Raw genomic sequence first — 72,089 nt, 5'->3', positions numbered from 1 at the left:
AAGACTGGGAGTGGGAGGCTCATGCTGGGACCTGCAGTTGGGGTGGAGGATATTCTGGTACTGTTTGTTGTTAAGCTTCTGGTGCTGAGGTTTATTATTACATCTGGTGTGATAATTCATAATTCTATTTTCTGATTAGGGCTTGAGTATTGTGCAGTAAATTGGACATAATCTCACATCTGAAATAATGAAAGAAAAAAAAATGAATATCTGGATATTAAGCAAGTTCCTTCCATTCATACAGTGAATGAGGCAAATGTCCTCTAGAAAAAAAAATAACAGGGGTTGTGTAATTAAAGACTGCATAATATATAAGCATGGGAGGCTGCGTATAAGAAATGCCATCTTGTTTTGTGCATTTCTTAACTTTTAAATATTTGACATTCCAACCTTAATTATGTTCTTTTAGAACCTTGTGCATAATATTGCATATGGCAGTGGGGTTCTGAAAATGGAGGTGACAGTTATAGACAGCAAAGGTGCTGAGTGGCCATCAGCTTGAAGCCAAGATGAATAGCTTAAAAATAGAGTTGTCAAAAAGAAGCAATGAATTGAATGCAAAGATTTTGTCCCCAGCTCCAGTGCTTAGAAAGAAGAGCACAGCCCTCTAGGAATGCTGATCTATAAAGGTAACTTCTTCCCCTCCTCCCTCCCAAAACTCTGTGATAGAATTATGGAAGATCCAGGGCCATGAGGACTCTAAGAATGACAGACAAATGAAATATACAGAAAGTAAGTTGGTAGGAATACATGAGTTCCCCAGTCAAACAGGTCCCCATGACCTTACCTAGAAGCCTGCTGGCTCCATTCCTCATGTTGTTCTGTACCATTCTGATCATGATCAGTATTGGATAGTGTGCTACAGAGCATGTCTACACAAGATGTTTTCTGTGCAGTTGACTAATTAGCTGCATGATAAAAGTTTCCATGTCTACACGTGCACCCCTATTAGGCTGGAGTAAATTAATTTACTCCACCTCAGGATAGTAATTGCCTGCACTTCTGGGCAAATACATGCACTATCCCACAGTGGAGTAAAAGCTCTGCAGCAGCAAGCGTGTAGATGCTGTCTGGCTGGCTGTGGCACAAAGGTACTTCAGTGTGGGGGCTGCCTGTCAGCTAGCCCCCACACTGAAGCTCCCTCATGCCCCAGCCAGCCCTTCTGCAGCACACTGAGCCAAGAGGAGCATCCCCAGAGCCCCCTATTGACTGAGGCTGCTCCGCCTGGACTCCACCTATTGCACCAGAATGAATTGCGGAGCTTATTGCTCTGGAGTTAATTGTTTCTGGACACACATTCAAATAGCATGACTGGGAGCAATTAACTCTGGAGCAATAAGCACCACAGTTTATTCAGGAGCTATAATTGCACATGTAGACACACCCACAGAATCTGACACTACACAGGATTAAATTACTTCCAACACTTTTGTTCCCATTTAAACAGGATTTGTTCCAGCATTTCATTTAGCCAGGGTGCCTTTAATAACAATGAGAAGATATATTTCTGAACATCTTACATGCAAGCCATTATTGATGAACAACTTTAAGTGGAGATAAAAATGAACAAAGAATCTCTGTAGAAACTTTTTACATGGCAGAAAGCCAAGATACATCAATAATATTCTATAATTTGGAGATATGGGAAATAATTTCTTTAAGAATTCCCTACATGCATAAGATAACAAATTTGCATACCAAAGCCTTATGGCAAGTGTTGCTGAATCACTTGAAGATACACAACTTTCCATCTGTAACATTAGTATCAAAACTGATCAGTACTACAGCCCTAGAGAGGCATCTTGCTAAATAACCTGGATAGCCTGTTAACCCTAACATGTTTTCAGGTAGCAGAAACATGAAAATATCTCATCTGAAGGATTATGGACATGGCTCCTCATAAACTGGCAAATGTATCCAATAAATTAATTAAAATAAATTTAAAATTAATCCAATAAATACATCAGGATTTTCTTCGTCATTCATTTCCCTCCAGCGTAAAACAATTTTGTCTCAAATCTATCCAAAAAACCATTGCATGGAACTTGGGAAAGAATTAAAAACAAACAGACAAACAAAAATTCCTAACACTGTCTTGATATTGACACTGTCTCGATATCTGACAATGTCTTCATCTCATCAAGCTGTTAAAAGCTGTTTTAAATGAGCCAGTCATTTCTTCTGACCTTTTTTATTATAATTTGCAGAGCACTTCAATTGCTAGTTTTTTCATAGAATTTGCAGTTTATTTGTTTTGAAGTACACTGTTTGTATAAGGAAAGTAATCGCATTTGTAGACCCACTGTATACGTCTGTCACATATGTCATTCATTGTCAATAGACCATTTACAATGTACAATGTGAATGTAAATCAGCAATAATCTGCATGAATTCAGAAACATCTGTGAACATTACAAAAAAGTTGAAGTGACGAGAAGCTTCATGGTTGAGTGCTACAGAATCCTTCCTTGTTGATCTCAAGCTATTCCCAATGGACACTGTATCAAACTCTTAAGATCTGGTTGAATGAGTGGAGGGGGAAAGAAAACCTTCTAGATAGAATTTGAAATCTATCTCCCTGTGGTTTAAGCTAGAAGAAAAGAGAGTCATTCAACGTCTTGCTGATTGTCAAAAATAAAATATATATATTAAAAAAAAACATGAAACCTATTTGGTCTTGTTGAAATGCTTTTAAATGTTAATAACTTAAAGTACTTTTTCACGCATTTTTACTCATTAACTGACAACAGCAAAAGGCAAAGCTTAGTTTGAATCTCTTTTATGGCTTGGTCTTCCCAACACTCATGATTATGATTACTTTCACTCATTTAAATATTCCCATTGGCTTTGATGTGACTGTTTTCATAAAGAAGTGTTCATAGAGAGTAATTGGACCAAACTGTTTTTGTTATTCCTAGCCTGTGTTCTAAATTCCCTGAAATTAGGACATAAAATTAGGACTATACAGGTAGGGCCAACTTGAGTATTTGGTCCAGTATGCTTATTCCATGATAACTATAGGAAAATTATCTAAAGTAAACAGATGGCATTACCATGGGATCTCTAGCTACTGAAATACAAAGCATAATTAAAATAAAATAAAATAAATATATTGTTATAAGCAGACAATTAGATGCAACTATAGGAGCCACTATTTACAGAGAAGAAATAAATGAGGAGCATAATTCTCATTTGATGCCTAAGAGTCTGAAAATATCTTTATCCAGAAACTTTACAAGACAGGTTTATTGCTTTATGCTGCACATAGTCTGCTAGATAAGGAGCTATTGTAAAAACTGTCACAAACTCACTTTCTTGCTAAAACCCAATGGATAGAAAGAAATTAACCAGAAATGTTCCCAAACTTAAACAGCTTCCTACACAAGACCAGCAAATAACCACAAACTTATATGGCTCATAAAATACCTATGGTCAGTGAAACATGTGAATGAATACTTGGAGGTCACAACATAAAACCATCAGGAGGAGAGGACCAGAGATGAGAAACTGCCCCAGCAAACCAAAAGCTCAGTCCTTCTTGGCAGTGCACTGATATCTGTCATCATTTGACTCTTTGTTAAGTTGCTTGCCAGAGATTTGAAACAGCAAACAAGTTTGATCCAGACAAGAGACTCAAGATGAAAAGTGAACTGTAAATATGTGTGTGTGTGTGTGTGTAAAATTGCAGAATTGGGTTTTTTTCAAAGTAAAAGTATACAATAAAATGTAACTTTAAGTTGTACCATCTGACCTGAAAAAATCTTTTAAATGCTTACAAAGCAACTGAATTCAGAACAGTTGAAGTACAAGGTAATTCTCAGAATAAATCAGTGCATTATGCTCTTGTTTCGAATGCAATTACTCTGGGATAATTTTGGTGAGTGTGATCTGAGGTTTAAACATCAGATTGATGAAGGAAGAAAGATGAGGGGGAGAAGACTGTCACAATCATTTAAGATCTATGTTCCTCATAAGGAGTGATTATAGTCAATGTTTATACTGACCAGTCAAAGCTTTAAAAAAAACCTATTTGGGGACAAACAGAGGAAAAAATATGTTACCGGTTTGCTCTCAAAAATGGAAACAGAAAGAGCTAAAATTTCCTTTCCTTTTTAGGAAAGCAACACAGTTGTACCCTTTCCATCCTTTCACATATTGGCAGTATAAACACTTTACTACAAATACACAGGTGATCCTTAATGATAATCAGGGATCTGGGTTTTCCGTTTTCCAAAGAAAAATGGAGTAAACTGCAGATTTTACCTTTTACCAGAGGCAAACATGGATTTCTCATTTTACAAGAGAAACCTGTGGATTTTGCTGTTTTGCAGTGAGCTCCCAGGAAGAGTTCCAGCCTACAGGGAACTGGGATGGAGCAAGAGGAAGGCAGTGAGACAGGGGGCACCATATGCATGGACATGCACGTGACCCCAGGTAGCCTGAGAGCAGCTCCAGCAGGTAAGTGGGGAGGGGGAGAGGGGGGTTGAGGCCACTGTAGGGAGGGAGCTGGGCAGGGCTGGGGCTGCTGCCCAGCCCGTGGGGCTTGGGGCCCAGGGCTGCAATGTGCGGCTGCAGGGTCCCAGTGAGGAGCAGGTTGCGGCCTCAGGTAGCTTGTCTGGGGGAGAGAGAGGGCCAGCTCCTCACTGCTGCATGCACTCACAGGGGGAGGGGAGACCTGTGCCCTGCAGATCTGTGTGTGGGGCAGGTCTTCCCTCCCCTAGAGCCTCCACAGCCCAACAGTCATGACCCAATGTGGGTGGGAACAACAGAGCTGTGTGGGGATCTCATTGCTGCTGCAAGCCATCCCCCCTACCCCGCCATTGCCCTGGTGACACACCCCTTGCCAATGCTGCTGCTTCAGGGGGGTGCAGCCCCATGCTGCTGTGCTCATTGCAGCCCCATGCACAGGAGGTGCATCCCCAGGGCAGTGCAAGGCAAGGAGGTTCTCCACACAGCTGCTCTGCTCCCTGCCATATTGGGTGGTGCATGCTGGAACAGCAGACCCACATGGAGAAGTTGCTCACCACTGCATGGGTTGGGAGGTGAGCTCTCAGTGAGGAGATCCCGACACAGGCCCACTGTCCTCAGCTGCACCATGTCATGGCCACTGGGCTGTGGAGGGCCTAGAGGAGGGAAGCAAGGTGGGAGCTCAAGCTGCCCTGCATACAGTTTTTGGGGGCCTGTGCCTGCCCCATATACAGATCTGGAGGACACGAGTCCACCCCGCCCCCTGGGGAGTGTGCAAGGTGGTGATGGGAGGCAGGGAGAACACGGACGGAGCCCTGAGGAACCCTACTTCCCACCTCTCTCCAGGTCAAAAATGACCCATCCACCACCACTCTCTGGGTGCGGCCCTCCAGCCAGTTAGCGACCCATTTGACTGTGTAGGTGTCGACACCACAGTCTCCTAGTTTTTAATGAGAATGGGGTGAAGTGTTGAAGGCCTTCCTAAACTCCAGAAATACTACATCCACTGCTACCCCTGCATCCAAAGATTTTGTGACCTGGTCATAGAAAGCCACTAGGTTGGTCTAACAGTACCTGCCTCTAATGAACCTGTGCTGGTTGCCCCTAAGCATAACCTCCCCCACTGGCTCCTCATAAAAAAGATCAAAAAGCTTCCCCAGGATCAAGGTAAGACTAACTGGCCTATAGTTTCCTTGGTCCTCCTTCCTCCTTTTTTTGAAGATGGGAACCATATTGGCCCTCTTCCATTCCTCTGGCACCACACCAGAGCACCACAAGTGCTCGTAAAGCCGTGCCAGGGGTCCTGCAATGACCTCAGCTAATTCCCTCAGCACTCTGGGGTGGATATTGTCCAGACCAGCTGATTTAAATACATCAGAATAAATAAGACAGAATCTAACCACTCTCCTGCTGTCAGATTTCTGGGCCCATGGAGAGCCCAAGAAGCCAGGTACTGTGGCCTTGTGTATTACACTAAATTTTGATAAGAGGTGGGATGATGAAAATGAAATGATCATTCAGAGGAATCCTGTCTGAAATGTATTCCTATAGCATTTTAGACCAACACCAATTGAGTCTCCCTTGGGCATGACATCAAGAGAGAAGCATGGGTCAAGCTGAACAAACTAGGATCTGGATACAGATGCTTCAAAATAACACTGTACAAGATGAACATTTTGGACTGCCCCCCCGTGTGAATGCAGTGTCCAGAAAACAACACAGCAAAAGCTGCCATCTCTACAAATGGCCAGATGGGGTAGATGTAATCAGCACACTGAGTGAAACCAGACAGTAGCTCTAGGCTACCCAGAGGGAGGATGCGGGCAGGCCTGAGGACAGAGGTGTTAGTGACAGCCCAGGGGCAGGGCTGGCCTGTGCTCAGACAGATCACACAAGCTCTGTCCAAAGCTACAGTGCCATCCTGAAAGGCGGGGTGAGAGGGGTACTGCAAAAGCCCATGTGTTGCTGGTGGAATGTGACCTAACCTGAGTTGTGATGGGATCTGGTACAGATGTTTCTTACAGAACTCTAATCTACAGCACTGAAATCTGATATCATACCCATCCAGGGTTATCTTAGAGTGGGATCTGCCATTTTCACAGTACTCTATGTGTCCTAACAATCTGTTTGGTTATGGCTGTAAAGCACTTTCTACAAGCTTACCACACAATAAGCGTAACTTCTGTCCTTGACCTCCATGACACAACCCAGGATTGATGGAACAGCCACTTTTGCACTCCTCTCTATATTTCCAGGTGGTAAAAATCTGCTTGACATAAGTTGGTCAGTCTAAAGGCTTGTCCAACTTATGGTTGTCCCCTGTGCTGCCTTCTAAGTCACAATGCTGCCGCAGTCTCTACTGCGGCTCATACTCCTTGTACACCCTTTGCAGGGTTTGTAAGGGACTCTTTAGAAAGCAGGCTTACACTTGTCTGCTTACAGTTCCTTTCCTGTGGGAATCCTTCCTCAGACAACTGCTTTCATGCTGATCTTGTACTTTTATGTAGCACAAAGGAGAAGGAGCAGGGGCAGGAATGAAGTCTGAACACCTCTTACGCTGTTGCAGTTGAGAAGCCTGAGTTAAGTAACTAGTAAAACAAACTACCACCAAGTTGTTATCTATAGGTCTGAACAGAGAAAACAATTTTATCAAATTTAAAAAGGGCAAAGAGGGGTTATTGCTTATGAATGTGGGTCAGGTGAACCTTTGCAACTGGTTTGTCTGTCTGCTCTTTCCTGTAGTAAGGTAAAGCATAGAAGTTTACTCTTGAGTTAAACAACTGATAAATTACCTATGGTTTATCTTCCACTTTCTGTGGGATAGAGCAGAAACATGGAACAACTGCAACAGATCACTGTATTCCCAATAAGTCTTCCTACTTTTAAATTCATATCATAGTTGTGTCTCTTCATACCTTATAATATGGATACACATACACCCAGTAGGGAGGCAGGTGTTGAAACAGCATTGTGTGATAATACCTTCTAATTTGCCACAAATACAGCCCATTTGTTGACTCAAATCATATCAATCCGTTTTACAAGGGCCCATTTGGAAGACTTATTTATTTTTTTGTACTAAGTATGACCTCAAAGAGGCTTAGACAAGAGAAAATCTTGAAGAGCCTAGAGAAAAAGTAATGCAGGCTTTTTAAACCCCTTTCTTCTCTTGGAGATATTATGTTTATTTTCTTTATCAGCAGAACCCATTTCAAAATTGCCAGGTGGTTTTTTTGTTTGCTTGTTTTTGGCTTGGTTTGTTTGTTTGCTTTGGTTTTTTATTGTTGTTACTTTTGCTGCCCTAATTTTTCCCTTTTTCAGATGTGATGTTCAGTCTAATTAAGTTATCCCTAGGCATAGAAGCTTAGCAAAATCTGTTTGTCAGGTTACTTCTCCCAAACTCTCACAGCTCTAGTCCCGTCCAATGATTGCAAATAACAAACATGCTGACAGAAACAAAGAATTATCAGAATCAACAAAGACTTGACTGGCACAAACTAGATATAAGAATACAACTTCCAGGCTTGGGAAATAATCATTAGCAATCAGTGACAATCAGTGTCAAGCTACAGCAGTTACCATGGGGAAGAGAAGAAATTATATGGAAGAAAATTCCTTTCATCCTACACCTAAGTTACTTGGGCAATTTATAACAATGTCAATTCTGATCTCTATTTGAAATTCCTGGGGGAATTCTACATTTAAAAAAAAGAGATGTGCCTAGCCTCTCACAGGATCAGACGCCACAGAACAAGCTCTCCCCTTCACAAGATACTTAGCACATTGAAAGAAATGACAATTTGCACCTGATCTGGCTCCAGAAAATGGTCTACAACTATGACCAAACAGAAGTGCATGGCTGCAGACCACCTTAAAAGGGCCCAATCCCATGAAAATCTGAACCATCATCGCATGAGGGTTTAGGTGAACAAGCTCTGTAACTTGTACCTGCAGAGCTCACTGTTTTCAGAATGGAAGCAGGGAAAGGGAGCAGACAGAGTTTGGTCTGGGATTTTTTCAGCCAGTGGTGGAAGGTAAGGCAGGTGAATTGGAGCCTCCAGTCCACTTGCCCCACCCTCTAGTGCTGGCTGAGAAGCCCCATCAATGAGTTCTTTCTGTCCCTTCCACCCCACCCCCCATTCTGAAAACAGCATCTGGGCTGGGAGTGGGGAGTGGTGTTGCTATGCAGACTGCGCTACAGGCTCACAGCAAACAGCTGGAATCCCTGACTCTTGGTCCCAACAGTAGATTTCTGTTGGGTCTGGGGGATCGTTGCAACTCATACTGTTTCTTGCAAAGCACTATGAATTGCAACGGGGTGCTGCTCTTCATTCTTCACCCTTACAGTGACCCCTCTGGGCCGGGCCAATATAGGGATACAAACAGATGTCACTTTTGCTCCAGAAGAAACCATTTTTTCCTGGGACAAATCACATGTATTTGGATGTCCACATCTATTGTCCCAGAGTAAAAGGGTCCTAAAAAGGTTCACAGAATAAATGGTGCTAGCAGTTTATCCTGGAGCATCACAAAGTGCATCTGAATGGTTATTCTAGGATTGTATTATTGAATCTATGGCAGAAAAGCAAGAGTGCATTCAGCTGCTCATCAAATCCTGATTAGAAGGGCAAAGGTTATATATTCCAATCCCAGGATATTTCTGCTCTAGGACAAACACAGGTACAACTTGTCCAGGAACAAATGCAATGTCTGTCCCTAGCCTGGCAGTCCCAGCCCATGCTATGAGTGCCTGTCAGATATGAATGGAAGAAGGGAGATCACTATTGACTGAAGTGTCAGATGAAGCTACTGTGGCTGTCAGAGAGGAAACACAGAGTTTGATACTTCTGAAGGGCTGAATTATTTTGAGCACAGGCTATCTCAGCTTCTCTGTGCTCATAGAAGATACAGACTGCTTAACCAGGGTATTAGAGTAGATCCCTGGGCCAGTATAGGTAGGGACAGCCTTTTCCCTTGTCCTCCTACTCATGCCCTTTGGAAAGAGGCACCCCAAAAGGTCCAGAAGGAAGCAAGCTCTGTACTACCCAAGTATAGGGTGCTACTGCCTTACAATGGGCCATGACAGCAGAGAATTCCTAATGCTCTATTCCCATTCTATCTCTGTTCTCCCACCTAAATTGTTGTGCATGTAAAATATTCAGCTTATTCCTTGCACTGTGGAAGTGTGTGTACCATAAAGAAAGAGAATTTGCTCCTGTAAGAGCAAATTCTGGGATACCTAAACAGAGCATCTCATCGTCCCAGGGTGCAGCCAAATACTGGCTGGGCATGTCTACATGCACTTTTACCCATGCCTAAATTTAATGTGCATTAGGCACACAACTACACATGCACACTCTGATGTACATTAACGTGAGTGTGCAGACCAACTGGGGACTAAAATTAGTCCCAAGTAATTGGACACACACTATGTTAATGCATATTAGTGTGTCTATGTGTTCATTAATATGATTTAGCTACCCATGCATAAATTTGATATCTGCTTTATTCAGATATCAAATTTAGGCCTGAAGAGCCTTAAATCGCTATTTTTAAGGTACATTAAGGGCATGCATGTGCAGAGACATGCCTTTAAAGTGCCTTACATTGGGCTACTGCGCATTAAATGTGCACGTGTAGGCACACCTCTGAAATGCTGCCTAACAGCAGCATTTTCAGGGAGAAATTATGAATCAAATAGATTGCTAATTATTGTGAAATAAATGCATGGTAATGACAATCATACAAGAAGATTAAAAAGGATAGAAAAAGCTCTTCACCCTCCCCACATATTATAGCACAACACCAAAAATACCTGATCTATGCTAAAGTACTGCAAGCAAATTGCATTCTTTATGATGGAAGAAGAATTGCATTGCATCTCAGAGACCTCTGGCTCTTAACTCTCTCTTTATAAAATGTAGTCTCAGATTTTCTTTGACTCTCTACTCAGCTAAACATAACAACTGGAACATAGTACTCTAAGTAATGGCATCAGCTAGGTGAGGGCTGCAACCAGATTCTTCAATGCATCCCTCTCTCCTTAAGCTGTGATTCAGGTCAAGTCAAGTCACTCCCAAGGTCACTGCAACCAGTGGGGCACCTTAGATGCTGTAACAATCCTTCTAGGATAGTTGAGTTGCTTATTATCATTGGTAATTCTTTGGGCAAAGTGACCTGGTAGTGCCCATCACCTCTCCATGTATGGATGGCCATTGGCTCACAGGTAGTTCATCCACCCTCTGACAGGTCTTTTTCTTTTAGTCCTACTGGGTGTGCACACATCCTCCTCACCCAGGGTAGCCCAGGTAGGAGTGCCGTCTTAGTCGCTGACAATCTGACCATGGAACAGGTTGTACTGGTCCCAGACAAGAGACCAAGAGAGACCTGGACTGACAAGGAAGCTCTGATACACAGATAAAACTCATAGTTCATAAAAGTAGCCTATCCAAGTAAATTTTCTTATATAGCTAGTGATTCATTTGTTTTCATTGTGCACTCAATGTTAATAAGTCTAATCTCCCAGCATTTCTGACATTTTGTCTTTTTATAATTCCATTAAGAAATTCTATTTGCCAGAGTAAAAGCATCCTCGCTGCTTTCAGTTTATCTTGTTAACTAGGGCACTGCATATTTCATACTCAGTTCCCCTTTCCTCTGCCAGCTTGTGTTTGACAGCTCTGTCCAAAGGCATTTTCTCAAGGCCTAGGCACAACTACTGAGGAGAACATGAGGAACCAATGCACTCAAAGTTTTTACTGTCCTAGGGCCTCACTCTCAGTTTACTTTCAGGAGCTGGATGCTTCCATTCCTGATTATCTACCGCTAGCATTCTGTTTATGCAGACTCACATAGCTACAGAGAGATGGGGTCCTGAAATTTTCATTCTAAGCATGTCTTGAATGTAGAAAGGAAGTTTGAAGCACAGCTGGTGAAATGAATTAGTACCCCAGAAAATACTGTGACTTAAAAAACAGTCTGCTGTTCTCATAATCAGAAATGTGTTTTGTTATTAATAATAATATAATGCACTGAATCTGACACAGGCAAACCTGTTGTGAGATTTTACCTTGCCATCCCACTTATTTATCTGTGCATCTTGTCTTCCCCAGTGTCAGAATTATTAATAGCTATCCTAGTATAGACAAGGTTAGTAACAGCAATCACCCTACCTTGAACCCTGCCCAGCAGATGCTTGCAAGTGATCACCCAATGATCACGCCCTTGTAGCTGAGCCACCTACAGTTGTTCTTTATTTCATTAATAATGAAGTCTCTGGCAGTTGTTATAAATCCTAGTGGGTTTCCTGACACCTAACCCCAATCATTAGCTCAGACTGTCTTTGTTCTGGTTTCTCTTACATTTAGAATTTTTTTTTACTGTTCACACAGGTTCACTTCTAAACTTCCATAATCAGCTCCTTAATAGGGCGAGAGACAGAGCTCAACCATCCATATGTTATTCCAGTGATATATCTGTTCCTCCAACATTTTTGCTGGTTACTGACTATAATTCCCTTTTGGCTGCATGTGCCATGCCATGCCCAACTGCTACTGTTGCCAAGAGCCACCCAGAAAGACCATGTACTGAGTCAAATGCAGGCCATATGTAGCACAACAAAAGCAGTCAACCAACTAGCTCACCAGAGAACCAACAGAAGTTATGGAGCTGAGATCTTTAATCTGCGCAGGGGGGTTGAAAGCTAATGATGTAATACAATTCCTTTTTAAAATCTACAGTTGTCCTCCTCTTTGCATCTTTTAACATCTAGACATGAATTTTCTCAATTTCAACATTCATTTTTAAGGGTTGCTGAAACCAATGTCACTTGGATCTTCTTGTGCGCACATTTACCTCTATCCTCTTCCTCATAGTGCCTTCTCGAGTGTGTATCATGTCTTTGTCCTTCTCCAGTTCTGCCCCTAACCACTTCAGAGGTCTAAGTTCAAATTCTGTACTATCACTAGTTGTTTCTTTCATGACAGTTTCCCTTAAATATAGCCTAAGGTTATCAACATAGTATAAAAACAAATGAAAAATGAAGACGATTTAACAAACTGATACTGATTTAATGCAACAGTATGGGATATGCTATTTAGTAGGCCCCAAAGCGTTAAAAGTCTCTGAGGTTTTTTTTTTACTCTGTCTAATTTTAAAGGATGTAATGATCCCAAACATTTTTTTAATGAGCCTTCATTTCACCTAATCATTCTCTGGCAAACTTGCTAGATAGGCAAAATTTTGGAAGATGTTTTCCCTGAAAATCCAACAGCGTGAGTTGTAATACAGAAACTGTCCAAGGGATTAAGAGCTCACACGGTGGCTAGGGAAGCAGTGAGTTGAGACGACTACTACTTTTTATGTAAAGCTTGCTTATCTTCCTGTTACCTCATCATCCTAGTCCTCTATGCCAACTCACTTTCCTGTATGCTTGTTTCATCTACTGTTCCATCTTTTTTCAAAACCTGACATTAGAATTGGTTCTTACTACCTTTCAGGACAGCATCTGGCACAAATGAGCTCTGGTACTTGGTTGGTGTCTCTGAACTCTGCAGGACAGTTAACTCGAACAGTTATCTCTAACCTGTCTTTTCAGTGACTATCCAAATAAGCCACATCAACTGCCAAACTTCCTTCAAATTCCTGCATGGGACCTTGCCAGACAAGGTTCTTTGGGTAAATGTAATATCTTTTATTAGACCAAACAAATATTTGGAAAAATTGTTCTTGACATTTATTGTTTGGAATTGAGGTGGTTGGCAATGTCATGAGCCCCAGGCCCTGAGTTAAAGGGGGTGCTGGTGACAGGAATCAGAGCAGCACTTCAGAAGGAAGTGGGCAAAAGTAAATGCCAGCTTGAGGGTTTTGCACTGTGGGAGATGTCCCTGCTCTGCAAGGGGAAGGGGGTGACACTGAATTCAGGATAGCTTTGAATACTTTCATTGGCTCTGTCTGTTTCATCCCTTGGTTATCCAGTCCATAGTTTTGAGTACTGCCACATTGACAGACATACTGCCAGCCTATTTTATATCATATATTCCTGTCTCAGTCACTAGAAGAATTAGCTCTGATCAGTCACAAGTTAGACTGATATGGTGATTTCCTATTTGACCATGCATGATATGTTACATGAAGGTACATGCAGAAAGAAAACAGAGAGGATAGAAAAAAATCTATTATGTATTAAATCATTACCTATAAAAATGAAAGAAAAATGTCTTGTATTTTAATTGATAGGGTAAGAAAGACATATTTTGTTATCCAGTAGCATAGGGATGAGGTATTCTAGAGCAGGTACATGAACAGAGAGATTTTAGGGAGGAGAACAGAGGAAGTATAGCCTACAAAGTCTTAGGATATTAAGGATTTATGAGTTTAGGAGCTCTAACTCATAATCCCTTCATGGTGCTGCCTGGTCTCATCTTCCTTTTCATTTCACAGCTAAATTGCCACTGGGTCCTCCACTCTTATTTCCACAATCTATTCTCTGGACTTGATCCAAAGCCCAATGAAATTAATGGAAAGTCTTCAATTGACTTCTGTGAAGTTAGGATTAGGTTATCTTTGATGATAATGGAGACATGGAGGGGAAATTAATATATCACAGAGCTACATTAGCTTCTACCTGTCACATACTGTGGAGAACGTGCACAGAGAATCTTAAAGCCCCAGTGACGTGGCATTGTAGCACAGGGTTTAGCAAGGAGCCTACTCCCTCACTTCTACTGTTCTGAATGTCTACTCTCATTTTGTTGTACGTTTCTTATCAGATGTTCACTCCCTCACTCAAACTAGAAAAGGAAATAAGCTTCTTTATTAACAAGTTGATAGCATTGTTCATAAACATGTCTACTATTTTAGTGATGGACCTAACAATGGATCTGAGTGGTTGTGTTGCCCTGTGGGGTCAGGCCAACTCTCAAGATCTCAAAATTGCACTGTTAGACAAGACAGCGTGATACAATCGCACATATACTAACACACAAATCAATTAGGTGCACATACACACAAACACACACATACACCTACCAACCCAGGCACATACATATCCAAGATTACCAGCCTAGGCACATGCATACCTATCACCAATTCAAGCACATACACGCTCTAATGATAATGACATGAAATCATACACAATACACATATACACACAGGTTAAATACCGACTCAGGTGACAGTGTGTGTTGGTGCCTGTGGTACCTATGCTTGGGGTGCTTGGTAACTAAAGAGCAAGTGTTAGAGATTAGGGGAAAATGCAGTGGGGACAAAGCAATAGCAAAGAAACAGGGGTCGGCAGGCAGAGAAGAGCTTTGGACCGCTGGAGCCTGAGGAGCATGGGACAAGTGTTGGAGGTGGCAGTGAGCCAGAACCAGGAGAGGGAGAAATGAGACAGAGGTTAGAGGGGCGAGGAGCAGAGATTGGAGCAGGGCTGAACCGCAGTAAAGCAAAACCCAACTCAGGGTTCCAAATAACAGTTTTATTAAATGAACACTGTACTGTACAGCTTGGTTCCCACACACTCACACAAGCACTCCCACACACACTCGCAAAATGGTAACAGGAGAAAGAGACTCAGTGGAAGGGTTGGAGTCCAGGTAGGGAAGAGAAACAGAGTCCAAGTTCTTGGTTGAAGAGAGGGTGGGGGTGATAGCTACCTATCCTGGGTTGTGAGTTGATCCTCAATGTTTAGTCAGGGTCTTCTCCAGCAAGGTGTTGTCCAGAAGTGGGGAGGAGTGGGGTGTTGCTACCAGGGCCTCTGGGTAGAGAGGCAATGTGGCATGGTGTTGGTCCAGATGGAGAGGGCATCCCAAGAAGTCAGTCTTCACTACCCCTTTTTATGGGGCAGACTACCTATGATCTTCTATGGGGAGGGCCTGTCCAGGCAAGGTCAGCCCTGTTCCAGAGGATTCCAGGTATTCTTACTGAGCATGTGCAGCCTTGGCACAATGGTGTGTTGCCTCATCTTTTGTTTCTTGAATGCTGAGGGTGGTTCCAATGGCTGGGTCATTGGTCCAGGTATTGGTTTTGATGGTGAGGTCCTGCTGTCATTGTGTTTCATTCATCCGTTCACTCTTTTGGTTCAGGCATTCAAGGAAAACCAATTTACATGGTAGAGGTTACAGACTTAAACATGAGTCATAATTGCAACATAGTTACACAACAGGGCATGGTGACAAGATGGGAACCTGACACACAAAACTGGATACTTGACATCATTCATGCGAACCCACATTGCAGGCCTAAATCATACAATGTTAACATATAGACACTTAAGATACAATAACCGTGTGGTGTAATACATTACAGTAATCCAACAGACACAGCAAAACTATTACAATAGCTCATGGTTACTATAAAAGGGGACTTACGTACACAGGGTTTCAACTTAACTTATAACTACTTATATATATATACCCAAAGGGAATAGAGGAGGGGAGAGAAAAAGGCAGAAATGATGGAGAAAAGGGGATGTCATATTTCTAAGTAAAAAAAAAGAAAAACTGGGGGTTTTGCTACAGTTGAACAGATTGTTTCCTAGTTAGACTGATGCCATTCTGGCTCTTCTTAATGGAGGTGGGAGAGCAGCTAAGATCTTTAATATTCAAATGTAATCCTGCAATCCTTAGCAGTGTTTATATATCTTAAAACTGGCATATGTGGCCATTTTTCACTAGATGGATTAAAAACACAAATGCCATTGTGGCATAAGAGCCAGACATATTTTTTTTGTTTGTTTGTTTTCATTCTAGTGCTAGGCTTTATCAAACAGTCTCTAATGACTAATGCCTCCAAGAAAGTAGTCATGGTTTATTGAATAATTGCATATATTCTTTTGTAAGACATTTGACTTAGTTCCGCATGGCATTCTGATTAAAGAACTAGTTGTATACAAAATCAATATAAATGACTCAAGGGCTGGAAAAATGCTCTACTGTGAGAAATTTAAAGAGCTGAATCTGTTTAGCTTACAAAAAAAGATGATCAAGAAGTGACTTGATTGCAGTACCTAAGTACCTTCATGGGGAGGCTATGAAAGGTCTTTAATCTAGCAGAGAAAGGCATAAGGGAAGGCATAACAGGGACCAGTATTTCAGCACAGGCTAGAAGTTAAAGCCAACTCAAATTCAGATTAGAATGCAGATAGATTGTTTTTTGGTATTTTTTACCAGTTCATGTGAATAACTATAGAGTAAACTAGCATGGAAAGTAGCCGATTCTGATGTTTTCAAGTCAAAATGGGATGCCATATTGAAAGGACTGTTGCAGCTAATCACCAATTATTGAACTAATACACAGGGTGACCAGGGAGAATTATATGCGAGGTCACAGTTGGCAGGGATAACTGGACCTTGTCGTGCATCCACAGGTGCATCTCTAGCAGGGACAAGGAGGTGATCCTCCCCCTCTATGCGGCACTGGTCAGGCCACAGCTGAAATACTGTGTCCAGTTCTGTGCTCCCCACTTCAGGAGTGATGTGGACAACACGGAGAGGGTCCAGAGGAGGGCCACCCGCATGATCCGGGGACAACAGGGCAGGCCCTAATGAGAGACTGCAGGATTTGAACCTGTTCAGCCTTCACAAGAGAAGGCTGAGGGGGGACCTGGTGACCATCTATAAACTCACTAGGGGGGACCAGAAGGGTTTGGGAGAGACCTTGTTTCCCCTAGAGCTCCCTGGCATAAAAAGGAATAATGGCCACAAGTTGTTGGAGAATAGGTTTAGATTAGACATTCGTAAGAACTACTTCACTGTCAGGGCGGCTAGGATCTGGAACCAACTTCCAAGGGAAGTGGTGCTGGCTTCTACCCTGGGGGTCTTTAAAAAGAAGCTTGATGCCTACCTAGCTGGACTCATTTGAGCCCAGTTTTTTCTCCTGCCCAGGCGGGGGTCAGACTTGAAGATCTACAAGGTCCCTCCCGACCCAACTTCTATGATATAACCAGTATCATACCAGAGGACAAGCTAGATAGTCTAATATCCCAATCTGATCTTAAGATCTATGAATCCATGACCATTCAAAAAGTTTTCAAAACACAGTAAAATGCTTAGGTCTGGTAAATAATAATATCTTTAGGCCTGGTAAATAATAATATCTGGTAAATAATAATATCCTTAAGTCTGGTAAATAATAATATCTTTAGAAAAATATTTAACCTAAATGTACTTACTTATGGATGCCCACGGGAATTTTGCCTAAGAACTCCAAATTCATGCCATATATATCAATAAAGTAAATTAAAATCACTGAATCATATCAGGTTAGCAATTTTTTCATTTTTCAAAAGTGCATAGAAAATAAATTGTTTTCTCCTTAAATATTTTCCCATATTGTAGAGTTACCAGATAATTTGACATCTTGGAGTCAAGGATTTGTGTATTTATATGTAAGGTGTCTCTTCCTTAGAACTATGGAAGCAAAGGAGACGTCAAACTGGAAAATCTTGCCACTAGCCATAAACTACTCACACCAACTGTGAACATCAAATGCTTCCTATTTGTGTTTAACTGGCAGAACAGAAAATAGGAAGGATGCTATTACCTCAAATAGCCAAACCTCTTTCAGGGATTTAGAGGTTTTTACTGGAACCTTGAACTGAATCATAAATTAAAATAAAAAATAAAGTAGGGCAAATATTCAAACATCAGTGCAGTGCAGTATGTTCACCCCACTTAATATGTTTTAGGAAATGGATTCTGTGTATCATGATATAGACATCAAGCATAATTTAAACTGGTCTGCAATACTGTATTTTCTCACATACCACACACTGTCACATAAGAAACTCACCTTGTCTGAAGAAAGCAGAATAAAGGAGAAAGATTTTTTTTTCCAGATTCCTGGATGAATTCTTACCATACAGCTGAATCCTACATGGCTGAATCTTGATTGGGGCTGCTCAGTCAAAAGCTATGGGGTAAACCCTCTCACAGCTGCTATTGAACTGGCTGCTCAGACAAAAGCTCAGACAAATTTGGCAGCAGCTCTGAAAGGGTTAAAACAAATGACTGTGCACTCCACCTCTTCTCCTGAGGCTGAGAAAAAAGAACATCCATAGTACCCATTAAAGCTGTCTGTGCAGCCAGTTTCATAGTTTCATAGTTTCTAGGGCCGGAAGGGACCTGAGCAGATCATCTAGTCCGACCCCCTGCCATGGCAGGAAAGAGTACTGGGGTCAAACGACCCCAGCAAGGTGTACATCTAACCTCCTCTTAAAGACCCCCAGGGTAGGAGCCTGCACCACTTCTCTTCGAAGTTGGTTCCAGACCCTAGCAGCCCTGACTGTGAAGTAGCACCTCCTGATATCTAACCTAAACCTACCCTCTGCCAGCTTGTGACCGTTATTCCTGGTCAGTCCTGGTGGTGCTCGGGGGAACAGGGACTCCCCTAATGGACCTTTTCAGCCTCCGCAAGAGAAGGTTGAGGGGCAACCTGGTGGCTGCCTATAAGTTCATCAGGGGGGCACAGAAGGGAATTGGTGAGTATTTATTCACCAAGGCCCCCCCGGGGGTTACAAGAAATAATGGCCACAAGCTAGAAGAGAGCAGATTTAGATTGGATATTAGGAGGAACTTCTTCACAGTTCGAGTGGCCAAGGTCTGAAACGGGCTCCCAAGGGAGGTGGTGCTCTCCCCTACCCTGGGGGTCTTCAAGCGAAGGCTAGATGTGTATCTAGCTGGGGTAATGTAGGCCCAGCACTCTTTCCTGCTTATGCAGGGGGTCGGACTTGATGATCTATTGAGGTCCCTTCCGACCCTAGCATCTATGAATCTATGAATGCCTGCTGATCCCCCCTGACTAGTTTATAACAGGCCACAAGATCCCCCCTCAGCCTTCTCTTCTGGAGGCTGAACAGATTCAGGTCCTGTAGCCTCTCCTCATAGGGCCTGCTCTGTTGTCCCCTGATCATACAAGTGACCCTCCTCTGGACCCTCTCCATGCTGTCCACATCCCTCTTGAAGTGTGGCGCCCAGAACTGGATGCAATACTCCAGCTGCAGCCTGACCGGTGCCGCATAGAGGGGGAGGATCACCTCCTTGGACCTGCTCAAGATGCATCTGTGGATGCATGCCAAGGTGCGGTTGGCCTTCTTAACTGCCTCTCCACACTGCCGGCCCGTGTTCATTTTGAAGTCAATGATGACCCAAGTGTATGCTTCAATTCTGGTGCAGAAAATCAGGTTAAGACATATGCCTCAATGCTGCAGGGCTAATTTTTTAAGAAAAAGGTACATGTGGTATGCAGGTAAATACAATAATTTAGCTAAGAAATGGCAAAAGCCTGTGTGACTGATAAATGGTTTCCACTGGAAAGGAACGTTCCCATCTTTATGGCCTATAACAGAAGATGGCCACTTTTACTAATAATATAGAAGCATGGTAGAGCCAAGAATACTTTTTGGTAAAAGGTAGGCATACATCTCCAAACAACAGGCCAACACTACCTCTACCTATTCCATTAAATGTTTTCTAACTTATTGAACTGAATCTTATGCATTTACTTAGGTATTTGTGTTACTTAGGCACTGCAAAAATTACCAGAGAGACAAAGTGCTGACTATCTTCTAATAGTGGATAACTCTGAAGCTTGTAATTCAATCCATAGGAGAACATTACCAATTCTCTGATGACTTTGGTCAACTAGGAAGGACATAAACCTGGCAGGTAATTAGTCACAACTTTTCAGCCAAACCCAAAATCTCAGTTTGAAACCACCCAGCATCCTTTTCTCCCCATTTTCTTGAACTTTACTCCAAGAAAAAGATCAACAAGCTCTAAATAGATTGTTTTCAACTGTTAAACTGATTAACAGAATTATTCATAATAGCATTCTCTACTAATCATGGTAGAGGACAGAAAGAGCAGGCCTTTTGCAGAGCAGCCTGAGTTGTTTAGAGCTTGATGTTTATTCTAACACCTAGTGGATGTGTCTACACATACAAATGCAGTGGGGTAAGTTTACTGCGGAGCAAATTCTCTAGAGTAAACCCACCCTGGGAAGGTCTCTACATGTGCAGGGATTTAGGAGCAGATTTCCTGCTCCTGACACCACTCTTCCCCCACCCCTTCTGTCCCTACATTGGCCCCCTGCAGCAGCCAAGGGGAGCTCTAGTCTCTCCCGGATGCTAGGTCAAGGCCTGTCAAGGATCACAGGATCAGAAGACAGCTGTGTCCCAGAGAAGGCTGAGAGATTGCTCCCTGTCCCTGGGATCTGTCCACTGCTGAGGCGGGCTCCGGTGGCATATCCTGAGTTGTGACAATGTCCCCTTGCCCCAGAAGCAGGGAGCTCCTGGCCCTGGCTCCCCCATCATGGACAGGGGGCTTGGAAAGAGATGCAAAGAAGGGCAGGTCCCAGCCCCCTGCTCCAATCCACTGGTGGGGTAGCTAGCAATGGGCTCTGCTAGTTGCCCTACTGGTGGATGGGAAGGGGGCTTTCCAATCACCCAATTGTGACAAGGGGCTGGGACATGCCCCTGACTAGGACAGTTTCTGGCCAGCCCCAGGCTGCACAGGGAAGTCTGCACATGCAGCCTGGAGCTGGCTGGGGACTGCCTGAAATGGGATAGTCTCCAGCCACCTCCAGACTGCATGTGCAGATTTCCCCCTGCAGCCCAAACTGTCCCAGTCAGGGCAGGTCCCAGCCAGCTCCAGGCTGGGCAGGGAACTGTCCTCATGCAGGGAGCTCCCAGCTCCCATTCTGTAATTTCATAGGATGGTCTTAGACCTTGTTCCCAGCCCCAGCTCCCTGGTCATGGGGGAGCTGGGGATGGGAGATTAATCCCAGTCTCAGCTCTGCAATCAGAGACATGGTGCTGGGAGATTTTTCCCAACCCCCACTCCCCAATCACAGAGCAGGGAATAGGAGCTCCCTACTGCTAGGGTGGGGGGGGCACTGTCTCTTCCTGGTATCTGGCTGCGTAGCCTGCCCCAGCAGCAGGCAGCTCCTAGGGGCAGGAAGCAGACTCCCACTCCTGCTGTCCAGCTGACTAGGAGCAAATATGCTTCCAGTCAGGCATCTACACATACTGTCCTGCACAGTAATTAGCAGTAAGTTTATTACTTGCATTTGTAGGTAGTAAATTAACTGCTGAGTAGAGGAAATTCTGGACAGTAAGGGTCAGCATGTGTAGACAGTGACACTTACAACACTGTCATTAGCTCTACTGAGCAGTAAAGTTGCTTGTGTAGACACACCCAAAAAGTAATAAAATTCATGAGCAAGTTTTAATTCCTCTCACATTTGCTAACAAATGAAAGGATAACAGTGAGGAGGAAATTATGAGAGTTTCTTATGAGAGTTATTTGAAAAAGGCATACAAGGAGCCCTGCACCTTTGTGCAATTAGTGCAAAGGTCTGTTACAATTACAGTCCCTTTGCTCAAAAGACTGAAGAGGCTGTTCTCTATTGCACTGCACTGCTGCAGGTGTGCAAACAGTACAGCACCCTTCACAGTCCAGCTGTATACAGTTGAGCTCCATGAGCTCTCCATGGGCCATTCTAATTTTGCTAATTCAAGGTTTAGCCTCCATTGATGGACAACTCAGAAGACTTCTGCATTTTGGATTCAATTCACATACACATGCAAAACTCTGTGTGCTTATCTGGATTATCCCAACCTCCTGAATCTGCACTAATGGGCTGGAAGTATCCCAAGAACTCATAGTCTTGGGATGCTGAATCTGATGCCAAATGCAATACAAGATTTGTTTTTCCATATCTGATATCAACTTGGGCACAAGTTGGAATGGGAAAGGAAAAAAAAACACCAATAAAAAAGAAAAAAGCAGAGGTAAAAATTTATTAACCTAATCTGAAGATCATTGAGGTCAGCAGAAATTAGACTCTTCCATTACTTCCAGTAGGCTGTGAATCTGGCCCCACATAAATGTTACAGAACCTCAGAAATAATTCCATCTGATTCAGAATTGTGAGGAAGGGACCATTTTCATTTCATCTGAACCACTTCCCTCATACCTCTAACAGAAGAGAAGAGCATATCGGGGCTGCAAAACCTTAGAGGATATGCAGGAAAGCTTAAGAACTGGTAAGTAGACTGTTTGTAACCTACACTAATTTTTAATAAAATTTTGGATATAGTACAATTACTGCTAAAAATAATACTCTGTGTTGCCTTGTGTTGTTTTTGTGCTTGAATGATGCCCTTGACATTAAACATAGGTTACTGAAGTTCTGGGGAGACATTTTTATTTTTCATTAATCTAGCCACATGGAAGTTTCCAATTTATAATCTATACCAGTGTTTTTTATTATTAGACAAAGGCTAGTTTTATTGTTGGATCTATATACAAAAATGGTATAATTTTCTATGATTGTTGTTAGGATTTTAAAATATCTTAAATTATATTTTTCTGAAGCTGTTACTACTGAACAAATACCATGTAATAGTGTGACTTCTAAGAACACTGTCCCTTTTAACTTTCTCTCTTAACACTAAAATATTTAGCAGAATTTGAACATTTTTTGCAACTTGGGGAAAGAATCCAGGTTTAAAATATGTAAAGTAAAAATTGGGTTAAAAAACCTAAGTTTGTCAAACGTAGGACAAATCAGTCCAAGTAATCATAATAAATTATGAACAATATAGACATTTAAAACAGTCTCATAACATGAATGGCTTTTTTAATGAGAAAAGTGCCCTTTGTGGATTTGTGTACTGACCAGGAAAAGCTATGATGAAAATGATCTTTTCATGTCCTTTTAAAATGATAAAAATAAGATAATCTCCAGGTGGTCTTTTTTCATAAATCACTTTTAAGCTTAGTGGCTACCCTGCGTTGTGTTCTGACATCTTGACAATAAAGAAGTGCTTATGATGGTCCTGCGGGGTTTGTTCTAAAGCCTTTTCCTACTGTTAAGCAGTAAATCAGTGACTGACAGGATTCCTAACCTGCCACCTCCTGCCAGGGTGACATTAAATTTACACGATATACTATAATCTTCTAGCTACCAGAATAAGGACAAGAGAAAAGTCACTTTTAGACATCTTGATTCCAAAGTCTGGGGCAGTTTCTTTGTAGCACTGCCCTCAGAAAATACTGGAGGGCACCCCATCTTCAAATTAAGTGATAGTCTCCTAAAATTGCCATACCCCATTCAAAAGGGACCAAAGAACGTAACCCTAAAAATGCATGATACACATATAATGCATAAGGCATATTATCCCTTCACTTCCATGAGTTTAAACAGCTGTGACAGGCACTCTCTGAGCCATATGGAAGCTGTTATAGTACATCCATGGCATCTTCTTCCGCCAGCTGACTGGGGCCACACAAAAGTCCCACTGCAAGCATTCCAGAGGAGCCAGCCACTCAGAGTTTCAAGGCATGAGTGAGAAGCCAAGATACAGCAGAATCATCTCACAATACTGCCATGTCCTGTTCAGGTTCTGCATTTCTAGCACTAACACTGTCAGAGTTCCCTCCACAGCTCCTGCTCAATAGGGAGACAATGGGCACATCTACATTTACTATGCAGCTGACCAATTTACTGTGCAGTAAGCATCTCACCGTCTACACATGTGCCCCTATTAGAGCACACAAAACTAATAAACTCTGCAGCAGGGTAGTCTTGTAAAATAAGTATTTCTTGCTGCACTTTTTCGTGCATAGCAGCATACATGTAGATGCTGCCTTGGCTGACTGGGGTGCAGGGTGCCTCAGCACAAGCCTAGCTCTCTGGCAGCCCCTGCACTGAGCCACCCTGAGCCCCAGTCAGCCACCCCACAACATGTGGCTCCACAGCATGTAGGAACTCCACAGTGCATGGAGACGAGGGAGCAGCCGGAGCAGCCAGCCCTGGACTGGCTGCTCCCCCATCTCCAGATGCCTCTCCACACCTGGCTTAGGCACAGTGTGAATCAGAGCGGGGGATGCCTATTGGCCAACATCCCCAGCCAGCAGCCCCACAGCACATACAGCCTGGTTGGAGCTGACAAGCTGAACCCCCGGGTCCCCTGCCAGGATGGATTGCTCTGACCAGTCTCCTTGTGATGTGCATAAATAAACTGTGGAGCAACTTGTTCCAGAGTTTTTTGCATGTTCAAAATGTACACCTGGGAACAAAAGCTGAGGAAAAATCCTGTGTGTTTATTGGTCTAAATTATAATGTGTTTATTGGTCCACATTAATTGCACATGTAAACATACCCAGTGACAGTTGCAGCAAATACACCCTTTTTGCTAGAAGTGCCCTGCCCTGTGGAAGGAGGGTCCATACCAGCTACAGAGAGACTTAACCTTCTATACAGAACCAACCTTGCCTCTGTGAAGAGTGCCCATGTTGATTCTCAGCTTAGTAATTAGTCCTTACTTGAATCATTGAGACAAATTGAAGAGAAGGTTTGAAGGATGACAATTCCACTTTCCTCAAGCTAACACATGGAAAGATCTACTTCACAGAGAGCCATGAGAAAGGTTGTAAGATCTGTCACAAAAGTGATGGAAAGTAATAACATCATCAACAGGTTCATTTTTTGAACTATCATCTTCAATTTTATGCAGTTTTAAATAAAAACACCACATTTACACTGAAGAAATGTCATCACAATAAATAAATAAATGGTTAGTCCAGGGCCTTCAATGATCCATAGGTTACCAATGCATATTAATCCCTAGTGCCTACATACACTGGTTTCATTCAAATGCAAGTCCTCATTTGTTTTGTTCCCCAGGGAACAAAAGATAAAATGATGGCTTAAGGCCCCCTCTACACTTTAAAGGTATTACATAATTAACTGGTTAAATCTGCAATTACCTTAAGACCAGCTACATGGGCAAAGTACTTATCAGACAGTAAAAAGCTCCAGCCAGCTATAAAGCTAAACCTCGAAAATGCATACTAACTTTATAGCTGGTTGTTACTGAGCTTTAATTTGCTCATGTAGCAGGGTCTCACCTATGGCTGAGAGCTGTGTCAGTGAAACCCCTGGGCCCTGGGGATGGAGGTAGATGTGACCCCTGGAACTTGGAAGTACATTTAACCCCTGTGCCCTGGAGATCACAGCAGCCATGAATCCTAGAGCTTTGGAGTTTCACACATCCCCAAGGCTGGGAGATAATGACTTTCACAATCCCCCAATCCTGGGGGTGCATGGGGCACTCCCTCGACTGGAAGCCCCTCAAAGGCATGGAGTACCCAGCTGGAGGAGCTTGCTTTAGTTTTTTTTCTTGCACCGCGCTCCTGATGCACTCCTCTGATATAGCTGTAAGCTGCTATCAAGTCCCTTCTCAATCTCTCAACCTTCTCTTCTTTAGGCTAAAGAGGCCCAGGTCCCTCAGCCTTCCTCACATGGCTTGCCTTGGAAGTCCCTGATCATATGGGGGGATCTTTTCTCTCAAGTTTTTCCATGTCCTTTTTAAAATGCAGCACCCACAACTGGATGTGGTACAACACTGATGCCTACACAGTCAGGTGGATTGCAGATTGGCTGAAAAGTCACACTCAGAGGGTGGTGGTAGATGGGTTATATTTGACCTGGGGAGAAGTGGGCAGCGGAGTCCCCCAGGGCTTGGTCCTTGGGCCCATGCTGTTCAATCTCTTTATCAGTGATTTGGATGATGGGGTGAAAAGCACCCTGTTTAAATTCGCTGATGATACCAAAATTTGGGGTGAGGTAAGCACACTAGTAGGGAGGGAAAGACTGGAGCAAGACTTGGATAGGTTACAGGGGTGGGCTAGCAAAAACAGGATGCACTTCAACACTGACAAGTGCAGGGTGCTGCACTTGGGCAGTAGTAACTAGCAGCACACTTATAAGGTGGGAAACTCCCTTCTTGAGAGCATGGAGGCAGAAAGGGATCTTGGAGTCATTATTGATTCCAAGATGAACATGGGCCGACAATGCGAGGTCACAGTTGGCAGGGCTAACCGGACCTTGTAGTGCATCCACAGGTGCATCTCAAGCAGGGCCAAGGAGGTGATCCTCCCCCTCTATGCAACACTGGTCAGGCCACAGCTGGAGTACTGTGTCCAGTTCTGTGCGCCCCACTTCAGGATGGATATATACAACTTTGAGAGTGTCCAGAGAAGGGCCACTCGATGATCCAGGGACTACAGGGCAAACCTTACAATGAGAGACTGTGGGACCTGAACCTGTTCAGCCTTCACAAGAGAAGGCTGAGGGGGGACCTGGTGACAGTGTATAAACTCACTAGGGGGGACCAGAAGGGTTTGGGAGAGACCTTGTTTCCCCCTAGCGCCCCCTGGCATGACAAGGAATAACGGCCCCAAGTTGTTGGAGAGTAGGTTTAGATTAGACATCCATAAGAACTACTTCACAGTTAGGGCGGCTAGGAGCTGGAACCAACTTCCAGGGGAAGTGGTGCTGGCTTCTACCCTGGGGGTCTTTAAGAGGAAGCTTGATGCCTACCTGGCTGGACTCATTTGAGCCCAGTTTTTTCTCCTGCCCTGGCAGGGGGTCGGACTTGAAGATCTATAAGGTAACTTCCAACCCTACTTCTATGATTCTATGATACTCCAACTGCAGTCTCACCAGTGCTGAGTACAGTGGGAGTATCACTTAATTTTACACAAGATGCATCAGTTAACGCGTATTGTTTGTCCTGCTGACTATCACCTTGCACTGACGGCTCATATTCCCACGATGGTCAATCATTACCCATAGGTCCCTTTCGGCCACGGTGCAAGTCAAGCTGTCACCACCAAGCCCATATGTACGTTGTGGGTTGTTTGCCCCCAGATGGAGCACCTTAAACTTGGAAGTGTTAAACTTCATCTGGTTACAGTCCACCCAACTCTCAAGCCCGTCCAGGTTTGCCTGTATCTGCAACCTATCTTTTGACGTGACCATACTGCCCCATAACTTGGTGTCATCCATGAACCTGGCCAGTGAAATTTTCACTCTCCCATCCAAATCATTGATAAAGAAGTTGAAAAATATCGGTTCAAGCATCAACCCCTGAGGGACACCACTGGCCACTTCATGCCAGGACAACACAGATCTATTCATGAGAACTCTCTGGGTCCTACCCTGTAGCCAGTTTCCCACCCACTGAACCATTGAGCAGCTGAGCAATCTTCCAGCTTTCCCACAAGGATATCATGTAGTACTAGATCAAAAGCCCTTTGGAAGTCTAGGTATATAACATCTACCATGTCTCCCATGTCCAGGTGGCAAGAGACCTTTTCATAGAAGGAGGTGAGATTGGTAAAATGAAACCTACCCACAACAAAGCCATGCTGATTGTAATTCTGAATTTTACCTTCTGTGAGCAGATTGCACATAGATTCTTTAATGAGCTTTTCCAGGATTTTCCCTGGAATGGAGGTTAGCCTGATTGGCCTATAGTTGCCTGGATCCTCCCTTTTCTCCTTCTTGAAGATTGGCACAATGTTGACTCTCTTCCAATCCTCAAGCATTTCTTCTGTGCACCACAAATTCTGAAAGAGATTTGCCTGGGGTTCCACAATGACCTCAGCCAGCTCCTTCAGCACTCTCAGATGAAGTCCATCTGGTCCTGCTGACTTATAAATGTCTAGCTTTTCTAACTGGTATTCCACCCACTCAGCATCCACAGTGGGGAGGCTATCAGTCCCAGCATGTCCCCTATGAGCCTTATCTCACTTGACTTTCCCTTGGTCATGCCCTTCACTAGAACCAGTTTACAAGCAGCATGAGTCTTAACACTTGTCAGACCTACATAGGCTGGAGATTTCATAGAATCATGGAAAATTAGGGTTGGAAGAGACTTCAGAAGGTCATCTAGTCCAACCCTCTGCTCAAAGCAGGACCATCCCCAACTACATCATCACAACCAAGGCTTTGTCTAGCCCGGTCTTAAAAACCTCCAAGGATAGAGAGTCTACATCATCTCTGGGTAACCTGTTCCAGTGCATTACTACCCTCCTAAGCAGTACATTTTTCTTCATATCTAACATAAACTTCTCTTGCTGCAACTTGAGACCATTGTTTCTTGTTCTATCATCTGGTACCACTGAGCTTAGTCTAGCTCCATCCTCTTTGGAATCACCCTTCAGGTATTTGAAGGCTTCTATTAAATCCCCTCTCAGTCTTCTCTTCTCCAGACCAAATAAGCATGGTTCTCTCAGCCTCTCCTCATAAGTCATGTGTCCCAGCCCCCAAAATTCTCCAATTTGTCCACATCCTTTCTACACTAAGGGCCTGAAACTAAACACAGTACTCCAGATATGGCCTCACTAGTCTTGAATAGAGAGGAAGAATCACTACCCACAATCTGCTGACAATGCTCATACTAATGCAAGCCAGTATGCCATTAGCCTTCCTTACAACAAGGACACACTGTTGATTCATATCCAGTTTATTGTCGACTGAAAGCCTCAGTTCCTTTTCTGCAGAGCTTTTGCTTACCTAGCTGATCCCCAGCCTGTAGCAGTGAATGGGATTTTTCTGTCCTAAGTGCAGGATTTTACACTTCTCCTTATTGAACCTCATGAGATTTCTTTTGGCCCAGTCCTCCAATTTGTCCAGGTCTCTCTGAATCCTAGTCTGATCCCCCAGCATATCTACTACTGCCCCTAGCTTGGTGTCATCTTCATCTGCTGAAGCTGCACTCCATCCCATCTTCCAGGTTGTTGATGAAGATATTGAACAAAACCAGTTCCAGGACTGACCCCAGGGACTCTCCACTTGATACCAGCTGCCATTTAAGAATCAAGCCATTTATTACTATCTTTTGAGCCCAACAATTCAGCCAGTTTTCTACCCACCTTACAGTCCGTTCACCAAACCCACATTTCCTTAGCTTGCTTACAAGAGTGTTGTGGGAAACCACATCAAAAGCCTTGCTAAATTAAGGTATATCAGGTCCACTGCTCTTCCAACATCAACAGAGTCAGTCATCTCATCATACAAGGCAATCAAGTTGGTGAGGCATGACTTGTCCTGGGTGAATCCATGTTGACTGTTCCTAATCACCTTCTTCTCTTCCAAGTGCTTAGAAATGAATTCCTTGAGGACCTACTCCATGACTTTTCCAGTGACTGAGGTAAGACTGACTGGTTTGTAGTTCTCTGGATCCTTCTTCTTTTCTTTCTTAAAGATGGGCACTATATTTGCTTCTATCCACTATATTTGACTTCTCGAGTTTTCAAAGATAATAGCCAGCTGCTCTGCAATCACATTGGCCAATTCCCTCAGCACCCTCAGGTGTGTTGCATCTTATACACATCCATTTTTTTAAAATCATCCCTAACCTGTTTTCTTACCACTAGTGGCTGCTCACCTTCTCCCCAAACTGTGCTGCCAAATGCAATAGTCTGGGAGCTGATCTTGCCTGTGAAGATGAAGGTAAAAAAGGCATTGAGTATTTCAGCCTTTTCTGCATTATCTATAGATAGATTCATAGAGTTGGAGGGACCTCAGTGGGCCATCTAATCTGACCCCCTGCCCTTGGCAGGCAAAAAAAGAGTCACTTTGGTCATGTGATCATAGCCAGGTGCCTGTCCAGTCCAATCTATAACTAGGCCACCTAAACCATTCAGTAAGGGGCCCACACTTTCCCTAGTCTTCTTCTTGTTGCTGACATACTTACAGAAACCCTTCTTGCTACCCTTCATGTCCCTTGCAACACACAGAGAAACACTTTTTCCCTGTGAGCTCTGTACTAAAGATTTTCCACTGGAGCTGAGTCAAGCTCTCAAAATACTTATTTTTACATGTAAAAGCCAAGGGTCAAAGCCTTACTTAGTCCAAATATGAGTTGAAGTTTCCTCTGACTCAGAACTGTACACCCTAATTAAGAGGTACCTATGAATGTGACCAAGAATAAAATTTAAATTTCCCATTATTAGCTGGTGAGGAACTAGGATTATTAATGTGCAGAACAATAAAAGTTATAAAATCCCATCAATATTCCATGTTAGATTAATATTTTCCATTTTCCCTGCTGAAAAATACCATTTCCCATTTTAAAATGCAATAATATAACAGCAAAACTACGAAATATTTCTTGATTTTTTTTCCCATGGCACTTGACTATTTGGTTTCCTGGGAACATTCCCTTTTTTACTGACTCCTTGAGCTAACCACAGAAACTCATGACCTCAAAGATATATGTTTTTCCCCTTATATCTGAGTTTATGCCTCCACAGTCTCAATACTAATTCAACATTTTTTTAAAAGAAATTCTAGAGCAGCTTGTCCTCCAGAGTTCAAATCTCAGGCAACGGCTTGATGCAACTCTAATGAAACCTCTACAAAAAATTGTTTAAAATGGTACATTGAAAGTTAATACTTAAGCACAGAGAAAATATGCAAATAGAGATTCTAAACCCAGTGCACCATAATTTTTAATGAAATAAGTTATTCACCCCTTACATTTAAGAATATAAATGGTGCTTTGACTCAAACTAGTATTTAGTGTTCCTTCCTCTGTATTCACTCATTGGAAATTCATGTCTCACCACACCAGATGGATCTGAACTTAATGAACGGAAGTGACTGGGTTTTGCATCCTAGGTTAGATAAACTTGACAGGAAAGTTTCATTGTTTATGCCTATGTCTTCAGATTAGATAGGTAGATACATACATATATATATACATACATACATACGTACGTACATACTAGCAAAGCAAATACTTGGCTTAAGACAAATTCACTGCTGAATACTGAAAATAGGATAAATAACACATCATATATACTCTTTTATTCAATACTACCTATTGGGAATTGAATTCTTCTTCTTGATATATAATAGAGATTAAAGAGGACACAACAAAACCTTAAAAACATTACACAGACCAGAATTACATTCACCCTTGTGATGTTTTCCTCAGGTAATGAAGTATTTCATGAGGCAGTAACATTATGGCTAAGAAATTATCTTTAACTCTCTTATCTATACCCATCACTGATATAGCACATACCATACGAAAATATGGTACAAATAAGAGAAGCATTTCAAAGCATTTTTAAAAATTAAAAGAATGCACAAAGTTTAAAATACACTAGATTTACTTTACAGAAAACAGGGAACATTAAAGCTGATGGGAGGAATGGTATTTTTTCCAGTGTCTCCTTGTGACTTGAAATATGACACATAATCCAATCCTGTCACTCCTGAGGTATCTACCAGGGATGTTCCTGAATTACTGTAAATAGCTTGCCATTCCCAATAGAGACAGGTGCAAAATTCAGTCTGAAATTCAGACTTGTCCCTCACCACAAGAATCTATTACATGCATACAGTAGGTACTAACTGTGCAGTAATGCCATTTTTTCTTCTACACAGATATCACATAAATGATATTCATGGCTTGGTTTTGAGTGGCAGGGGAGGAATAGTTTCTCTTCACTTAAAATTTATAGATAACTTCAATTTATGATATGTTTCATTCACAATGATATTTTATGTTGCCATTTTTGTTATCATTAATTTGTATTGTCCTAGTACTAACACAGAACAAAAGCAATCCTGCCCCAGGATGTGAGACAATAAACTGCAGAAGAAGCCAGATAGATGGATAAGAGAGTACTGGGGGGAAATAATGAAACAATATGTGGGAACTTTTTAGACAGTCATCTCAGTATAACAGAAATCTGAAAACTAACAAGTTTTAGTAAAGGTTACAGAAAAAGTAACATTTTGAAAAGGTTTGGAGGAAGATGGTCAGTCCATGGTGGCCATCATGGACTGACCAAGCACAAAGTTGGCCAGGCAGATGACAACCCCTCTGCCACCTGTCATGGACAAGAAAACAAATAGGTAGTCCCCAAGACGTCCAAGTCCAGCATCTCAAATAAGGCACAGAGGGCAGGAAAGAGCAGTGGCAGCTGGGGTCACCCAAGGAAAGTGTACAATAAATCATCTTCTACCTCCCCTGGGCAAAAGGGACAGGTAGCCAACACAGCCAGATCCATGAAGCAGATGAGAGTGCCAATGGTCAGAATCCCATGCAGCAACCACCAATGGGTAGCTTATAAAACGAGTGCCACACAAGATGAGCTGGCATAAGTGGCAGTGCCACTAGGCACTGCCACATGTCATGTCAGGACGAGTGATAATGACACAAGCATGGCAGGCATGAACCACCCATGTGTACAGGGTCTTCTGGGGAAGCATGTCAAAGTGAACCCCAGTATCACTGTCAGGAGGCATGGGAAAAGTCAATAAAGTGCTAGGTCAATAGCCCAGGTTGCTGTCCACAGACCCTGGCTGAGTTTTTGCAAAGCGCAGCTGATGGTGATGACCTTAATGAAAAGGGGGGGATGTTGCACTAGCAAAATACAAACAGTTAGCAGGAGGCCAGGGATGACTTCTTTTTTCAGTTAGGCATCAGCTGCAGTGACAAGAGTATTGTAACCCCTGCACTCAGGAATGTACAACCCCTCCAGGTGGCATGCCAGTTGCCTTAATTAGCTGCATCATATGTATTTCTTGCAGAAAAGAAACATCCATCTTTTTCTGGTGCAGGAAATCAAAGAGATCCATCTGCTTCACAGGTTTTATAGTTGGTAGGGTCGGAAGGGACTTGAGCAGATTGTCAAGTCCGACCCCCTGCCATGGCAGGAAAGAGTACTAGGGTCAAATGACCCCGGCAAGGTGTTCATTCAGCCGCCTTTTAAAGACCACTCTTGGAAGTTGGTTCCAGATCCTACCTGCCCTGACAGTGAAGTAGAGTCTCCTGATATCTAGCTTGAATCTACCCTATGCCAGCTTGTGCTGCAGGTTCTATGCAGTCATTTGCACTGAGAGAACAAAAGGCCATAGCAGCCATGCATGAAAGATGTAGAAAGAGGGACAGGCAAAGCCAAAAGAACAGAGAGAAACACCAAAGAATAGCAAGCATGCAGGACAGAGGAAAGCTGTCCCTACAGCTCACCAGCCAGTGCTTCATGCAACAGGCACCCAATATCACCTGTGAGCTTGCTTAGGTGAAAACTATAACACTGCATCCCCAGAATGAAGTAGAGCACTGCTACTGTGGCCTTGACAGTAAGCACAAATGGTGATGGAAAATGTTTATAAATATACTGTGTAATCTTCCAGTGGTGCTTAGTCTGGTTAAGAAACTCAGTAAGGCATTCAACAGAGTCACCAACACAGGGAGGTGCCTCAGAAGCAGGAACAGGTTCCAGCTCAGGGGTAGGGACCCTCTGCATGGAGGGGGCCACTTTAGCTGAACTGGGGGATACTACCTTCCCAGGCAGGACTTCTGTCAACTTGCTCTCAGAGACAGAATCAAAATCTGACCCCAAGGAGGAGGAGCTGTACACCTCAGGCACAAAGAATCACCAAGACCTGTGGTGGGGACTTGCCCCTCAACTAGCACTCAGCATCAGGCTCTGTGGGAACAGAGTCCTCCTAGGGATCCTGGGAGAAGTGGGGATGATGTTCCTGATCTCTTGGGTGAGGGTGCTTTCCTGGGCCAGGCTCTCTTTTTCCCTGAGTTGCTTGAGGCTCCCAGAGGGCCTAACCTCCACATTGACCTTGTCAAACTCAAGGAGCTGAAAAGCAGGGGAGGGCCATCAGACCCCACCTGCCACCTCCCTACCTCCAAGTCACCTCTGACCACTACGGGGTTGGGGCGGGGAGGGAAGCCAAGGAGGCAGGCAAAGAGGGAGGGTCCTGCTCACCAACTTCTGCTCTTCTAGAAGTGGTGGGGAGGTCTTGAAGTCATGATGAGGCCTTATTGGATGACCTTTTCTGTTGCTGGGACTTGCACTTCCCAGCATGAGAATCCAAAACCTCCCCTGTGGGGGGAGGAAATTGGGGGCCGGGTTCTGCAGAGCCAGCTGACTCCAGTGAAGTGGGGAGTGGCTGGGAGGAGGGCCTATCCCCACCACCCAACAGGGCTTCCACATCAGGGGTAAATAAGCCACCATCGGGCACTGCCACATGTGACTCTGCCATGACCAACTTCTTCTTCTGGTACCAGGTATCCAGATAGGACCTGGTGTCACAGCAAAAGCACAAAGTGTCCCGAATGGTAGGGTAGACCTTGTAACACTGCCCATCAATCAGGAAGGACATGGAGTGGGGCAAAGCCCAACCCTCCCTGTCAAGAAGCAAAAAACATTTGCCTTTTAAAAGACAGGACATGCCAGAATTCAGGAACCTTGCAGCCAAGTAGCAGTCTATGGACCAGCCCTGTAACCATGCCATAAGGACTCAGATGTTGGTGAGGTCATCATCCAAGAGAAATGCGGGGACTTTGGAGACTACCACCTGAACAGCTGATTTGTTTACAGGTGTCGTGATGCAAAAAAACACCCCTGACACTCACACCTGCTACCATGATCTCATGCACCAAAGCAGAGGAGCTGAGGAAAATAATGGGGACCAAACTCATCCAGGCAGCATAAAGGACATTTTTGCAGCATACTACCGCCCACAGCAGCGACACACTCCTCCATGCCAATGGAAGAAAGGGCATGAAACCAGAGACCAAAACTCCAGACCAGAAGGGCAGAAGCCCCAGCAGCGGGTGGTTGGGAACTGCCTTCAGCCATTCCAGCAAAAAAAAGGGTTAACCCTGCCAGGAACAAGATGGGTAAGGGATGGGCAGGCCTCTGGCAGGCAGGGAACAAAGAAGCTGGAAAAACCAAGAAAGAAACACCATAGGAGAGGAGAAAGATGAACGATATAGCATGGAAGAGAAGGGGAAAAAAGCAACAGCTGTGGGCAGAAGGGTGCACAAAATAAAATCAGAGGGAGAGGGGAGGGAGGGGAGAGTGAGGAGGGAGGGAAGGGTTGCTGCAGGAGAAGGGGTTTCAAATATGAAAAAAGGCAAGAAAAAGTCAGGGACTACAGTGAGAAAGGGGTTAGACTGTCGGGGGTGGGGGTGACCAAGCAAGAGGAGAACAGCTCACAGAACAGGCAAAAGCTCTGAGATCTCAGAGCTGTCAGTGACGAGGAAAGAAGGAAGGAAGGAGAGAAACTTCTGCCTCTCTGAGAGTGGGAATGGGAAGAGAAAGTTGATCCAAAGGAAAGAGGAAAATCCTATCACATTTTGTCAATTTTCTCTTGGAAGAACTTGAAGGAAAGAGAAATAAGGGCAGTAAATGATGGAGATGAGGGTCTGAGGAAGGAGTCAAAGCATGTGAAAGGTATAAGGTTAAATTAATTCAGTAAATTTGAACTGGTTATTCCAGAGGCAGCAATAGGAGAGAAGGAAGGATGGAAGGGACAGGGGCATGTATGAAATTGGGAATGTTGGCATGATGGGGACAGGAGCCCTGGAGATGATGGGAGTAGAAAAGGGAAAGAGGAATGGAAGGAATGCTATGATTTGGGGAAATTTTACTTGAAGTCAGGAGGAGGAGGAAAAAGAGGGGGTAAGGATGTAGGGTCCAGATTTGTGCTAGTGGAAGGAGAGAAAAGATTCAGATAAAGAGGATAAGGGGAAACGGAACTCTAGAGACGTGAGGGTAAATGGATGAGATGATGGAGTTGGGAATTAAAAAAGGGGAAGCAGTAAAGATAGATACTATACTTCAGGAAAAAAGCATAGTGAAAGCCATAGAAGTATGGCAGATGGAAAAGGAAGGTGTTTTTCATCAATGAAATATATGGCAGCAAGACATTTAATTTAAAAAGAATATTAGTGAGAATACTGCACATTGCATTAATTACTTTTGTGTCACACAGCAGCAGAAAAAATGTAAAACAGTGCACCATTTCCATTTTTAATTTATTTCAGTTTAAAAATTACTTGCTTTCATTTTCTTGATATATTACAGCATACTATTTACAAGCACTGTAATATAAGCACTCAGAAGCCAAACCCACAAAACGTAGACAAATTGTCCATCATGGAAATAGTGCCACTGAATTTTCTGTCCCTGCTACTCTAAACCTAACCTACCACTTCTTGTCCTTAGGTGAGTTCTTTGATTCAAGGTATATGTACTTGATATATTCCTTTATTCAGATATATGACATACGACTATATGTTGTATCCTCATTATGATATGCTATGTATGTGTTATATGTTAGCATATCATAATAAGGGCCTAATTCTGAGGTCCTGATTTTGGACATTACTGTCTTTAAGACAAGCAGTTTTTTTCTAAACAAGTAGTTTCATTTTGTAGTTGTTCCTTAGCCCTTCACATTTACAATAAGTATAAACAGTACACGTTTACAGATTCAGAAAATCAATAGGGAGGGGGAAACACAGACACAGAAAAAAGCCACTCAGCTAGCCTAAGATTTTAAAAAAAAAGGAAGTTTTATGTTATATAACTACTGTGGCATTCAGAACAATCAACTGTTTTCACAGTGTTATCTTAGGGGGCCTAATATTGTTGTTCTTATTCCTAAGAGAGAATGGGAGTGAAGTTAACTTCATGGGATTACTGACCGTTGAATAAGACCATAGAATCAACTCACAGAAAAAAAAATAGATTGCTTTGAGTTTAGTGAGAATACACTACTGCACAGGAATCTGGGCCCCTAATTTACATTTGTCTCAGGTGCTGCTTTTGCAAGTTCTAGCAAATATTAATTTTCTTTAGTCTTAGAGGTAGACCACTGTCCCCAGGGTGACTACTTATGTAAGTTAAGACAGAGCGTATGATTATAGATGTGTGGTTTGGTTCCAACATCATCGGGGCTGAAGCTGCTGCAGTCCGAAATATATTTCTGTCTCATCCGTAAATATAAATTACGAGTGAAACTTATTCCATAGGTGCCTAAGTGGGCTTCAGCCCCTAAGGCGCATCTTATTCCATCGTGGTGAAAATATGTCAGTACCCACTTCTGTGACCACACTTTCATTTTAACCTTGAGAGTAAGCCACAAAAATGCAGCAAAGAAAAGGTGGACCAATCTTCTTTCTACTTTAACTGTTTTTCAAAGATTTGAACAGGGTAGAGTAAGATCTCATTTAGGGGCTTATCCAGATGAGAGTACACATGCGTTTCCCCAGGGATAACTACCATTGGCTCTGGCACAGGGCAAATTGTCCTTGGTGGGGTGGAGGCAGCTGGGACCAGCACCTGGGCTGGCCCCAGGAGCCTTACCTGAGATCATGTGGGCCTCCCAGGGCTGCAGCAGTGGTGATCTAATTGCACAGAGCCTGGCAGGCAGCCACAGCATGGCTCTGGCAAACCAGGCTCATTCTGGGTGGCAAACGCTGCTGCCACTTTTCTTCGGCATGCTTATTTTTTATACCGGGATTTCCCAGTATCTAAATTTGGCTCTGTGCTTCAAATATGAAGTGCAGAGAACCAAATCATGTGCATGGGGTGTTTTACAGTGCCTCAAAAGCCTTTGAGGTGCCACAAAGCGCACGTGCAAGCTTATGTGGACACGCCCTAGGTGTCTAAGTCTACTTTGGCATTTAGTAGTCAGAACAGTATCTGACCTTTAGGAAAGAACTGACCTTTAGGGCTAGAACTGAAAAAGGATTTGGGTCCAAAAGAAGGCCCAAAAAGAAATGAGGTGCCTAAGATAAAATTTGCAATTCAGAAAAAAATCCTGCTCAGCTTCCATCCAATTCTGGAGGCTTCCAAATACACTAAGCACTTCTATGTTCATTTTTGTAATTTCCTAGGTAGCTAGGGCTAGATCTTATTTAACCATCACAAGCCCAAGTGGCATATGCATAAAAGGAGCAACCAGGGCAAAATTCTCTCACCAAATGGACAAACTGCTGAGTTCAGCTTAAGACCAACTCTGAGTTATATGACTGTTGTGCAAGTGCCCCCATCATAGGAGTAGGAGGGCATCAACATGATCTAAAGGATGTTCCTGTGCCTTTGGGGAGGGTACTTGCCTGCCCACAGGGGATAATGGAATCACTCCTACACATCAGCCAGGGAACTCAGAATTATTCTTGAAAAGCATTTTGGTCATCCACCAGGAAAAATACAATTTTACCCCTACAGTTTTAGCCATTTATGCATTTGGTAGAGGAGGTGGAGCCTTCCACTTTTTAGCCCAGTTACCTACTGGCTAGGGAATTTGCCCAAAGGAGAAGGAGACCCAGGTTCTAGGCACCCCCTGAGGATGACCTGATGAGGATGAATCTGCACCTCTGACTTCCCAGTGAAGTGCTCTAATCTACAAGTCACAGGATAGACATTGCCCAGTTCTTTCACAGCCTCCCCTCCCCCAAGCTGCATTCTCATGCTCTTGAAGCTGGCCTACTACACCTTGCATTTAATATTCATTTAATACAAATGATAAAAAGCACAGGCTGTTTGTGTCCCTATTGGAGCAGGACCTGGGTTAGAGCCAGAGCAGCGTTCATGTGGCTGAAATCCCCCTCATTCCACCTGGCTTGTAGGTCAACATCTGTCTCTATCTCTTAGCTTTCCTCTTGGTTTCATCATTTCTTTGCTTTCTTGTGTCTAACATCCACTAGTTGTATTCTTTCTCCAACTAAAATTTTTGGAATCAGCTTTATGTGTGTCCCTGGATGATCCTACTTCCATTGTGCAACTGCCTAGCTTACGAAATGCTGAAACACAAACTCCACTCTGTGAGGGGTATGTAGGATATGGCCTCTAGAGCTCTGCTTCTGAACATGTCCAAGTCTGAACTTTCTCCTGATTAAGTCCCATAAGGGTCCCATAACTGACACTCTGCCTAAGTCACCTAATTGGTCCAGTTGAGTAGGTTCACTGAGAGCACAATACACATGGACAGGGTTGGGCTTCATGCAAAATATAGTGGTGTCCAGAAGAGGAGGTGATCATTCTTGCCTTTGATATACTAACATAGGGGATTAGCAAACTCCTGAAATAATTTCAGTTCCCTCCTCAGTTTGAGGGGTTCAAACTCTAATTTTCTATCCCCAGAAAGAATACCCTAATGTTCACGCTCTACACTATTCTGTCTAGGCACACAAGGTAGAAGAACTTTTCACACCTTTTGCTGAAACTGTGAATTATAGAACTCCAGATTTACTGAACCAGAGAAAGGAAACCTACCATTCATAGTTAGTTATTCACCTTTAGAGGTTGGCAGGGAATACTTGTTTTGGAGTCCTTGTCTCTAGAGTAGTTTGAGGCTGGAAGGGGCCTCATGAGATCATCAGGTCCAGCCCTCCTGTTCTGGGCATGAAGGACTGCTGGGGCCAAATAACCCCAGCAAGATGTTTTTCCAGTCTCCTTTTGAAGCTCTTCAGGGTAAATACCTGCACCATCCTGGCTGGAAGTCTATTACAGAGTCTGGTCACATGAACCATGGAGAAGTTTTTCCTTATATCCAGTCTGAAACCTAGGAATGTATAACAATTGCTCCTGTTTTTCTCCTGGGGCACTTTGGTGAATAGTTGTTCACCTACTCCCTGATGCTCACCCCTGATATATCTGCAAGCTACCACCAAATCCCCCAAAAGTCTCCTCATTTTTAGGCTAAACAGTCCCATATCTGTCTATGTTTCCTAATATGGCTTGGTCTTCAGGCCTCTAATCATACAAGTGGCTGTCTTCTGAACTCTCTCAAGCTTCTCCACATCCTTCTTCAAGCAGTACTCCAGCTGTGGCCTTACCAATGCCAAGTACAGTGGAAGAATAACTTCCTTAGTTTTGCCTGAGATACATCAGCTGATGCATGCCAGCATATTGTTTGCTCTGCTAACTGGAGCATCACACAGGTGGCTCACTGGATCCAGTTTCCCACCCATCTGACTGTTTAATTCTTGAGCCCATTGTCCCCTAGTTTTATCTTGAGCTTCATGGGACACCAAGTCAAAGTCCTTCTTATAGTCCAAGTAAATGATGTTAACCTCATCCAAGTGGTGAGTAACCTGGTTGTAGAAGAAAATGAAGTTAGTCAGACATGACCTATCCGTGACAAAACTGTGCTGGCTGTCATTCAGAATTTTGTCTTCTACTAGCTTATTGCATATGGGTTCCTTGAGAAAATTTTCAAGGATTTTTCCTGGGATTGAGGTCAGGGTGATTGGCCTGTAGTTCCCTGGGTCCTCACTCCTCCCTTTCTTGAAGATGAGCACATTGGCCCTCTTCCAGTCTTCTGGGGACTCTCTTGAATGCCATGAATTCTCAAAGAGGTTTGCCAGTAGTCCTGCAATGACTTCAGCTATTTCGTTCAGCACTCTCAGATGGAGTTTATTCGGTCCTGCTGACTTATAGCTATCTAGCCTCTCTAACTGTTCTTTCATAAGTTCTACAGTGATCATCCCTACTGTGACTATTCTGTGTCATATTTGTATTCATCAGGCTATCACTCTTAGACTGGTAGAAATACAAATGCAAAGTATTCATTCAGGAGTTCAGTTTTCTCCTTGGCTTTGGTGATCAGATATCTAGATGTATTGAGCAGTGGTCCCATGTTTCCACTGGTTTTCATTCTGTTACCTATATCCTTGATTTCAGTATATAACCTGAAATCAGTCACCACCTTTGCTTTTCTAACCTGCCCCCTATAGGTATGGGCCAATCTTATGTAGTTCTCCTTGGGACCTGTTCCTATTTTCCATCATTGGTAAGCTTCCCTTTTCTTTTTCAGAAGATCTGCAACTTCCCTTTAGAGCCAAAATGGCCTCCCAGCCCCTGTGCTACCTTTTTTGCGTACAGGTATGGACAACTTCTATGCACTGAGAATTGTGTCCTTGAAGAATGACCACACTTCATCCACACTCTTTCCCTGTGGTCCATGACCCTGTAGGACATTACTCACTAATGCCCTTAGATTATTGACGTCATTTTAGCCATTGACTGTTTCATGCAAACTGCATTCTGTTCAGGGGCAGGAACCTTAAAACTGATAAAAGTGCAGTGGCTGAGACATCCATTTCTGACCAGGCTTGATTTAGTTACAATCTGAGTGAAACCAGAAGGCTGGTTTGATCAGCTTTGTTCTAAGTGTTATTCCTAACAAGATAATGACTTCACAAGTATAGCAAAGGCCAGATTCATTTTCTTTCCCTCCACTGGAGAGCTGTGGAAAGACAGCTGAAACAAAAGTTGTTATAGAATGCTAATTTGAAAAATCCCACCACCGATTTAATCAGAGTTTTGTGGGGATTTTTTTCTTTTAAATCTAATCCCTGTATATGGGAATTTAGAAAGGACCTTGTAATAGGGTTAAGAAAATGGATGACAGTATGAAAATGTTGCTTCTGCAGAAAGCATGGAATAATTCCTAATATCCTTTGACAATTATAAGTTAAGTACACTGAATTCATATTTTAAAATTAAATGGTGTCAGTTTTCTATCCATTTCAAGATACTAATGGGCAAAATATGACTCTTAGTAACAGGGCTACAAAGCCAAGATAAACTTTCTTTCTTTCTGTCTTTATTAATGAGTAGCCATTGCTCACATTTACCATAATTAAACTATATATGTTGGCACTATCTTCATGATTAATCTTAATAGAATCTATAGGATTCAACACAAAATTACACATATTATATATGTTCTATACGGTTTGGTTTTAATCATTAAGTTAAATTCTGTAAAAGGGATATATTCTTCTAGTAAATTCTGAAGGCTAAAATTATATATTTGCTATTAAATGATACAGGTTGTATTCTATAGGATAATCTTTAAAAATACATCTGTCTTGACTAACTTTTACTGCTTTTTTACTATCTTTTTTATACAGACATACAAGGCATATCTACACATTGCTGTACGGTTGGGTTGCTACAGTACCATGCTTTAGTTAGTAGTTCCTTTTGCTCTGTGGGTGGTTACTACACTGTACACACAGCACACAGCTAGATTTCACCACTACATTGCTGTAGCAGCATGCTATACTGGGGAAGTGCACCACTATGGCAACGTAGCTGGCAATCACGTGTAAACCCACGATTGCTAGGTCACTGTAGCACACTGTACAGTGATGTAGTGCATCCCTACATTACCATAGGGCAACGTGTAGATGTTCCCACAGTATTTGAATAAGAAATGTGTTGGAAAATGGCACCTTTTTCTCTTTGAAGTTAATCAATTTACTCCAGTTTGACACCAATATCACTGGAAATAATATTTGGTTTATTGAATTTCACTGCACTGTTTACGCATTAAGGATCTCAACTTATTTCTTACACGGAAATAAAAGCCAAAGAGTATTGGTTAATCCTGTATATATTTTTCAAGGCATCCTATTTGTTTTACCAAGGAGATGATGACATGATAATGTTTTGGGGAGCTGAGTTTATCAGTTGATTAAAAGGTTAAAAGAAGGAACTAAGAAACGGCAAAATACGTTTAGATTTAGGCAGTTCATCAAAGTGAACTACAGTACAAAAATAAAATGTATATTAACCATAAAATAATATCCAGGGAGTTTGATTCTGTTATATTTTGAGGCCCTTAATGAGTTAAGCACGTAAGGAGCAAAGCAGATGGGAGCATTCGTGCATTCTCAGAAGCTCTGAGAGATTTAAAAATAGAGCTGCTAGCTTAAAAAGTAAAGAAGCAGAGTAACAGTAGAGAGTTATCCAATAAGTAGAGGAACTGACAGGTGTACTCTCCCAAAAAGGAAATGTCGTGTTTTCCCCTAGCTATAAGAATTGGTGGAAGTTGATAAAAGCCAGCTTTTCAAGGTGCTAAAAATGCACATAACCACCTAATGAAATTTTAAAGATGTCTAAGCAAGCTAGGTTCCTACATCCCATTAATTTAAATCAATGGCAGTTCATCATCTAATGTGCTTAAGGACTTTTGAAAATCTCAGTAGGTGCCTTCATCCTTAGGCCCCTTTGAAAACTTGACCCCAAGTTCTTGCAGACATTATGAGAGAGCTTGATCCTGCTTTGATTGGGTAGAATCTTGCATCCACAGAGTGGAAGAGATCTGCCCATGTGGAGCACAATGTAGGAATGGGGGTCATCATTCTTAATTAGATATAGAATTCTGTGCTTAATTATTTACACAATGAGTATTTCACAAATATAATTGTAGGAAAATCTGATTGCCCTGAATTGTCAAGTTAATAATAAAGTTCTTGGTCATTCAGAACAGACTGATGAAGTCATGGATCCTGGAACATAAAATTTGTCATGCCTAATCAGATCATTGGTCCCTTTAGTCTGGTATGCTATCTCCCGCAGTAGCCAGTATCTGACACACATAGGAAAGCAAAAAGAGAGACAATGGACCTAGCCAGTTGAGCAGTAGTATTAAGGAATTCCTTCCTGCCCCCCATTGTGATCGGCTTATACCTGATAAATGATTAGCTTTTCTCTCAAGTGAATGTGCATGCTTTAAGTGTTATTACTGAACGAAAGATTAACCAGACCCTGTCCAAATCCATTTTTGCATCCTGGACTCCTGATGCAGACAAATCTTCCTCTAAAGTTAATGTAAGCTTTGTCTCTCTCAGCAGAACTGCAGGATCGGGTTCAAAATATTTTATTATGTATATTATACGCGCCTGTGTGCTTCTGTGGACATTGATATCTATGAAGGGGTTTCCCCCACCCCAGATAAAGAGAATGTAATGTGTATTTGTGAAATAAAAACAAAATGTTTGGTTTTAAAATTCAATTCATTCCTCTCTGGAACTGATTTTTTTTTTTTTTAATAGTAAAAAATACCACAGTGAACTATCCCATAAATAACACATTACAAGCCTGGTAGACATGCTTCTTGGTGTTCACACAAAAAGCTGTTCTCTTTCTGCATTATACGCATCACCTTACAACTTTACACAATGATAGAAAGTAAGTTGTTAACAGATAATCAGTGTCTTCCTTGTTATTGATCTCACTTGCTATCTCTACAGGGCATTGATATGCTTTCTTTTTTTGCATCCAGTTTCAACTTCTAGTCATTAAAACTATGTTCCAGCATACATATCTGCTTTTGTACCTGAGCACATCAACCCACTAAACACCACCAGAAAACCAGTCTCAAAGTGTTTATTTGTCTACATTTTCCACTCCTGTTTCTGTGCTTTTTTTTCATCCAACCTATTACTCATGGTATCGCTCTGCCTCTCTGGCCATGTACAAACATTACACTTAAACCGGTCTAAGTAAATGTAGATTGATCCAAGTCCATAAGCATACAGAGGTTTGCTGCACATAGACTGGTCTAAAAGTGGCACAAGTGGCCTAAGGACTTTGTTACATGGTAATTTCTGGCAGCTCCTGAACCCCTGGATTGTCTGCACGTTGACATCTTAAACTGACTTTAAGCACTTGTTATGCAGCTCAAAGTTAAGCCACTCCAAGTTAGGATTATGTCTGATGTGTGCTACCTACTTGTGTTGCACTACGGTGTAGCCACCCTAAGCTACACCTCAGTGTAGCCTGAGTACACCGGGGGTGGGGGGGGTCCTGTCCTCCAGTGACAGTGATGGGGGTGAGGCAGGGTGCTGATGCAGGGGCCAGCTACTACAGCAGTTCCCTCTCCTCTTTACAGAGCCAGGCTGAGACTGAGTGCTTAACTATATACAATTTATTACTATAATAAGATAAAACATGAAATATTTATAATAAAGCTTAGCATATATCACTACATACAATATCCTACAATTCACATAAACCATATAAAACTTACAACATATATAATAATTAATACATTGAACAAGATAGTTAAGGTTACAACATGATAAACACATATGGGCACTCAACTTATATAACCCAAATAAATTTATAATATTTCGTAGACCTACATATTAACACATTAGGAACATATAAACCATATACACTTCTTTAAAGAATACCCAAAGCTTTAAAAACCTTGACACAACAATAATCACTCAAAATACCTCACTATCTCCCCGAGGGGCTTCCTTGGAGCCCCTCCCCATTAGGACCCTGGGATCTGGACACACCCCTGCCACAATGGAGCGTGGAGGTGGCCGACACTTCTGTCCTGCGCCCACCTCCCCTGCAGGGCCCGCTTCCCCAGGAACTCATGCTTCCTCTCTGAAGCAGCCAAGGCTCATCCCCTGAAGGCCAATCTCACACCAGGGTTCCTCCCTTTCCCAGGCCCTGCTCTGGGCACTGGGGCTCTTTTAGGTAAACGAAGAGCCACATTGTGGGACTCCAGTGACTCAACCTAGGGCTGGGGCTAACTTTAGCAGCTGTGAGCTCCTCCCAGGTGGGTGTGCCACCCCATGCACTGGGTGAGGCCTGAGCAGCCGTGAGCTGCTCCCAGGGCCGATTCACACACCATTTGGGGCCTGAGCAGCCTCGAGCTGCTCCCAGGGACAGCTGTCTGTATGCCGATCTGTACACCAACTGCCGAGCCACTTGCTGGGTTCACAGGATCAATTCACCTTGAGCAGCTCCTAGAGCCTGACCCCTGTGCACCGATTTGTGCACCACTGAAGCTCAAGCAGGGTCCCGAGGACAGCCATCTCTGGAGCCCCTCTCTCCTCACTGTCCCTCGTCATCTCTCTCCAGTATGCTGAGCATGCTTCCCTTTTATACTTTTCAGGGGACCCATCCCTGAAGTTCTCCAGACCTGGCTGCTGCAGTTCCAGTTCAGGTCCAGATGCTCTTTGCCCCTCCCGCTGGAAAAGTGTAGGGCATTGCTTCCCTTGTGCTGCCTCCAGATTGGTGGGTGGGCTCCACCAATCAAACAGCAGACCCTCAATCCTGAAACTAAACCCAAGCTCTGAAAAGGTAAGCCTGCCACATCAGTATGAACACTCCACCTGCTCCTCTTCCTCCACTGGCCCAAATCAGACCCACTGTCCCTGCCTCTGCCCTCCCCAGCATCCCCAATCCCTGCTCACTGCCCCTCTGGTCTCATCCTCTGCCCTGCTTACTTGTGGCTTCCCAGGTTGTCCATCCTTGGGGAGCAGGCATGAAATAATTAACATGCCTACCCAGCTGCCAGTTTCCCTTCCCCTGCTGCTGCTGCTTTCTGGGCCTAAAGAGCAGCAGCCCTGCTACAGCAGCACAGGTTAACCCTTCCCTGTCTGTTCCCCTGGGACAGACAGTTCAGGCAGCCACAAGTATATAATGCCCCAGAGGTGGGGGAAGGCAGGAGGCAGGGGAAACCCTGAAAGGCAGTGGGGGAGCTTTGGGGATGAGGTGGGGGGAACCAAAAGAATCCTGAATCCCAGGAGCCAGGGGGAAGTGGGGAAGCACTGTATCTTGCCCATACACTGTGCTTCCTCTGCCCAGGATTTATGGAAAACCTCACCCTTGGTATTGCAGATGTTGTGGGGGATGCACATGGCAATGATGATGCATGGCAAGTTCTCCTCCACCTCAAGACGCATGCTGACAGCCCACCAGCATGCCTTGAGGTGGCTGATGGTACACCCCACAGATACGTGGCACCTGCCTAGTGCTCCTTTCATCAGTCCAGCTGACCCCCATAGGGCTTCATGAGTCAGGGCTGAAGAGAGTAACCCAGTCCCCAATGATGAGGGGAGAGATGATGACAGTGCCAGTGATGAAAATAAGGACTCTGGGAACACAGCACCCACTCTCCATCATCTGGGGGAATAGAGAGCTGCTGAATATGCAGGCATCTTGAAAACTACTTGCCCAGCCAGCGACAATGTGGGTGAATGATGTCCTGAAGGATGACAAGGAAGTAACCTTTGACGCTGATGATTGCCTGGGTGCCCTAGAGTAGGCAGAGGATGAGAATATGGATGCCATCCATGGCCCGCGTGCAGTTGGGGAAGTTCATGTAGCAAAAGCCAGCAACCACCTTCTGCAGGTTAACAAAGTGGTTGGCCAGGACATTCTGGATGACAAGGCACACATCCCCAATGGCCTCTCTAGCTGTGGATTTTCCCACTCCAAACTGGTTGGCAACGTAGTGGATACTCCTCGGGGTGGTCAGCTTCATGACAGCAATAGCCACTCACATCTCTATACTGAGGGGTGGCCACATGATGAATTCCTGGTATGTGACATGTGGGGCCACCTGAGAGACAATGTCCATGAAGGTGGCTTGGTGCATGTGGAAAGTCCAGACCCACTGTGTTATCCTAGATGTCCAGAATGATCCTTTTCCACCAGTCACTGCTGGTGGCATGGGCTCAGAACTAGCACTCAACAGTCTGGAGGTGGTGCACAAGCACCCCAGAGTCCATAGCATCCTGGATGGCCTCGTCCTCATCAGCCATGTGGAAGTCGGTGGCCCAGTCCAGGACACTTGGCTGGCAGAGGATGCAGTAGGTAGCCCCACACAGGATGTCCAGCTGCTGGCTAAGGTGCAGGAAGACAAGTCCCATGGCAACTAGCTGCTGCATCATGTCCAGATGGGTGTGCATGTTGTGCCATTGAGAGTAACACAGGTTGACATGTAGGATACTACAGCTCTGGGTCTACATTCTTGGGCATGGACAGTGGGGTGCCATGGTAAGGTGAAGGCAGGCTGGGACAGAGACAAGCATAATGAATGAGAGAGGATATTTGCTCCAGAGTCTTCTAGTAGCCCCAAGGCAGGGCTGAGGGGAAGGATCCATGATAACATTGCAGGGGGTAGGGAGCCATCTGGGGTGGCCCAGGCACTCAGCTGCATTCAGCAGTCTCCAGAAGCTCAGGGAGCCCACAGGGCATGCTGGGAGATCTGCAGGAGCACCCCCCACCTACAGGCCTCATCCAGCACAAGCTGCCTACATGCCATCCTACAAATACACACACAAAGGACAAATGTGTCTACTGTTCACTCCCAATCTAAACTAGATTGCTTAGAGAAAACCAGGTAATTTAGCACTATGCTTCCTTGGGCTTTTTGAAGATCTATACATGCCCTCTCTTTCTGACTGCATGTCACACACAGACCCATAACACTGGTAAAGTTCCACAGGCTGGATACTCATCAGGCTGTTCGGCTGGGTCCTACCCAACTGTGCCTATTGGCCTGGGTATGCTGGAGCATTCTTTCTTCCCTTGGGCTCTCTGAAACACCTTCTGAGAACAGTTTCTGTCTCATCCTTTCATAGAAATGGGATCGCAAAACTCAGTTGCACTATACCTCTAACAGCAGTGTTGACCTCCCAAGCTCCCCAGTAACAAACATACCCTGCCCTCTGGGATTACAGTACAACTTCCAAGGGACTAATAATACTGAAATCACATAATACACATGTACTTTGCATAGGATCAAAAAACAAAACAAAAATTTAAAAAAAAACACCAAAAAATTCTGTCTCCAAAAAGACCTCCTCCATATTCTTTCCAATTTTAGCTGCACCCTCTGCAGGCAAAGGGAACCCCCCACTTTTCCTCATGTATGGGAGACATGCCCCCCCCCCCAACTTTGCTTCAATCCTTGAAGTCCAGGGGTCTCCACTCACCTGCTAGGAAGCCCGGGGGCACCATTTACTGCATGCTGTCTGCAGTGATGATGTTGCAGCTGGGGGGCAATTAAAGAGTAACCACTGCTATAGAAGCATGCCTTTAAATCCTTCTCTCTTGCTTAAAGTTTCTTGTCTCAGTGCAGTTCAAGCATATTTAAATGTCCCAGCACCATAATCTGGATTCTTTATTTTGCAAATTTGTTTTAACTGCCTACCCAATTCAGGTACCTCTTTAGCATATTCAATATTCAGCTCAGTCATTAAGGTAACAGCTTTTTATTGCCTCTGGTACATGGAAAGTATGCCACAGCATGGACAGCAATAACATATTCATGTACACAAAAAATATTCATGATTCACAAATTTTATTAACACCAATCAGAATTCATAACTTTCAAATAGATTTCTCAAATTATCATGCCTGTAACGCTTTCCCATACCAGCTCCCCTTTCTTAATATAGTCCTCCTTAAAGGCTCACTACTTCGATGAAACTGTAAGATATAAATAGCACCAAATATTAAATTAAATATATCTTAGTAATTCCTTCTCTGTCTTTGGTGTAACTGCTGCCTTGTGCTTTTGCATGGCATAAATATATAGTTGGCATTTAAATGACCATTTAAGTGGCAAATGAAATAAAATAGACATAAATTCTCTGCTTTTTTATACAATAAGAGAAATCCTGGCTCCACTGAATTTTGCTAGTGATTTCAGACATGAAAAAAAGCCACACCAAAATTCCTTCCAGTTCCATGTCAGCTTTACACAATGGAATGACTGAAATGAGTAAGCTTTTCTGACAGACAAATTAATTGAATATTAAATGAACAGCCTGAATATTTGCCAGTAATTAAAAGAATGATTTTTAGCTCCTTTGATAAGGAACGATAAAGGAAAAAGGCACATTGATCTCAGTATTGCTCTAGAATGAGTGCAAAATCTGACCGTACGGCTAAGAACAGGTGTAAACCACTCATTGTATTCCCCCACCTTATTACTGGTTAAGACCTATTTAGACCTCAGTGTTTATGCCTAACATGACAGTTCTTTTCCCTCTCTGCAGTTCACATTTAGAAGTAGTCAGCATTAGCAAACCTTTAGAGAGAGGAAACACTTAGCGAGCCTTCCAAACAGGAAATTCTCTTTCATGTTTGTATGAATATATGTGTGTGCAAAAGAGAAAGACAGAGAAGCCAGAAAGAGGTTCAAAATAGTCAGTAAGAAATGCTTGTGGTTGATGGGCAGATAACTGAAGAGCAAAAGCAAGACTCATCGGAGTCCAACAGCCTAGAGGAAGAAGAGGTCTTTTGCCAGCAGCAGATCTAACACTTGACTTGGTGTGTGGTTAGACACAGTACAATGATCACAGAATTGGGTGCAGTCAGCATTTAATACCCTGCAGCTGTGGAAACAGTAAAATGATCCACTTGGCTCTTATGGGATTGAGTAACATACTAACTGTTGTACCACTAGACTGAAACAAGGGCTCAGAAACAACAAAACAATGGCAGTTCAAGGGAACTTCCTATTTCAGCACTCTGAGATTTTCACCTTTTTTTTTTAAAAGGAATGCATTACTCAAAAGATCACAAGTTACTCTCTTCATTCATCACTAACAGGACAATGTTGTTAGCAGTACAATTAATACACACAATGCATACACTATATATTGCACTGAACAATTCAAAAATTATCTCTCAAATACAGTGGGACTATCCAGTGCGGGTTTATATATGCAGTCCATCATAACTGTGCAACATTTCTATAATAGTGCCATAGAATTAGGCTAATAGAGAATGCTATAGTTTTCCATGTCATTCTGCATTATTATATGGTATATGATATTTCATATTTTTGCTTATTGCTTGCTATACTTAGTATGAGCTGGGAAATTGACTCGCTGTTTTACAGAAAATTTCTTAACTTCAAATATGTTTCCATTCAGAAAAAGGAGGTATTCAAAACATTTCAAAGTGACCTATCAAACAATTAAATAAAATCTTTTCAGTCAATCAAAACCATTAAACTTTTGTTCCATCTCTGGATTTTTATTTTAAATTACATAAAATTCAGAAAAGTGAAATCAGTTCTTTCAAAGTATAAATCATAATGTTCTCTTGCAAAAAAAAAAATCAAACAAGAATATTTAGTAGAAACAGTTAAAACCAATGTTTCTGTGAAACATTTACTTCTAAGTAACTGTATTTTGCCAACAAAAAAAATTCTGGTAGAAAATTTCTGCTTGACTTCAATTCTTGGTATACTTTTAAAAATAATTGACCTGAATCATTATACGTTTTTCTAGTTTTGTCTGGTGTAACACTCTTGACATCAAAACAGTACCACAAGAAGTAAACTAAGTCAAATATTGGAAAAATAGAATAATGTGGTGTAAAGATTTCTATAGAAGTAAACAATACGAGTTTGATTCACTGTTGTTCTGTGCCATGTCAGTCATCGAAACCAGTGCAGAGCCCATACAAAGTGTCAGCAAAATGCTGCTATTCTCATTTCATATTTTTCCACCTATTTTGCATTTCCTTTACACTGTCTTAAGTGATCATACAACGTGTGGAGCTATAGTAAGCCAGACCCTATATGCCCCACTTATCCTCACTAATGGATATGTGCTTTCTGTTATTCATTATCTTGTTTTTGTGCTTTAAAATATCATCACGGGAAATGTAATTTCCACTTTAAAGTTTTCATGAACAGCTTCTGGCCACCAGACAGTTTTTGTCCAATTTGAAAGTGAACGTGGCAATATGGAATTTGGGGTGAACATGTTCAGACGTTATGAAATTAAAAGTTCCATTGGTTTTTTTCTACCTCTTTCTCTAAAAAGCTAAGCCTTTAAGTCACTGTCCTTCTAGTTCCCTTCGAGAACAGTTATCCTCAATATCTTTCAGATAAACCTATTTGCAAGAACAATTATTAAAATGCATGCCTGAAAAGTGATTAGCTGGTATATATGTTAGAATGCTTAGTTGGATTCAAGAGACCTTCAAAGGCCTCTGAGTAACAAATCTCAATTAAAAATGACTTCTTATCCCTTTACCTGTAAGTTTTCACTGTGCACCTCTGATTGTTAAGCAGCTGTTTAGCAGGGCCTTTCTAGGGGGAAGAGAAAGATCACAGTTCTGCTCATTTACTGACCATTCATCAAGTAGTGTCTTTCCCGAAACTGCTAAGCCTCTAGCAGCCAACGTGCTAAATTACTTCCCTACTCCTAGCATCTTCTTTTTCTTCACACAACACACCAAAGAAAACAATAAAATTCTTTATTCCTCATGCATCCCCCCGAGATACTTCCTCTAAGTGTCAGTGGCTATGCAGATAAAAAACAATAAAGCAGATAAAAAACACACTTAACCCAAAATGTTGAATTTACAAAGATGATCTTTTTTTCCAGGAGTATAAACAGCCAAAGATTTATATTTTTCACATTGTTAAATGGTTTTGTCATTTTTTTAACCCAAACATGATCAGAACCCAGTGAAAATCCCACTCAAATTACAGATTTTAATTACTCTGCTGGCGGGCAGGAGTTAGCTCTTCACTGTTGTAAATTTGGAGCAACACTCAATATTTTAATGTATTTTTTGTTTTGACTGCCCCTCCTTCAAAAAAGATGCATCATTAAGTTCCTGAGCTGAACATTACAGAATGTTTCTAGACAGTTTGAACAACAACAATTATAATAAATATTCATATCCATGCACAACATTTTAAAGGGGCACCTGTCTTACCAGTACAAATGGTATTTCCATACTCTGAGCTGATTCTCAAATTGAGTTAGTCTGCAAACATAAATATGATTAACTTTGCTAACAAGTTTGATTAATTTTGAAGGGTCTAGCCAAGATAGTAAAGTTAAATAGGTAGTTAAATATGTAGCAGGAGTTTAGGGTGAAATCTGGGTCAACTGAAAGCGTAAGGAGTTTTGCCATGGAGTTCAATGGGGCCAATATTTCACTCTTTGAATTTTCCTTGTGTAGGTAATATCAGTTAATCTATGTGCAATCAAGTGGTAATTTTGATCATTAAAACTACTGTTCTGTGGTGGAAGTGAGGCTGTTCTGTAATATTTTATAAATACTCCATATGCCCTAGTTATTGGGGTAGATCTTGCATGGCTATATTGAGTTAAATATTACTTTGATTACAATGTTATTAGAAACACAAGAGCTTAGGACACAGAGCTGGAAGGAATGGGCCCAACTGGGTCAGTCAACAAGTTATGAGATAAACAGGATGTCAGAGATAAGCCCAAGCCCCAAACATTTACTATAGAGTGATTTAGAAATAATATCTAAACTAGTAAGTTGTGAAGATCATAACTTCAGGGCTCCAACCAAGATATCCAGCCTGCTTTGCCAATACTGAGAAGCAACAGATAAAAATGATCAAAAACAGTTAAACAAAACAAAACAAAACAAGATTATTCATCCAGAGGCTGGGAAACAAACTGTTATGGGAAACAAACTGATACAGACACAGTTTCTCTAGTTTCCCAGCATGACAAAGAAACCTGTAATAAGACAGACATCCAGGGAGACTGTTGTTGTTTTAAAAGCCTTTTCTCTTAAAGAAATGTATTGATTTAAGACGACTGTCTAGTCACCATATTCCTCTCCAGTTATAGGTTCTTAATGGAGGAACCATATACACCAATCTTCCAACCTCTTGAGTAAGCATAATTAAGCTACTTTATATATTTTATGTAGGCCAGGGCTCATCTACTCTAAGAGTGGAAGAATCTCACTATGCTACCCCAGGAGAGGTAGAATCATGAGACCTGACAACTTAGGGAATTATACTCAGAGAAGAGTACACAGTAGTGCAGCCAACCCTACAACTGTGGTACTTGTGGTACAATAGACATTCCACTCATTTTTTTTAAAGGTCTAGGTCACCTTTGACCTTAGAGATATTTATTTTGCAAAATACATTAGGCACACGGTTTAAAAAGTGAGAACAATCAAGTACAGAAACAAAGGAAAATAGTGATACTTTCAAATCAAGATTTTATGGTTTTTCTTTTTTTTTTATTTTAAGATACGCTTTTTTGTATAGGTCAATACAGGAATAGGTAGATGGAATATAATGAGCAGTGACATACAGATGGTCAGATGATGTAATGGTGTTTTCTGGATTTAAGAGCTATATATATGAGGTACATATTAGCCTTTATACATCATAACAGAATAAATATGAATAAGAGCTATGGGCACATCCAGACAAGCGTGCATGTCCATGTCCCCAGGTACCAACAGCAGTGGAACATGATTGTGCCGCTGCTACTTGTCCACAGGGAATGCCCCTGCACACACACTCTAGCATGCAGCAAATTGCCCCAGGTGGTGTAGGGGAGGCTGGGGCCAGCACATATGGTGGCCCTTACAACCTTACCTGGGGTCCTGGGGGCTTCTTGGGGATCCAGAAGTGGTAATCCAGGCATGCAGAGGCTGGCCAGCAGCCTGAGTGTGGCTCTGGGTGGTTAGGCTCCAGTTTCAGGTGGCACACACCACCACCATGTGCGCTGCCCCACTTTTTTCTGATGCAGGTTTTTTTTGGCACTGGGATCTCCCGGTGTAAAAAAAAAAAACTGCCACACTGCAAATTAGCAGTGCAGCAAACACCTGCAACATGCACACTCATGGGTTTGTTTGGGACAGGTTTGCCAGGCCTGTTTCAAAGTCCAAAGAAATCAAGTGAAAGACTACAGTAGATTTTAATGGCCTTTAATTTGGCCCATAATTGGTAAAATGATGAGGATGCTAGGAGTTCTAAAAGTTAGACTGGGACCATTTTATTGTTTCTCTTAGGTTTTGTGGTTGCAGATGAAAAGATTGCAGCTTTTGCAGTTTCTCTAAAAGCCTTTTCCAGTCTCCTAAGTGATTTTTTCCCTTAATTATATTTTACTTAGATAATAATTTCCTAACTCTTAAAGCATACCCTGAACTGATCTGCCATAACTTGAAGTAATATGTTCAACCATGCTACCATTTGATTTATTGCCAATTTCCAATACCTATAAAATGGAAGTACTTGAAAGAGTTGTAAATTATATTTTTAATCCATTGCATATATCAAAAGTTATATCAGGGTTTGAGTTTATAAGTGAATACGTTCTAAGCATGGACAGCCTGTTATGTTTTTAAAAGACTGAACTCCTTGTACCAGGTCAGAATTTGACTGATACAGTGACTTCCTCTAGATATACATTGTAATCTAAGGTAAAATGTATGTTATTTTTCTTGTATTTAGTTGAGACAAATGAGCTGGAAGACTTGCCCAGCAGTCCTTGAGGATGCTCAATTTTAATTGATAGCTAAAATATCAGCAGCTGGCAGCCAGGCAGGGCGAGATTTGAGATAAATCAACAAATCTAGACTTCTGTATTTGAAATGTCCCCAGGATATAAGTTTTAAAAAGTCTCTCAATTTCACCAATAAATATTTGAATGTCTCCAACAGCCAAGTTAAGATGAGGGCACCCAGAATATTAGATGCATTGCTAAATTGCTTTAGAAATAAGACAGTGCTGCAACATACATTGCCTAACTCCATAAGGATTATATTCAATATAGACCAACTGTGGTTGTGATACCCCTGTACCAATATATACCATTTGTTTGAAGTGACATGTTAGCATTTCAGAGACTGTGGGTACAATCCTGGCCTCCTCAAAGGCAATGAATGGTACAGATCCCATTGATTTCAATGGGCATAGGACTTTTCCCAATGAGTGTTTTCTTAGCATTTATTTGGCTGGCTAGCTGGCAAATTATACATTTTATTTTGATTTCAAAATAAACATATTTTCACCTGTTGTGTCCTGGAGTCAGGTATTACTTAGATGCAATCTTATTTATTTACAAGGAATGTTCACTACTTTCTGGTTCTCTGAGAATAGTAGGATCATGGTCTAGGACCAAAGGGCATTTCTCTGATAAAATAAAGAAGTTGGAAGTACCCATATATAATATTTATTTTAAAAACACATGGCTTTTTTGGTGTTTAACACATTTTGCACCCTTGGGCTTGACAATATTAAAATGGGTTGCAGAATAAATTCAAAAATATGTACTGTCTGAAATGCACAGCAGAAGGCCCATTGTTATCAATTGGAGGCTCTCATAGGACTCAAAGGAACAAGCATTTATTCAAATGTCTTCTTGTCATCCTCACTTCTGAAGATGACCACATCCTGTCATACTCATCACACAAAATGACCACTGCTATCTCTGCCTTTTGCTTTTCTTGTTTCCCTTCCTTTCTTCCTTCTCTATTATTTCAGTTTTGCCCAGTTCTTTTCCATGCTGTTAAATTCCTGTAACAATGCCCAATTCCCAACCCAGAATGCCCATTCACTAAAATGAACCGTTGTTAAATGGTTAATGTTGACACTGAACTGCTTTTGTCTAAAGTTTAAATTTGATTCATCAGATTAAAAGGAGCAGAGAAGCTTGCTGCCCTGGCTGTTTCAGGCTATAAACATACTCAGGCAAACATCACTTCACTGTTTACAGTAAATTCTTATGGAAGCTTACCTTTATGGTCAAGAGGGACAGTCTATTTACCTTTAAAAAAAATAGTTCAGATCCTTAAGAATCTGATCGTGCCATGCAAGCTACATAAATACATTAAGTTTGGCCCGTGAGTTTTATGTTTGACACCACTGGCCTAGATGCATCAGTCTTTTTCTCATGGAGGAAGCGAAATAAACAGATTTTAGACTTGACAGAACTGCTTCTCAACTGCTCCATGACCTTGAAATGAAAATTTCCTCTCCTCCCCTCACCTGCCACGAATCTCCACAATGACAGATATCCCTTTGTTAGGAAGCGAATATGTCCTGGATTGAGTGGGAGTATGAAGTTTTGAACCACTACTAAGTGTGCTATTTTCTCCAAAGGAAGCATGCATGCTCTTCCAATTAATTACTTACCTAGTGATTCTCAACCAGGATGCCTTGGCAATCTGGGGTGCCTTGAGGTCTTTTTAGGCTAGGGACAGACATTCAAAAAGCGTGAGCCTGAACTGATTGAACCTTCTCAGGTTAGTCTAACCTGGCTAGGCTGAACTGGTTGGAAACTGGACAGACATTCTGTCTGGACTGAGAAAATTCAGGCACATGCCTACAGTAGCCCCGGCTAGAAGCCAGGGGGTGCTCGAGCAACCCTCCTTTCCCTTGCACAGAGTTGAGCTGAGGGGGGCATAGCCATGCCCCGGCAGTACTCTCTCATTAGGGAGGCCTACTTGCACCATCCCAGGTTTTTCCCTGCTGGTTGCTCAAGGGGTGGGAGACTTGTCAGCCCCCAGACCTTTGCTAGCACTCTGAGGCAAAGAGGAGAAAGGGCATGCATCTGTTGATGATACGGAGCTTTTCAATCTCCCTCCCTGCTTCTCAAACTGTCTACAGAAAACTGACAGCAAGCAAGGTAGCCCAGAGATAAGAATCTTTATCACCTTATTAGCAAAACAATAGCCTCTCTCCCATTACTTCAAACTCTTCTTAAACACCTTAACAGGGTGACCTGTTGATTAGCTCCAAAAGCCCTGTTCTGTCTGCCTGCTTGTCCCAATTAAATTGAAGACACACACACAGACACCTCTTGGTGTTAGCCAGCACATCACATGCCTAGGATCTGTGGGGCTGGGGTCTGTGCTGTGGGAGATGGGAGGGAAGAAGGGTGGGGGGAATTTCTTGCTTGAGCAGCAAGGAGGGGTAGGGTAGGGGGAAGCCAGCAAACCCTGCTGTGTCTGAAGTCTCTGCTGAAGCCTTACACAGCACTGGCTTGCACACCACATGCTGGCAATGGTCCGTGCTGTGGGAGAGGGGAGGAAGGAATACCTGCTTAAGCAGCAAGTGGTGAGAGGGAATCCAGTTGAGATGGTTGAGAAACACTCAGGTAATTTGAGTGAAACACTGATTCTCAATCGGGGTGCCACCATATTCAGAAAAATTGTAGAGGGATGCCTTCACTCTGAAAAGGTTGAGTACCACTGGCTTACACACTATAGACACTATGCAAGAGACACTTGAATGTGTTGACAATTTAAACACCTAATTTTTGAACCCCCAAATATTTCATGCCACATCTACAGACATATGCAACCTTACCACAAGTACATCCATAAAAACAAGTAAAGTAATATGATTGCTAAAATACTAAAACACACAGAAAACTACATTCAAGAAACTTTAAGATTGACAAAGTCAAGCCCTGAAGAGTTACATTATGTTTGAATTAAGGATGGAACTGTATGTTCATTTGTGTGCCCAAATAGCAGTTTTCTAGCAGAATAAGTGCCATTTTGGCTGGTTGTGATCCCTGCACTATAGGTCATGTAAATGCATCTGTAGACCAAGCATGCACAGTAAGCTATGCACTGGCCAGGCAAGTACACAGCTATGCACCCATGTGCCCAAGCACAAGTCTGGGGGAAAATATGCATGGAGGGTGGGAGGGAAAGTAAGGCAGAATGGCCTCCCATGCTTTAATCCCAATATGTAAGTGATTAGAGAATCTGCCCTAGAAGCTGAGGACCAGGGTTCTAGGTCTCCCAGCACCCAAAGGTTTGAAAATGCATCTCTCTGACCTCCTATTACAGAGCTCTAACTACCACACCACAAGTGGGGCATTACTTAATCCCCTCTGCAGTGCTCCTTTCAATGTTGAGACACTGTCTCTTGCATTCAGTAGTCACTAAATAGACTGGAATGAGGGTACTACAGGAGGGAAGTTTCTTTTCCATTGGGACCAAGGTTGGAACCCACAGTCCTTTCCTATCTCAAGCAAAAGCCAACTCATCCAACCACATACCCCATTGCTTACATCTTTTCTCCTGGCCCTGCATGTCGTTCTCTCCTCACAGGCCAGTTTAAAAAGGAGCCCTGGACTTAGGCCTCAACCATACCTAATCTTACCAGCGGTTTGAGCATTGGGTTAGGAAGTTGGAAAAATGCAGATTCAAAGGCCCTTATGGGGACGGGGCCTGGACTCCATGGGCAAGTTCCCTATTTAGCTGTCATGGCTAAAACACTGTTGAGTTTCCTTCTCCTTTCCACTCCCACATTAGCCATGCATTTATGACTGAACCAAAATAGGCAACACTGAAGACTTCCCAGGCTGTGGTTCCATGAATGATAACCCAGATGGGTTTTATTGATATGTTCTAATCCAGCAGATGAAATCCTTTTCATAGTTTCACAGGTAGGGTCAGAAACGACCCAAGTAGATCATTTAGTCCAACCCCCTGCCATGAGCAGGAAAGAATGCTGGGATCAAATGACCCCAGGTAGGTGATTATCTAGCCTCCTTCTGAAGACCCCCAGGGTAGGAGTGAGCACCACTTCCCTTGGAAGTTGGTACCAGATCCTAGCCACTCTGACTGTGAGGTAGTGCTTCCTGATGTCTAGTCTGAACCTACTGTCAATCAACTTGTGACCATTATTCCTAGTTACTCCTGGTAGTGTTCGGGGGAACAGAGCCTCTCCCATTCCCCATAGGTCCCCCCAGAAAATCCAAGGCTGCAACTGAACCTCAACTAGCTTCAAGCATCAAGGACAATAAAAAATCCTTTTTCAGATATGTGGGGAGCCGGAGGAAAAGCAAGGGCAACTTTGGACCCCTGTTGAACCAGATGGTATAGCTGACAACTGACGCCGAGGAAAATGCCAACCTATTAAATGGGTACTTTGCATCGGTCTTTCATCAGTCCCATGGGATGCCCATGCCCACCAAAGGACAGGGAGTTCTGGGTAAGAGAGATCCCCTGCCCTCCATTAATGCTGACCTTGTGAAGGAACACCTTGAGAGACTGGATACTTTCAAGTCAACTGGCTCTGACAATCTACACCCCAGAATACTCAAGGAGCTGGTGAGCATCATAGCCCAGCTTCTGGCATGGATCACTGAAAACTCCTGGCATTCTGGTGTAGTGCCCAAAGACTGGAAGAAAGACAATGTTGTGCCTATCTTCAAGAAAGAGAGGAAAGTGGATCCAGCAAACTATAGGCCTATCAGCCTGACTTCTATCCGGGGGAAGATCTTAGAAAAGTTTATTAAAGAGGCCATCCTTAATGGACTGGCTGATGCCAACATCCTGAGGGATAGCCAGCACGGGTTTGTTGTGGGTAGGTCTTGCTTGACCAATCTCATTTCCTTTTATGACCAGGTGACCTACCACCTGGACAAGGGAGAAGAGACTGATGTCATATATCTTGACTTCAAAAAAGCCTTTGATCTGGTATCCCATGATCACCTCTCGGCAAAACTGGCCAACTGTGGTCTTTGGTCCACCACAATCTGCTGGTTGGGAAATTGGCTCCATGGTCAGACCCAGAGGATAGTAATTGATGGAAGTCAATCGTCATGGTGCCCTGTGACCAGTGGGGTCCCCCAAGGCTCTGTCCTTGGACCCATATTTTTCAACATCTTCATTAATAATGTGGACATTGGAGTCAGAAGCGGACTGGCCAAGTTCACCGATGACACCAAACTCTGGGGCAAAGCATCCACACCTGAAGACAGGCAAGTGATCCAGGCTGACCTCAACAGGCTCAGAAAATCGTTGGGCGAGAACCTGATGGTGTTTAACACTGAAAAATGCAAGGTTCTTGACCTTGGGAGGCAAAACCTGCAACACCCTTATAGGCTCGGCAGTGCTACACTGGCTAGCACTACAGAAGAAAGAGATTTGGGGGTCATCATTGACCACAACATGAACATGAGCCTGCAATGTGATGCTGTGGCTAGTAAAGTGAGCAAAATGCTGGCTTGCATCCATAGATGCTTCTCAAGGAAATCCCGGGACATGATTCTCCCATTGTACTTGGCCTTGGTGAGGCTGCAGCTGGAGTACTGCATCCAGTTTTGGGCTCCACAATTCAAAAATGATGTGGAGAAGCTTGAGAGAATTCAGAGAAGAGCCATGCACATGATCAGAGGTCAGGAAAACAGACCTTACAACAATAGGCTGAGAGCCATGGGGATCTTTAGCCTGGAAAAGTGCAGGCTCAGGGGTGATCTGATGACCACCTATAAGTTTATCAGGGGTGACCACCAGGATCTGGGGGAATGTTTGTTCACCAGAGTGCCCCAAGGGATGACGAGGTCGGATGGTCATAAACTACTACAAGACTGTTTCAGGCTAGACATAAGGAAGAATTTCTTTACTGTCTGAGCCCCCAAGGTCTGGAACAGCCTGCCATTGTAGGTTGTTCAAGCACATACATTGAACACCTTAAAGAGTAAATTGGATGCTTATCTTGCAGGGATCCTATGACCCCAGCTGACTTCCTGCCCTTTGGGTAGGGGGCTGGATTCGATGATCTTCTGAGGCCCCTTCCAGCCCTAATGTCTATGAAATCTATGAAATCTATGAAGTTTATAGATGACCACAAGATCCCCTATCAGCCTTCTCTTGTGAAGGCTGAACAGGCTCAGGTCCCATAGCCTCTCTTCGTAAGTCCTGCCCTGCTAGCCCCTGACCATGCGAGTGGTCCTTCTCTGGACCCTCTCAATACTGTCCTCATCCCTTCTGAAGTGCAGCGCCCAGAACTGGATGCAGTATTCCAGTATTTTCTGCAGCCTGACCAATGTCGCATAGAGGGGGAGGATCACCTCCTTGGACCTGCTTGTGATGCATCTGTGGATGCATGACAAGGTGTGGTTAGCTTTACTGACTGCATCCTCACATTAGTGGCTCATGTTCATCTTGGAATTAAAATTTATCCAAGATCCTTTTCTGTTTCTGTGCTGAGGAGAAGGGAGTTCCCCAACCTATAGGTATGCTGCTGGTTCTCTCTCACAAGGTGCAGTACCTTGCACTTGTCAGTATTGAATCCCATCCTATTCTCTAGTTGTATCCTGTCCTTCCCTTCTAGCATGCCAACCTCTCCCCAAATCTTATTGTCATCTGCGAATTTGAACAAAGTGCTATTCACCCCCTCGTCCAAGTCACTGATGAAGATGTTGAACAGTGCAGACCTGAGGACCGAGCCCTGGGGGACCCCACCCCCCACATTCCTCCAGGTTGAAAATGACCCATCCACCACCACCCTCTAGCCAATTTGTGACCCGTCTCACTGTGTAGGCATCAATGCCACAGTTACCTAATTTTTTAATGAGAATGGGGTGAGAGATAATGTCGAAGGTCTTCCTAAAGTCCAGAAAAACTACACCCACCACGATACCTGTGTCTAAGGATTTTGTGACCTGGTCGTAAAAGACAACCAGGTTGGTCTGACAGGACCTGCCCCTAATGAACCCATGTTAATTGCCCCTAAGCATGATCTCCCCTGCTTGTGCTTCGCAGATGTTCTCCTGGATAATTTTCTCAAAGATCTATCCCAAAGAGCTAGTATGAGGTTTAGTATAGATGCAGGTGATGTATATATTGTAGACGAGGTGTAGTATATATTCTTGCATAGGCAGGAGTATAAACCTGGTCTCTGGTATCCCATTTCAGTGCACTGTCCACATAGCCACGCTGCCTGAGAAGCACCCCCTTTGTAGCTGTGTAAGTACAACATTCACAGTTGGCCCTTATATGGTAATTCTATTAAGTGCTGATCTGCAGCTGAGGGTATGTGCAGACATTCACTGCATTTAGTCTCTAATCACATGACTTACTTTAAACCATATGGTTGTAGATCAGGACTGGCTTTCTGCCAGCAGCGAGGATGGAGGTAAGACTAATGGGCCTATAGTTTCCTGGCTCCATCTTCCTCCCTTTTTTGAAAATGGGGACCACATTGGCCCTTTTCCAGTCCTTGGCACCTGGCCAGAGCACCACGAGTGCTCGTAAAGTTGTGCCAGGGGTCCCGCAATGACCCCTGCCAATTCCCTAAGCACCCTGGGGTGGAGATCATCTGGACCTGCTGATTTAAACATGTCTGGCCCCACCAGAAGTTCCCTGACTAGGTCCTCTCTGACCCTAAGCCTGGTGGTGCCTCTTCTGAGTCCATCCAGAATCCCAAGGGGGGAGGGGGAATGTCCTGGTTCCTGCTCAGAAAAATGGAAGCAAAGAATTTATTAAAGAGGTCAGCTTTATCATCTGGTACAACCACCAGATTGCCAAGCATGTCCTGCAGGGGCCCCACATTACCCGGTGCCTTCTTTTTGCTCCCTATGTATTTCAAAAAGGACTTCTTGTAATGTTTGATCCTAGTCGCTAGTCCTAGTTTTGAAACACATAAAATCATAGGATATATTCAGGTCATGCACTTGGAGCAAAGAGGAGTAAAATTAACTTCTGAATCCAAAAGGAAGAGTGTTCTTAACATTTCCATGCTGTTTGAGTGGAGCAATAGGATCAGAGCCACTACAACACTGTGGACCCCCTAGGCCCACAGCTTTGATGCTTTTAGTATTTGATCGCAGATGCCACCCTGTGCACTGCAACTCCGGAACATAAGCTGACTGGCTGGTCTTAAACCCTGCATAAACCCTGAACATGAGAAGGGATTTCTCTTTCTGTATACCCCAAAATTCCCTCTGTTTAATAGGCTTTATCCCCATAAAGTTACATTTGCAAAGTCAAGTCAATATTATGGTTGCAAAGTCAAGCACTCAATTGCTAGGAAAGGTCTATATTCCATTAAGCATATGAATTATGACAGGGGTGACCAACCTGCAGCACACATGCCTCCATGTGTGGCAAGCAGCAGGCACAGCAGCAGTAGCAGATAAGGCAAGGGACAGAAAGTAGAGCATCAGACTGGGCAGGGGAAGGGCATCATAGTGACACTCAGAGAGTGCTCAGGGTTTAATGCCCCCCATTACATTAAAATATATTTTTAAATTATCAATCTAGTATCTATGTTAATGCAGATTAACCAGTAATAAGAGACTAGCATATAAATAAAGAAAACTCTTCTTTATCTCTTTAGGTGTAGCAGGCGTTGTAGCTATTATGGAAATAGATGTACAAGCCAGACCTTGTAACCATCACCCATGAAATAGTCCATTTGTGGGTGGGGGAAAGGGAGGAAAAAAAACAAACCTGAACACTCTGGCTTTAAGTAGTAAGATTAAAGAATTCCAGTTTCTCATCCATGATGAAATAAATATTTAAATAGCTTAGAAGTCAGACAATCAGAAAATTAGACTGCAATTATCATATTTGTTTAAAGGATGAGTACAGAAGAGCCGATGTATTCCATATATCAAATTTAAATGAGCCTTTTCAAAAAAGAATATTTGTACATACCTCAGTGTTTTTCATGCAGTTCCTTGCACTGATTAAGATATTCATCTTCCTCCCACTCCCACAGCCTGGTGTCTAGGTCACCAAATCAGGCTTAGCATGGGTCTGCATTTTTTCCATGGATGGATTCACATGAATTGGTCTAAGTTAGGCATTTTCTTTTGAATGTCTTCTCCATAAGAAAGCAAATGGAATGCCACTGTGTGCATGCATCTAACTTTGTTTCTTTAATTAGAGAACTGTTTCATTACATAAATACTGCACTGTTTAATCTGTGACTCCTTTGAATTCTCAACTGCTGCGCAGAGTCTTGGGGCATGATCTCACTTCCAGGAGCAGAGTCATACTTCTGAAGGAAGAGGCATTTTATAGACACTAGTATCAGACCTTTATGAGCTGCAGATTCAAGGTAGTAGCTGTCTGTTTGCTAAGAAACAAATAATTAGAGCACATACAGGGTTCATCTAAATGTGCTATTAGTGTGATGAAATAAACTCCAGCACAGTTTGTACTAGAGTCAGCTGCTCCACAGTGCAGCATTTACACATGCGTCCAGGACTGCAGCAATGTGATCTAGGATGGGGCAGCACCAGGTGGCAGTATCAGGTGGCAAAAGTGGCTGACTGGGGCATGAGGGTGCTACAGTGTGAGACTAGGTGGCAAGCAGCACCTGCACTGTGGCGCCTTTGTGCCCCAGCCAGCCCCAGTCACCTTCTACATGTGCATTTCAGTGGAGCAAATTACTCCACTTTAGGATAGTACTGTCCCCAACAATGCTATCCTACAATGGCATTAATTAATTTACTTCACCTTACTACCAGCACACATGTAGACTGTGATGCTTGGCTATAGAACTAATTAGTCAACTCCACAGTTGGTTGACTGTGCAGGTTCAGATGTTGTCAATAATTCCTCCCAAATCATCTTAATTTGAAGGGCTAGCAGAATGTGGCCCTCTGCTTGTGAAATCAGAAACTGGAATTTTCGTTTTCATTTCAGGTTCTTATAGGCAGGTATAATATGAATTTTGTTCTCATGAAGCAAAATGCAATTTCACTGGGAAAACAGGTCTTTTTATAAAATGGCAACATAAGCTACCTAAACAGGGGTGAAAGAAGAATTCATTTTATCTTTGCTTTATGAGTTTGTGGGAAATTTGGTGAAGGATAAAAATTAAAATGACCAAGTTTGATCTTGATTTTGGTTAAGTCATTTATAAAGCTTAGCACTGTTGTAAAATCAGAAATCCTAATGCTCTGGTATCCTTCTTTGGTATTTTTTCAAAACTCTCCAACTCCTTTACAAAGTTTTTCATTGAAAGAAGTTATCACTGATCTTATTGATCGGAGTGGCTGTTTTTGTTTTTTTAAATCAGGAAGCTATTATCTATAAAAGTGCTGACTTTTTGGCAGCCTTCTTCTGATGTGCAATATCCTAGTGACAATGGTCACAGAAGCATTGACGAATCTTGAGTCTGAAGGCAATGAACCTCTAAACCCATGAAAGTAGTATTTTGTATAGCGGTTGTACTCGTTAACCTTCTATTTTTTTATAGATTTTTGTCTTGGTATGATGTTGAACATTTTTTTTTACCACATACTCATATTTGGCAACTATCTAGTAAGACAAGACTTCCTGCATACAGCAGTGACACAAAAATGTGTATGCAGGTGGGAAAAGGAACAGAAGGACAGGACTGCTTAACTAGCTGTTTGGAAATCCATTTAGGCCAAAGTGTATTAGCCACTGTGGTTCTGAGTAAAGTGAAAGAGATGCTTCCTGTAACAGCACAAAACTGTCAAAGGCCAGACGTAAATAAGAGTTTGCAATAAGGCAGGAAATGAAGGCCTAGATGAGAATTTTGGCTGTAAAACACAAAGCAAAGATCCAGCCTTATGCGTGTTACTCCAAAAGATGCAAAAAGCACCATGCCTTGCCTGTATTTCAGAGGGATTGCTGGTATAGCTATAGAAGTCCAGCCCTTCTGGTCAAGATACAACTTATACCTTTCAAGAGTACTTTTATGGAAATAGCAAATACCAGGTTCCTAAATTCATTAAGCTATACTGGCAAAAGATGAGGGTTTTGCTCATCTAAGTATATTGTTTCTGTGGGTTTTGCTACTATAGCTATATGAGTGAGGGGTAATTTTTCCCCCCACATGGTCTATACCACACCTCATACTACCTCCCCCTTCCAAGCTCATACTGCCTCCCTAATCCCATTCACATGCTGCAAACCCATAAGCATGGTGTTGAGGCTCCTCTGGGAACATCTCCAGCAGGCACATTCAAACAGGCCTCAAGATCTGTCATTGGTGGTGGGGATTATGGTAGAGTGATTTCACACTGCATTTCCAGGTTTGGTGCATGTGAGCAGGACCAGGTGGGCAGAGTATACTCATGAGCATTCCTGCTAGGGTATGCTTGGGACATTGTATAGATGAATGGACAAGTGAAAAAATGCCTAAAGAGACTAATATTTAGAGAGAGACGGGGGGACCAACAGGATTAAAAAGCACCAGAAAGGATAAGGAGGAATAGGAGGGAGCACAGATGGGAAGTGGCAGCTGTAGACATTGTTTTGATAATTTAAGAGGTTTTGGTAAGTGAAGATGGTAGATGTCAAACTGGAGGGGATCTAGGAGGAACTTGGTGAAAATAAATTTGAGGTGAGATGTGTAGTCAGAAAATTAAATGAGCCTAAATGTGAAGGTTATGGAATGGAGAAGAGAGGGAAGCAGTAGCTGACAAGAAAACTAAAAGCATGTCTGCATTGTGGCAACAGAGAGATCAGTAGCACAGGTGGATCCAAGATTTTGGAAAAGTGGGGTGCTGGAACAGTGCCTAATATTGCAGGGGTGACACCCTGCCCCAGCTCCTCCCCCCCCCCCCAAGAGGTAGGCTGATCATGTTGTGGGAGAAGCCACATCAAATAAGAATCCTGTTCCCCATTTCATGCCCCCCAGTGAGCTGGGAACAGCAGCAGCTGCGGGTGGGGGATGTAGGGACTAGGAGGGGAGGAGATCGGACATTCTGCTGAGGCCAGAAGGAAGACAAGAGAAATTCTTACCTGCTTCAAGGACTTAAAGTCCCTGACTGTTGCTCTCACAACATAATCTGAAATGGGGATGCATCTGCAACACTGCACCCCTTCTGCAGCCACCCTTACTCAAAGGGGATGCCAAGGGAATAAGCTCCACTTACCTGGTCCTGATCAGTCCACACCACTCTTGGAAATGAGATGGGAAGAAAGCTTTGAAAGTCCATCTGCACTATACTCAAAATCTTGGCTTCCCATGTGCTCAGGTGCAATGGCTTGTAAAGCCCCCCAAAGTATCATCAGTGCATCATTCTGGACTCTGTAGAGCCTAGAGTGGAAGCAGGCAGGTCAGGCTTATTTCCTCAGCAGTGTATCTGAGGTCTTTGCTGCCGCAGAGTATAAGGGCCCTAAGAGAGCCTTAAAGGCCAGGAAACAGTAAGAAAGATAAAGGGAATAGCTCTGGGCCAAATAAACATTAAGCTGAACAAGTTAATAACTGCAGAGGTCTCAAGAAACATCAAATCTGCCTTTTTTTCCTTAGTTTACTCATGGAGGATTAAGAATTGGCTTTGGCACATCATTACTGGAAAGTGTGAATGATTTATGAGCTGAGAAATCCCTGCTTAGTGTACCAACACAATATAAGCAGTGCTATCATTGTATTTTGAGTGGTATTGTGCACTGCCAAGTTAATGCAGACACAGTAACTGCACAATTATCATGTGAACTATTAAGAATATAAATTAATATCCCCCAGGGCTGGTTTAGATGGCCAGTCTAATATCTCTAACACATAGGAAAAAGTGATGTGATAGTAATTATATACTTGTTCCTTTCTGTACCTGTAGGTATGAAGTAACTTTTATGATTGGAGATACCTGAAGATTTCTTGAAACAGTACAGCATGCCTAATTGTAACATTACCATATACTGCAGTTCACTGAGGGGCAAGGGGAACTTTTGCAAGGATCTGGGAATGAAATACCATAAGTGTTACTGTATATTTCTATTAGCTATTCTGTTAGCTTGAAGAGAATCACCCTAAAGCACATTTTGCTGCATTTTGTGGAAGGAAGCATAGGAGGTGCTAAGGCTCTAAGAACGGCAGGAAGGGAAACAAATCGGGTCACAAGCCTACAGCAGTGTCGCCAAATGAACAAAGCATGGCTGGGATCAAGTGGGTATGAGCATTGTCATCTTGAACAGGGAGCTAGCCAGAGCCTGAGCAATCAAGAATTCATCCATAGCAGAACTCTTGGATGACCATGCACTGGTTTGAGGAAGGGGATGTTGGGAAACAATTTTTGCACAGATGCCCTAAGATCAGAACCTGACTTTCCAGGGACCTTTTGCACTTTGCAGAGTTTGAGGATTAGAAATCTCTTTCTCTTGTAAGCAAAATGCTAGTTCCTCAAGGAGAAACTTTATTAGGAGTTTTTAGAAGAACTTGTGGTAGGTGATTTATCCCACTGATCAACACATAAAACACAAAACAAAACCCATAAAAACAAAAAAAAACCTATTTGTTCTTTTGCTTCAGAACCCCCTTGGAGGATTTTACCTACTCAAAATGGCCTTGTGATAGACCTCAAAGAAAGAGTTACCACATTTTTAAACAAGAATATTGTAGAGGGAAAATAATTTCATGTCACTTAGCTGAGGTAGATTAGCTAGTAGATAAAGGTAGTTTTATTAGTATTTGCCATCAGGAAAAAATACAGTTCTTTTATTGTACTGTACTATGGGTCTGCTACAAATTAGATGCACACCTCCCCATTACTTGAAAGTTTCCAACGCAATCACAGAGCCATATGTCTAGAGTTTCACAGTAATATCCAATTGAAATTAGAATTTGACACACTACTTCAGGTTCACCAAGTAAACTATTTTCACTGAAGCTAAATACTCAACTAAGATAAGAACTAAGAAATTATTCACCATTTGTTCACCAGAGCACCCCAAGGGATGACGAGGTCCAACCGTTATAAACTACTGCAAGACCGTTTCAGGCTGGACATAAGGAAGAATTTCTTTCCTGTCTGAGTCCCAAGGGCTGGAACAGGCTGCCATCGGAGGTGGCTCAAGCACCTACATTGAACATCTTCAAGAGAAAACTGGATGCTTATCTTGCTGGGATCCTATGACCCCAGCTGACTTCCTGCCCTTCAGGTCGGGGGCTGGATTTGATGATCTTCCAAGGTCCCTTCCAGCCCTAATGTCTATGAAATCTATGAAATGTGTGTGTATGTATAGATATATACACACACACACACATATATACACACACAAACACACACACACACACTGTGTAGGTGTATACAATATCTATTAGAGCTTTGATGGACTGTGTGAGAAAGTCTCACATCTAGGCTGTGTTTACAGTATAGGCATCACCTTGTGTTCTTGCTTGTATTTTAGTTCAAATGACTTTATGTGAAACCACAAAACAGGATTGAGGTTGTGGGGTGGCAGGTGGGTAAAAACAACTCTAAAACCCTGCAATTTTATGCTTTTATTGGAATTATGCAAAGGTATTATTTTCTTTTTAAAAAGTTTTACATGCAATCTGTATATTTTGGGTGGACTACTAATCTCTCTTTGTAAACTCAAAAAGCCAAATCTACAAATAGCAGGTCACTAATATGACTAGTCTGACCTTTCCAGAGCATTTACAGATCAAGAAAGAGTAGGAATACAGTGCTGCAGTTTTAAATTCTGCCATACTTTGATGTCAGCCTACAATACACTTACACTGAATAGCACAAATATCCCCATGGCGAAGTAAGATGTTCTTCAACTTAAGGAAGGTGCAGAATCTTTGTGATCATTCAAAGGAAAACTGAATATTCTCAGGAAAAAAGACCAAGCCTTAAAAAAAGAAATCTTAGTTTTTATCCCAAACCTAGATCTAGTAAAAAAGAGGGTTTTGTTTTGCTTTGCTTTGATTTTAATGGGAAGGAGGGAGGCACAAAATTTCAAAAGCTGAAAAAAGAAAAAAAAATAGTTCTAAGTTTGCTCAAAAACAGAGGTGGAAGTGATGACCTGTTACCCTTCCCTCCACCCCCATAATATTGAAATTCCAGCACATTGTACAATATGTTCTAACCCAAATACAAAAACTGAGAATGAAATGGTAAAACATCACCTCTAAACCTCTGGTTTCTCTCATTCAGTAGAGACTTTGTATGAGGTACAGTAATTCTGTGGTCTTCCCAATCTTGGACTTCAACATTAGATGAAAGATGTTAGTGCAAGGAAGGAGAATAAACAAACATTTTAACAAAATAGAGTAAAGGCAATAAAACCATTGTAAGTTTTGTTTACATTAATTTTAATATTTTAACCATTTTCTACCAATGCAGTGTAAAAAGCAGAAGAGGAGCACATATCTAAAAAATCCCAAACTCATGTGACCTTGATGTGTAAATGCTCTGGATCAGGCCCACCGACATCCCTACCTCCCTTTCCCTCCCCCTCCCGATCTAGTACATGCAGCACTTGCTTTGGGACCCACACCACACACAGCAGCCATTCCAGGTGGTCCATGATCTGTGCTACATACAGTCCCCTACCAACCCTCCCCACCTGGCCTGAGAATGTGCCACACAAAGTACTTTGTCCAGCCAGTCTGAGACCCATGCTGTATTTGGGGACTAGTGTGAGTAGGCAGCTGACAGAGCATGGGTAGACACATCATGAATTAGTCATGGACCTATAGGGGTGGTTGTCAAATGCAGTGTGGATCCTGGACAGGTGGGAACGGGTACACCCTGGGCCCTGTGCACAAGGCCAGTCCAGCAGCCTGTGGGTCAACAAACCAAGGACTAGCACTAGGGACCAGATGATGGGGCTGTGCATGCCAGATTCAGCCCACAGGCTGTCTTTAACACTCTTACCTCAATTCACGGGTGTCACTCTTTTCAGCCCAGAAGTTAACCACATTCCACACACATGCTGGATTATTTCCTGTAGGAAATTCACTTTAGAAATAAGGAAACATAAAACTGAGGTCATTGACTCATTTCTGCTTACAGATTAGTCCTAGTATGATTTAAAATTTCCTTCATGGAGAAGTTTGTGTGTCCATTGTTTCTGGAGTCCACATGATGCATTTGGGGGCTGAATAGCATGACTTATAGATCAAATACTTGTTTGCATATGTTGAATGCATTTTATTTTACTACAATTAAATACATGTAAGCACAATATTTTTCATCTTAAAATATGATCATTTAAGAGAGGGAAATGTAGCAAAGCAGTGTCACTAGTGGATTAGACTAGGAACTAAGCAACCTGAAGTCTTCCTCTGCTGCCACCAGTGACTTTGGACAAGTAACTTCAACCTTTTATGGCTTGGTTTTCCCTTTTACACTTTTTTTAGAAATCTACAGATACGAAGTATTCATAAGACTGTACCACTATGCTTCCATAAAAAATTATATTCATAAGTAGAGAATGTATTTATATATATATACATACACGTATGCGTAGAACGCATGTATGTATGGATGTATTTACGCATGTTTCTTTACTCCTAGCATGGAAAGGTCACTTTAGATGAAACAACCAAAACTGACTGAAAAAATCAGCTTGATTTTTTCCTGCATTCCCTTGACAGTGACTTTTCTTTCCCTCTGTGCCAGCATTTCATGAGGCCTTAAATTTAAGATCATATAGAAGGTGAGATGTAAATTAAAATGGTTTCACATAGTTATTACTTAAAACACTTTATAATTTTGAAGCTATGGAAGTTATCAAAAACTAAAAGAAACATATTGGTGCAAAGTACTCAGACTTGGAGTGGACACTGCATTTGTCCCAGGTCCAGTTGTCCCTGTGTTTGTTCTGGAAGAGAAAAATCCCAGGATTGACATGTGCACACGCTGCCATTCCAACTGAGGTTTAATGAGCAGCTGAAAGCACTGCTGCTTTCCTGCCGTTGATTCAATGATGCCATCCTGGGACAACCATTCAGATGCACATTGCAATGTCCCAGGACAAATTATTAGCCCTCCTCATCCCGTGAACCTTTTTTAGGGATTTTCTCTAGGGCAATGGACCTGTAGGTCTAAACAATCACAATTTGTCCCAAGAGAAAATGATTTTCCCAGGATAAATGTGACATCTTTGTCATGTAAAGGTCAAATCCTCTTTTCAGAGATGTGTATGTGAGAACCTCCAATAAAG

This window comes from Crocodylus siamensis, chromosome 1, assembly GCF_052110815.1.
Source record: "Crocodylus siamensis isolate JL-2025a chromosome 1, ASM5211081v1, whole genome shotgun sequence".
Lineage (NCBI taxonomy): Eukaryota > Metazoa > Chordata > Crocodylia > Crocodylidae > Crocodylus > Crocodylus siamensis.
Note: the sequence above shows the minus strand (reverse complement) of the source record.